The 60,948-nt window shown below is 43.0% G+C and overlaps 4 protein-coding genes across 4 annotated transcripts; 3 read left to right on the top strand and 1 right to left on the bottom strand.

Annotated features, from left to right (window-relative positions):
- Positions 1-13,489: 13,489 nt before the first annotated feature.
- On the top strand, positions 13,490-14,389 carry LOC114608021 (vomeronasal type-2 receptor 26-like). Its single transcript, XM_028751787.2, has one exon. The coding sequence runs from the start codon at positions 13,490-13,492 to the stop codon at positions 14,387-14,389; it is 900 nt and encodes a 299-aa protein (XP_028607620.2).
- A 2,241-nt stretch (positions 14,390-16,630) lies between these two features.
- Positions 16,631-26,006, top strand: LOC114583109 (vomeronasal type-2 receptor 26-like). Its single transcript, XM_028704457.2, has 6 exons — positions 16,631-16,893; positions 18,415-18,706; positions 20,801-21,661; positions 21,837-22,064; positions 23,282-23,408; positions 25,105-26,006. Exons 1-6 carry the CDS (start codon positions 16,631-16,633, stop codon positions 26,004-26,006), a joined length of 2,673 nt encoding a protein of 890 aa, XP_028560290.2.
- Positions 26,007-33,210: 7,204 nt separating this feature from the next.
- On the top strand, positions 33,211-40,174 carry LOC114583107 (vomeronasal type-2 receptor 26-like). Its single transcript, XM_077917182.1, has 4 exons — positions 33,211-33,905; positions 34,602-34,829; positions 35,450-35,576; positions 39,220-40,174. The coding sequence occupies exons 1-4, from the start codon at positions 33,231-33,233 to the stop codon at positions 40,116-40,118; spliced, it is 1,929 nt and encodes a 642-aa protein (XP_077773308.1). The 5' UTR covers positions 33,211-33,230; the 3' UTR covers positions 40,119-40,174.
- A 175-nt stretch (positions 40,175-40,349) lies between these two features.
- Positions 40,350-60,402, bottom strand: LOC114582773 (von Willebrand factor A domain-containing protein 5A-like). The gene is made up of 17 exons (XM_077917180.1): positions 60,207-60,402; positions 58,658-58,860; positions 57,384-57,606; positions 55,290-55,462; positions 54,846-54,963; positions 53,924-54,096; positions 53,337-53,425; positions 50,862-51,006; positions 50,221-50,300; positions 49,802-49,916; positions 48,731-48,895; positions 48,136-48,239; positions 46,222-46,424; positions 45,360-45,587; positions 42,693-42,820; positions 41,386-41,509; positions 40,350-41,081 (listed from the first exon to the last, which is right to left on the bottom strand). The coding sequence occupies exons 1-17, from the start codon at positions 60,280-60,282 to the stop codon at positions 41,002-41,004; spliced, it is 2,427 nt and encodes an 808-aa protein (XP_077773306.1). The 5' UTR covers positions 60,283-60,402; the 3' UTR covers positions 40,350-41,001.
- Between the last annotated feature and the right edge of the window lie 546 nt (positions 60,403-60,948).

A 60,948-nucleotide genomic window follows, 5' to 3' on the forward strand; every position in this document is an offset into this window, starting at 1 on the left:
ATGTCCAAGCTCCCTGTCCTGTCATAACTAGGGGAAAGGTTAGACTGAGCGTCACTGGGAGCATTGGAAAGCGGAACTGGAACCCAGCGCTTGACCAGTGCTATACCAGTAGCTAGGAGCGTGACAACTGCTTGCTGATTGGCTGATATTTTTGCTGACCAAGTATGAGTCCTTCATGATTGTCTGATGATCTATGATTTACTATGATTTGCTCAGGTATAAAGACCCCGGTGTTTCTGTCAATCGGGGTCCCAGTTCTTTGGAAAATATTCCAACTGGGTCCTTATTGCCTGGCAATAAACTCACCTTCTTATTCTCCATTGCTGCGTCTGCTTGATCCTTATCCTTGCTACATCTGGTGCCGTGACTCGGATCAGACAGGCCAGTAGGGTTTTTTTTACCCAAAAAGAGCCGGCCTCCGGTTCTTGGGGGGAGAACCGCCGGAGGATTTTTGGCTTCTCTCCAGGCGCCTATCGGACATCATTTCCGAGGGAGGAAGGCAATCGCCTTCGGCGCGGAATCCCAACAAGACGGAGGCAAGGACCGAACAAGGAGAATCTGAAGGGGAGCCAACAGGAAAGGCGCGCCACGACAGGAACTCACGGTGAGTTGAGATAAAAATGAGTGCTGATCAACACTCAGGGTGACCCACCAGTAACCTCCCGTTAAAGGGAAAGGATCACCTAAAAGGTGAGGGAGGAGAAGCTGGGTCAACCAAAGGAAGGGAAGAGGTTCTGCAGGGAAAAGTTGGGGAAAAATAGCTGTGGGGGGAAGAAAAAAGGGGAGGAAAACGCTGTATGAAAGTGTGTGATTTCTGCCAAGTTGTTCGCCGCAGGCGAAGGGGGGAGGAAGGGCTGTGTTTGTCTGTGTGAAAGTCCCGGGACGCCGGGTGAATGTGTAAGAACTGAGTTGAAAAAGGAAGTGTGTTGTGGTTTTCCCTTGTTCTATGTTTGAAACTGCCTAGCTGAAAGTGTTTGTCTGGTGAAGAGGGAAAGTTTCTGCAGAACTATGGGGGGAAAATGCTCAAAACCAGCTCAAGCCTGTACACCCTTAGAATGCATGTTAGAAAATTTTAAGAAGGTTTTCCCAGAAGAACAAGGGGAGGTCAGACCAAGTAAGGAAGTTTTAAAGAAATATTGTCAACAGATATGGCCCCAACAGGTCAAATCCTGGCCACAAAATGGCTCCTTTAGGATTGAGAGATGTCAAGCAGTTATGGACTCAATAATGAAAAATCCGGAATTGTTTAAGGAGCAGTACTATTACATTTCGAAGTGGACTGCTATTTGTTTAAAAAATCCAGATTGGATGAAAAAAGGAAGTGACAGCTGCGAGATTTTCGCTGTAAGGCAGGAAGCCAGAAAACCCTTAACAGTTTCTATAAGCTTAATGGAGGCTTATAGAATTTACACCCCCTTTGATCCAGAAGCCCCAGAAAGTAAGCAAATGGTAAATGCAGCATTTGTGGCTCAGAGCGCCACGGACATTAAGAGGAAATTACAAAAGTTAGACGCTTTTGAAACATTGCAAATGGATCAGCTTCTAGCAATCGCTCAAAAGGTTTATTTGAACAGAGAAAGTGAGGTTAAGAAGGACAGAGTTCGGGAAATGAAGCAAAAGGCAGTGTTTTTGGCTGCAGCCATCAGCCAAGGCTCAGCATTTGATGCAGGTGCCCAAGGGAGAGGTTCAAGTAGGGCACGAGGAGGTAGAAGTGGAAGGGGAAGAGGACTGCCATTGGGAAGGAATCAGTGTGCAATTTGCAGAAAGGAAGGTCATTGGAAACAGGAGTGCCCTGATGCAAGGGAAACAGAGGGAGAAGGTGGATTCAGGGATCAGAGGGAACGTGGACGTGAATGGGGATCGCAGCGAGGAAGGAGGCAAGCTGGAAGATATGTGAGGAACAGAGGAAGTAGCAGAGATTTTGTTGGATTAGCGCAATTGGAGGAATATGAGAATGAGAATGCATAGGACAGACCGGGCTCAACTCTTTCTTTAGGCTCCCAAGAGCCCATGGTCTCGGTTAAACTGGGGAGCCGCTTAGTAAATTTCATGATTGACACAGGTGCGCAATTTTCGGTGCTCACGAAGCCGTTAAAAGCGAAAAGCAACCAAGCAGTGACAATTGTGGGGGCCACAGGCAACAGGGTCCTTACACCGTTTTTGCAACCTCAAGAATGCCAGATTGGGGGGAAAACCCTTACACATCAATTTCTGTATGTCCCTGAATGCCCAATCCCCTTGCTGGGACGTGACTTTCTGTCAAAGGTTCAAGCACAGATCACCTTCACACCAAAAGGGGCAGAAATGAAATTACCCCAGGCTGCATCAGGGATTGTCACAGTGGAGGTGCCTAGGGAACAGGCATGGAAAATGATGGGGGCTTTATCAAAAACAGACTCCCAAAAGGACATTTCACGGATTCCTAAAAATCTGAGAGCCCCACCTGGAGTATGGGCAGAGGACAACCCACCAGGCATGGCAAAGAATATAGCCCCATTCATAATAAACCTAAAGCCAGGGGCAAAGCCAATAGCAACCAGACAATACCCAATTCCAAGACAAGCAGCAGAGGGAATGCAGATGCATATAGACAAATTTTTGCAATACGGGCTTTTGGTAAAGTGCCAGTCCAGCTGGAATTCTCCACTTTTCCCAGTGCGCAAGCCAAATTCGGACCAGTTCCGCCCAGTCCTAGACCTGAAAAGGATTAACAATTTAATTCAGACTGTGCATCCATGTTTGCCCAATCCTTACAATCTCCTAGGATTAATTCCATCAGAGGCCAGGGTGTTTACAGTATTGGACTTAAAGGATGCTTTTTCTGTTGCCAGATTGCCTCCCAGAGTCAGCCAATATTTGCATTTCAATGGGAGGATCCTTACAAGGGGACAAAAACCCAATTAACGTGGACAAGATTGCCCCAGGGCTACAAGAATTCGCCAACACTTTTTGGAACAGCCCTTGCCCAGGATTTGTCTAAATTCCCTTCAGTACCTGGGAAAACAATTCTTTTGCAATTTTTGGATGACTTATTGATCAGTTGTGATACCTATGAGACTTGCAAAAAGGCCACAGAGGATTTGCTTTATCTCCTTTGGGAGGCAGGATACAAGGTGTCTCGGAAAAAGGCACAAATTTGCCAAGAGACAGTGAAATACTTGGGTTTTCACATTTCTCACCAGCAGAGGGCATTGGGATCCGAAAGGAAGGAAGCCATTTGTGTCATTAAGGAACCCACAAGCCGCAGGCAATTGCGGGGGTTTTTGGGGGCCGCAAGCTTCTGTCGAATTTGGATCCCTGATTTTAGCACCCTAGCAAAGCCTCTATATGAGAGCACAAAAGGCAGAGAAAATGCTCATTTTGAATGGCATGCAGAGCAAAGGAAAGCTTTCAATACATTAAAGTCTAAACTGATGCAGGCTCCAGCCTTGGCTTTGCCAAACCCAGAAAGAGCTTTTTATCTTTTCGTTCATGAGAAATCTGGAATTGCAGCAGGGGTCTTGACTCAAGTGTTGGGAAGTTGGAAAAGACCTGTAGCTTATTTGTCAGAACAACTGGATGCAGTGGCAAAAGGATGGCCACCTTGTATGCGATCAGTAGCTGCAACAGCCCTATTGGTCAAAAAGGCATTTAAATTCACCTTTGGACAGGAGATTTATGTGAATGTGCCTCATGCTGTGTTGACATTAATGGAATACAAAGGAAGTTATTGGCTTTCCAACGAGCGCATGGCAAATTACCAAGGGCTTTTGTGTGGTAACCCACAAGTACATTTGCAAGTTGTAAACACCTTGAACCCCGCTTCCTTGTTACCCCTTCCTGAGTCAGTGGATCATGAACCTCATGATTGCATACAAGTAATGGACTCAATTTACTCTAGCCGTCCAGATTTGCAGGATGAACCGTTAAAAAACCCAGATATAGAATATTTTACGGACGGGAGCAGCTTTGTGCAGGAGGGGCAAAGGAGGGCTGGATATTCTGTGGTTACTCTAACTGATGTCATTGAAGCACAGCCTCTGCCAATTTCTTCCTCAGCGCAGAAAGCGGAACTCGTGGCTTTAACCAGAGCTCTTCAGCTAGCAGCAGGCTGTAGCGTGAATATCTACACAGACTCTAAGTTTGCTTTTTTAACTCTACATGCCCACGGAGCTTTGTGGAAAGAGAGGGGCCTCATAGGGGCAGAAGGGAAAGCACTGAAATATGGCCCGGAATTGGAAACGCTTTTGGAAGCTGTGTGGGCTCCGAGAAAGGTTGCGGTCATACATTGCCGAGGCCACAGCAAGGGAACCACAAAAGCAGCAAAGGGAAATCAATTGGCGGATCTGGCTGCAAAACGGGCAGCTTTATTGCCACCACCACCTGCCTCTATAACAGCATCTCTTCTTCCTACAGCAGTTGATTTAGAGCAAATAAAGCCCATCTACACGGAGGCAGAACAGGAATGGGCCCAACAGGAAGGGGGATACAGAATGCCACCACAGGATGGATGGTTTATCCTCCCAGACCAACGAGTATTTGTTCCAGAAGCCTTAGGCAGGAACATAGTGAAGCAATATCATGAGTCCACTCACTATGGGGCCACAGCATTGCGGGAAAGCCTGAATAGGCAATTCTACATAACAAGGATTTCCCAGCTGGCAGAAGCTGTATCACGTGCATGCCTTCTGTGCGCAAAAAACAACCCCAAGCAAGGCCCAGTTCCTCCACCAGGAATACAGCAAACAGGCCTAATGCCAATGGAAAATTTAATAGTGGATTTTACGGAAATGCCAAAGGCAAAGGGTTACAAGGCTCTCTTGGTCTTCACATGTTCTCTTACAGGTTGGCCTGAGGTCTATCCTACTAGGACAGAAAAAGCCCAGGAGGTTATAAAACGCCTCTTAACGGAAATCATTCCAAGGTTTGGTCTACCAAGGTGTATAGGCAGTGACGATGGTCCAGCTTTCATTGCATCAATAGTGGATGGTGTATGCAAAGCCTTGCAAATACAATGGAAGCTACATGCGGCCTATAGACCTCAAAGCTCAGGGAAAACAGAAAGGATGAATCGGACTCTTAAAGCGCAGTTAGCAAAATTGTGCCAGGAAACTCATTGTAAATAGGTAGACATGTTGCCTATTGCTTTGTTTAGGATCAGATGTTCACCAACAAAGAGACTGAAACTTTCTCCGTTTGAACTTTTGTATGGGAGACCACCTCCAATAGCAGTGGGGAGAACAGCAGACTTGACTCAAGTGGGGGGGCAAATAACTGCAGAACAGATCCAGGCTTTCTCGTATTTTTCTTGATTTAAACAGGTGGTGTCTCCAACGCATTCCCATCTGCCTATCCGAACCGGTACATCCTTTTCGGCCAGGAGACCGAGTTTGGGTTCGAGACTGGAAAGACGAACCGCTGACGGCTCGGTGGAAAGGTCCCTACACGGTTCTGCTGGCCACACCAACTGCAGTGAAAGTTGCGGAAGTAACACCGTGGATTCATCATTCTCGTCTGAAGCGGTCTGAGGGTCATTGGAACTGTGAGCTGAACCCATCTAACCCTCTGAAGTTGAAACTCACCAGGAACCCTTGCACCTAGCCCCACCGGAAGCGGGCAGGAGCACGGGCAACGGGACTACAGGTCTGCTCTCACTGCACCCCGGAAGCCAGTGAGTCTACGCACACCGGAAGATTGAGGAGCTGCACCAGCGTATGGGAGGACCCCTACCAGTTAAAATTTCAGTTAATCCCAGATTCCAGCCAGACTTTGCTCATAAACCCTTAGTTCAAATAACAATAACAAGGGTGAACAAAAGGGGGGACATTCATGACAGGTGGGTGGATTGGGTAACTACGTACGGTTGTTACATTCCTTTCTTTCTTTGGGAGTTCTACATACCAGATTGGGCACAACCAGGTCCACGACAATAGTTCACATACAAGGGAAAGTACATGCCAGGGGAACCTAGGAGAGCCATACGTTGCTTCTCCTGCCCACCTCCCCAAGGAGCATTTCCCGGTGCCATACTGGTCACTGTAGCTGTTTTTCCTCCACCACCCACAGGTCCCTTCAAGGTAGCAGTTGCAGAGTGTATACAGTGTGAGTTGACCTCACCAGTTCGACCAGAACCTGGGGACCACTAATAAGTCCACCGGGTGCGGCCGAGCGGGAGGCTATATCTCACTAAAGGGTATGTTCTGGTACCTGCTACCTTATATAATTGTTGCAATTTCACTCCTTCTGGTCCTAATCATTGTATTTTGTGTATATAAGAAGGATCATCGTATTAACATTGACCTAGAGCCAGAACTAATAAGATTCAACCTTGAAGGTATACATGGGGAAAATGAAAATGAAGCTTCTGTTGATTTTGATGTGCTTGTGGCTCCAGAGAGGCCCAATGGTAGTAGGTAATGTTTTTATAAACCATGCTGAACACATGTTCCAGATATATGGGGAAAATGCTACCCTATATTATGAACACCCAAGGAAGGTAGCAGACATGTCCCTTATACCTGGTTTGATCAAGGATCCTGATGTTGTGCTGGCAGGCCTACTTTACAATCAGAGTGGTCTCTTTGCAGCCCCACCTATTGAAATGAATGACATCCCCTACAGATATCTCAGATACACCAGAACCACAAAAGGTCTATGTTTTTGCTGTCATGCCACTGGAGTATGGAATTCCAAATGGAAGTATTGGCCCCAAGTTAAGTACCACATGGACAAAGGATGGCTGGGAAATTATACCCAATGCTCGGATAAATTTTGGCTTTGGGGCTCCCACAATGCCTCCTACCAGGGCAATACTACCTCTTCAGATCTGTACCCATACTTTCCTCAATATTCGGTAAATTTCACCGGACAAGGGTCCATTTGTTCTGGTTGGATGATTAAAGATCCTAACCTCTGGTTTCTATATGATGGATTGGCAACAAATTTCCACCCAGGAAATTTCCAGTGTGTTGGAGTGGGGGCATTTACCTTTCCGGTTGCAGTGGAGGTCAATCACAAGGTACCTCATCTTGCAAGCAGACGGAAAAGGGCGGCCCTGGGCGACCACTGTGAAGATGAAATTTATCTGGCAAATTCTGTAGGGAGCGTTGGGGGTGGATTTATAGGATTCCTCTCAATGGGGATTTACCCAGGAGTAGTTGCTGAGCAAAATAGAAAGGCACTGTTTGCTCTTACATGCAGGCTGGAGAAAACTATCAATGCCACCACCCATGTCTTGCGCTCCTTGCAGTCAGAGGTTGAGGATTTGAACCAACTGACAATGACCCATAGATTGGTTTTGGACTACCTCCTTGCACGAGCAGGCGGTTTTTGTAAAATTGTCCCAAAAGGTCGGTGCCAGGTTAAATTCCACGACCTCAACAAGACAATTGAGGACCAATTGCAAAAACTGCAGTCTCTGGTAGCTGACAACACACCCACCCAGAATCCCTGGGAAAAGGTATGGTCGTGGATACCAGGAGAGGGGTGGGTGCATGGCATTCTGACCACCTTAGCCATAGGAGGAATTGTTTTTCTGTTGTTTCTTTCTGTAATCCCTTGTTGTCTGTCTTTGCTTAGGGGAATGATAGCCCGCAATGTTAAGCATCTCACTGACCCTCACATCATGGCAATATACAGAGCTTTGCCCCCAGTGCCAGATGAGCCAGAGGAAGACGATGGTTATGAGCGAATGCATAGGGAGCAGGTCCCAATGCCTGGGGAACAGGTCCCAGTGCAGGAACAGGCCCCATTGCAGGAAGCAACGGTTTACTCTGATGTCCTGAGTGGTGTTCAAGCTCAGGAGTCAGATGAATCTTCTCTCTGAGCTTGAAAAGGGGGGAATGAGGCAAGGAAGGAAGGGCTACCCCTATATTATCCATATAACCAGTTATCAATAATCAATATATATTCATATATGCTTACACAAATCAAGGATTACAGTACTTTATAAATCCACTTGAATCAAAAGGGAAGCTGTGCTGCAAACTGCTTGAAACAGCAAGTTAGGAACCGACCTTTCCCCTAGAAACATCTGTGTACCCCGGACAAAGACATGAATCAGAGACTCTGGTACAAAATTCCCCTCAGATACAGGCTAAATTAATCCACAGAACAGGAAGAGCAAAACCACAAAATGTCCAAGCTCCCTGTCCTGTCATAACTAGGGGAAAGGTTAGACTGAGCGTCACTGGGAGCATTGGAAAGCGGAACTGGAACCCAGCGCTTGACCAGTGCTATACCAGTAGCTAGGAGCGTGACAACTGCTTGCTGATTGGCTGATATTTTTGCTGACCAAGTATGAGTCCTTCATGATTGTCTGATGATCTATGATTTACTATGATTTGCTCAGGTATAAAGACCCCGGTGTTTCTGTCAATCGGGGTCCCAGTTCTTTGGAAAATATTCCAACTGGGTCCTTATTGCCTGGCAATAAACTCACCTTCTTATTCTCCATTGCTGCGTCTGCTTGATCCTTATCCTTGCTACAATAACTGCTTTTAAAATTCTAATTTACATAATTTAAAGATTGGTTGAAAATATCTGGGGGGGGGGGTCTTTGCAAACAAAGCAAAACCATTGTTACCTGTAGCTGAAGAGCTATATATACGGATTTCAAAAGAGGGGAGTGGGAAGCTTACTGTTCTCACTCACCTTTAAAGCGAGAAGATAAAGATAATTCACTGTTTAGGGATACTGATGGACAAGGTGTTATTATTAACAATAAGAACAAGTGCACAGTTTTTGTTACGCACCAAGCTGAAAACCACGGTAGCTACAGTCTCATCCGCCATTCAAGAAAGGCTGTAGCAAAGTTGGGAATACCCACATATACTGCTATAGTGGGAAGTATGGGAATCTATGTTGGGAAAGGACATTTTGTCATCAGAATCATGCTAGTGGTTGTGTTGCTGCTCGTACTGTTATGTCATTCTGTATGCAAGACACATTCTATTAACTGCAGCATATATGATGATCCTCTCCCTATTCCTCATGAATTTTACCAGCCAGGAGACCTTATCATTGGTGGGATTGTTTCTCAAGTTATCTTTCTCTATGATGACCTCCTTTTCACTGAACAGCCTGCACAAATCTTGATCAATGAACCTATGTAAGTCATTTCTCTGTTTCTCATTCTGTAATATGTTTAGACATAAGTAGCTGAGAACACATGGTTATGAAACACCAGGCTTAAGAATCAGCCTTCCTTTTTAGTGTGCTAAAAATTCAGTCGCAGATACATCTAGACATTAACCATATAACTATGAAGATAGCTAAGACAGTCGGACAGATATAGCCTTCTATATTATACTGATAAGCACAAATGACTAGTATGTTTTCCGCCACAATCACCCTTGAAATGAATGGACCTTTTCCATTTCTATAGGATATGGAAGATTATGTCCTTGTTTAGTTAGTTTGACAACCATTTCTGTTCTTTCCACAATTTGTTTCCTTTCACTATTTCCCTTCATCTGCAAGTTCTCACCTGCATTCCTAATCTTCTTCCTTTTTATATTATATTTTATAAGTATTGCCATGTTTAATTTCTCCTGTAATTTTCACCATTACAGTTTTTCAGCCTGTTCCCATCTCACAAAGGGACAAGTGCTGAAATTTGAAGTGCACTTCAGAGCTACCCTGAGTCAAACATGATTCCTTTAGTCATGTGGGAATCACAGAAATAGGCAAGAACATGTATGATTCAGGGTGTAACTGATTTTACCTTACTGTATATTTCTTCCTTTGTTGGATCTGTGGTTAAAGAGATTCTGAATGGTAGGAATGTATTGATTGAAAAAAATATGAAGATCACTGGAAGGACACTGGAGAGTGGGGAACCTGTGGCTTTTTGGATGTTGTTGAACACCCATCAACTACAAGCACCCTACTTACATGTCAGGGATGATGGGAGCAAGATATGACAGACATAGGTCCCACAGACCAATTGTAGGCAGAGGGAGTGACACTAGTAACTAAAGGTAACAGCTGATTAAGCACCAGAATAATCCTAAAACATTCTGACATTTTGCTTTTCAATTCATGGGGAAAATAGCTATTTTTGATGTCTTACCTTTTTTCCACTGCACTGTATTAAGCTATCTTAAAAGCATTTAGATGAATTATGACTTAGATGAATTATGAAGAGTTCAAAAGCATTTTGCGATTGTTATTTCTGTTGCTGTTGTATTACTAAACAGCTGCAACGCTTTTTATAGCTCAGTGCCAAAGAACTACCAGCACATCCTGGCCTTAGCATTTGCTGTTAAAGAGATCAATGAGAATCCCAAAATCTTGCCAAATATCTCTCTGGGATTCCACATCCTCAATAGCTACTACACTGCAAGGTTGACCTATAAGGCCACCCTCAACCTGTTTTCTGCACAGCATAGATTTGTCCCCAATTTCAAAGGTCACAACAACAAGAATCTAATAGCTCTCATTGGAGGAAGTATATCTGAAATCACTGCTAATGTGGCCATTATTTCAGCAGTTCAAAAGACTCCACAGGTAAGCTATGTGTATGCAGATTTCAGAACTTTTGCATACCATATTGATTTCTGCCTAGCAATTTAAAAAGGTTCCCATGATATTTTGGTTAACAGAGTGGTTAAATATGAGCTAAACAATATCAAGTGGTAAATAACTTGTTTTTAAAAAGGTTAGTCAAAGAGTACTCATCAACAGATCAGAATGCTCTAAAACTGGATTTCCTGCATTATCTGGGAACACTGGGTGAAGTGGCCTACAAAAGCCTTTGAGTCTCTAGAATTCCAACATAATCCATCTTCTTATGATTCATTTGATTTTTTTTAATTATTATTTCAGCTCACTTATGGATCATTTTTACCACCACAAGGATCCAAAATGCAATACCCATTTTTGTACCAGATGGTCCCAAATGAAGTCTACCAGCAAATGGGAGTCATGAAGTTACTTCAGCATTTCAGATGGACATGGATTGGGCTCTTGGCTGTGGATGATGACAGAGGGGATAGGTTTTTGCAGACAGTTGTACCAATGCTTTCCCAGAACGGCATCTGTTATGACTTCATAGTAAGACTACCAAAATGGAATTATGTGGATGAGTTGATAGAGTTGCTTATACAGCAGTGGCAAAGCTATGCAATGGTTATTCAAAGAAAAGCCAATGTGTTTTTTGTATATGGAGAACCTCCATCCTTTCAGGTTGTGAGAACGTTGCTGTTTCTAGCACCCTTCTTGGCATGGCCACCTCTGGGGAAAGTGTGGGTTATTACATCCCACTGGGATTTTGCATCACTCTCTGTTCAGAAGATCTGGGATATTCAAACCTTCCATGGTTCCATATCATTGACAGTTCATTCAAATCAGCCATTAGGATTCCAAAGGTTCATTCAGATCATAAGACCTGCCTGGGCCAAAGGAGATGGTTTCATCCAGGACTTCTGGGAACAGACATTCAGCTGTTCATTAAGAATGTCTAAGGGGCTGGAGGAAAAGAAGAACAAATCCTGCACTGGGGAGGAAAAGCTGGACAGCATTTCAGGGGTTTTGTTTGAAATGAAGATGACTGGCCACAGCTACAATGTCTACAATGCTGTCCATGCTGTGGCACATGCTTTACACGCAATATACAAATATAGCTCCAAACACATAAGAATGGTAAAAGGAGACAGACCGGCAGTGCAAGATGTACAACCATGGCAGGTAATTTCATCTCAACACTTAAAAAAAAAGCAAAAAATAATAATAATGGGCTAGTTTATTATTCAGAGGTAAAGATAAATCTTAAGTCAGCCTTTAAAGAATCCATTGGTGGTTTTCTTCTTTTCTTCTTTGTTTTTCAATACAATTTGATACAAAGTGTTTCTTTAGCCACTCACTTGGAGGCAAATGTAGATGAATATTCATTAGAATTGTAAAGTCGCCACCTGCCCCCAACCTCCCAAAATATATTTCAATGGGATGTCCATTGAAATACATCCAAGACTTAGCCATCTCTTTGTTCATATTCTTTTTTAACCTAGGTCCATCACTTTCTAAGGAGCATCACATTCAATAACAGTGCAGGAGATTCTGTGTGTTTTGATGAAAATGGAGAGCTCGTTGTAGGTTTTGATGTTACAAACTGGGTGGTGTTCCCCAATGGCTCAATAACCAGAGTGAAAGTTGGAAGACTAGAACCTCAGGCTCCTCCAGACAAAACGTTAACAATTAATGACGACCAAATTGTTTGGCATCAAAGCTTTAACCAGGTTAGACATAAAAGCCTGCTTTTCATGTGATGAATTGTGCAGGGTAGCAGTTTTTAAATGAATAAATTACAACACACACACACCTTTCTTGGTAAAGATGAAAAATGTGAATAGCTCAAACTTGTTTATTTCACCTGCATTATCCTACTTCTTGAGTGCGCTCATTATATATTTTTGACCACATGTGTTCATTCCTTTCTTTTCTTCTCTTTAAAGAAGGCTTTCTCCCCAACAATGCCACTTGTTTTGTGATCAAATTATGTTATATAAGGTTGTTGATAAAATAAAATAAAACACCTGGTTGTGTTCCCCTTTTAACGCTATTAAAATGCGTTCAGATCATGAAATCTCTGGCAGCCCAAGCAGATCAGCTTTGCAGAGCTTTACCATGACTTGATTAAATCTCAACTGGATGAGATTGTCCCAGGCTGGAAAATACCTTGGATGGCTAAGAGAGATCTTATTTTTTGCCCCTGCAAAACTTATGTCAGCCAGAGAAACTGAATTTCTTATCTGTCTTTCATTTCAAGCTGAAAGAGAATTCTGGTTGAGGCAGGTATAAATAAGTGCTTGAAGTTTGGGGGAAATTCATTGGCATCTCTTCTGCCCTCGGTCAATGTCAACAGCCTACTATATGGAGGTTTCAAGAAACACTAATCATCCTTCATACATCCTTCGTACAGGTACTGCCACTTTCAGTCTGCAATGACTACTGCTATCCTGGATACAGCAGGAAAAAGAAGGAGGGGCAGAAATTTTGCTGCTATGATTGTGCTTTATGTCCAGAAGGGATGGTCTCAGGCCAGAAGGGTAGGAGACATAACATATAGTGATATCAAGGAATGTTGATAATGCAACATACTTATCATGCACTCATTTGAAGAATGTGCAACCTTTGCATGTGTATATAGGGTGGCTCCCATATGTTTATCTCTTGAATAATCTAGGGCTCACTGATTTTAAAAAGCAGCAAGCAACTAAACAAAAAGAGACAATTCATTAAAGATACAGGAAATATAAAAACTGTCAGCATCATGACAGACCAAATGCTTCTTAAAAATAAAAAGAGAAGATGGGGCGAAGCAGGCCTCCCTCTGCCGCTTAAATATGGCTACTGAGATGGCAATCCTTTGTCCCACCCAATCATATCTCAAACACAATGAGAAACTCTCCAGGAGCTTGTAATGCATGCAATTATATTTATCCGAGCTTTTTAAAATAAAATTAATAATAATAATAACAAACACTTAAATCTCTTCCTTTTTCCCCCAGACATGGATGCCTGTGTCAATTGCCCAGAAGATCAGTATCACAACAAGGACCAAACTCAATGCATTCCCAAAGTTCTAAGCTACCTGTCTTACAAAGATGAATTGGGGATTGTCTTGGCTATCTTAAACATTTCTTTCTCTTTCATCACAATAACAATACTACAAACTTTTATGAAACACAAGGACACTCCCATAGTCAAAGCCAACAACTGGACTCTCACTTACACCCTCCTCATCTCCCTCCTCCTCTGTTTCCTTTGCTCTTTGCTCTTCATTGGCAAGCCCGGAAAGGTGGCCTGTTTTCTCCGACAAATCATTTTTGGCATGGTGTTCACTGTGGCCCTTTCTACCATTTTGGCAAAGACTATCACTGTGGTTCTGGCGTTTATGGCAACCAAACCAGGATCTAAAACAAGAAAATGGGTGGGGAAAGGACTGACAAATTCGATTGTTCTTTCCTGCACCTTTATTCAAACTAATATATGTACTATTTGGTTAAGTATTTACCCTCCATTCCCAGATGTGGACATGCACTCATTGAAGTGGGAAATCATACTGGAATGTAATGAGGGTTCGGCTATCATGTTTTACTGTGTCCTTAGTTATCTTGGCTTCCTGGCCATTGTCACCTTCATTGTGGCTTTCCTAGCCAGGAAATTGCCTGACAGTTTCAATGAGGCCAAATTTATAACTTTCAGCATGTTGGTGTTTTGTAGTGTGTGGTTATCATTTGTACCAACCTACCTAAGCACCAAAGGAAAATACATGGTGGCTGTGGAGATCTTCTCCATCCTGTCCTCTAGTGCTGGATTACTGGCTTGCATCTTTTTCCCTAAATGCTACATAATTGTCTTGAGGCCTGAGCTAAATAGTAGAGAACGTATAATGCAAAGAAAAGTATGAAGAAAATCTAGCTTCAGCTTTTAATGAAGATGCATTTTATTGTTTTATACAGTTACTATGACCCCTGAATTATGCTCATGCACATCCTGACCTCTGATGCTTGCTATCTTGCTTAGTCCCCAAGAGGGAAAATGACCTTAAGGGTCAGGATAGGATAGCATGCAACCGCTGCAGCTCCAATGAGAATGGAAAATGTCCATGAGATCTCTCCTCCTTCCTCCATGACTATATGTAAAGTAAATAACATGCTGCCAATATAGTGACGCCATGCTGTTTTCCTCCAGGGTTCATGGGGGCTAGACAGTACAACTCATCTCTGTCATTCCTGGCTGCATAGACATAATGCAGAAAACATTTTGTTCTATTTACAGATATTTGAAGACTTCTACTGGGAAAATAAAGCATTTAAATTGGCTTGGAGCTGGCTGGAAATGTGTTTCCTTATTGTATGAAATATCTTTCCTGCCCTTCTGTCCTTTTCTCACACCTGACTAGTTAAGGTCCTCAATATGTGTCTGCATAAAATGATGCTTCCAACAAGTCCAATGGCAACATAGAAAAACACTATTAGGGGAATGTGTATGCCCATCTAAATAGGCATTCATGTAGCAATCAGAATGGGAAGGGCTCCCCATCTCCCTCCAATATTATATATAAAGTGAAGACTCTGCCAGTATAGTGATTGTGTCTTATTCAATAAGGAATCATGGGAGTTTTCATTCAACTTTGTCTGTTTTTCTAAGGATGGTAAAAGTTGAATTACAATCCTGATGATCCCTGGAAGAATCAGCATTATGCTGACAGCATCTTGGTTCCTTTACAAAGGAAATAGGAGAGGTCTGTTGGCACTATTTGCAATGCATCTTGGGGTATCAAGAAAGAATAGAAGGCAATAGAAGGAATCAGGACCTTCAAGAGTTCAAATAGAATGAGGCTACTATTCATAAGGCATACCAATTGGCTTAGGACGTGTTGAAAATGTATTTCATTTGTTTCCTTTGTGCATGTAATGTAGCTTTTCTTCTTTGTACATTTTCTCACATAACTAGCTAAGGCCTGTAAAAGGGATCAGCACCAAATTCTGCTTCCAGCCAGATCAATGGCAATGTTAATGAATGTTGACATGGAAATGTGTAAGTCCATCTAAATGTGCTTCCATACTATCTCCTTTGCGGCTTTGGCCCCCAAAACGCTGCTGGTTTTTATTGAAATGGTGTTGTCTTTTCTAAGATCAATTAAAAGAGACTGCACACATGCCGTTGTTGTTGTTGTTGTTGTTGTTTATACCTTGCCACTCTGGGTGGCTTACAGCATATATAAAACATAATAATATGCCTTATTTCACACATACAAGTTTCCTCATGGGCCATGGGCCCCTGTCCCACCCCTGCATAGTCTGCTTTGGGACTCAGAAGGGTTTGTGCTGCTAGAATTGTGATGATTGCTCAGAGAAGGTGTATGTTTCAAAGGTGTAAAATATTCCTAGCAGCTTCCTAATACATGATGCAATGGCACTCTCAGGAAGTGATCATCATCCCTATCATTATCAAAATTATTGGTTTCCAGCCTCTTACACAAAGGACATTAAGAGCCCATTAACACGACAAACAATCACCATCGATTGGGGCGCAGGGGAGTTATGAAATCCTCATATTGTTCAGAGCTGGGCATAAGCATAGTCAGGGCTCTGTATCCTTTTGCATAATCATTTCACCATAATATGCTAGGCTATGATTCCACCAGCTGATTTTCCCATGTTTTTAGCCCAAATAATATACCATGAGTACTGCCGATTATCATCCTTTGTCCTTGTTCACTTAATCTTCCACTGTAAAGTTTTTGAATGTGAAAAATAAACCTAATTAAGGAAGCATTAATTACCTAAGTCTTACCGCACACATTCCTTTACTGTAATATAGCTTATATTCCATTGGACAAAATGTTTTCCAGTTTTCTTGATAATTGACCATTATCTTCCCTCTTTGAACTCAAATATATATAGTTTGTACAAGGATTTTAAAGAGAAAAATCTTACTGCTCTCACTCCTCCTTAAAGTGAGGCGATACTATTCATGGACACTGTTGGACAAGGACCCATTATTAACTACAAGACCAGGATACTGGCATGCAGATTTCCTACAAGGCCAAGTTGTGAATCAGTGTAGCAACAGAACTGTCCACCATTCAAGGAAGGCTGGAGTAAAACTGGTAACAGCTACATATGATGTTGTAGTTGGAAACATGGGGAACTTCTACATGTGTAGGAAAGGTTTTCTCAACAGGATCATGCTGGTGGTTGTGCTGCTGCTTGTACTGCTGTGTCATACTGTATGCAAGACAAATTCAATTAATTGTAGCATATATGATGATCCTCTCCCTATTGTTCATGAATTTTACCAGCCAGGAGACCTTCTCATTGGGGAGATTGTTTCTCAAGCCTTCTTCCTCTATAATAATCTCTCTTTCATGGAACAGCCTACACAGGTTGCAATTAATGAACCCATGTAAGTCATTATTTCTTTTCTCTCACTCTCTCTTGTTCTGTAAAACGCTCAGTCCATTAAAACTGGGGGGAAACCCCATCAATATGCAGCACTGTGCTTAATTTGTTTTTAGTTTCTGGCATGAGAAAAGTGACATTCAGGAATATTTGAGCTTGTTTTTTAAAAATATTTAGTTTAATTTTCATTGATTTGTTTTGGGGGGAAATGATTTCAAAAAAAATATTTTATTTTTCCTTGAGTTTTCACCCCTGCAGTTTGCCCACTCTATTTCCATATTACACACAGACAACATCAGGGATGGTGCTGAAACTTACAACATACTGGAAAGGATCCCACAACCAAATATTATGTCATAAGAAGGTTATGTGTATGAGTCACACATTTGCAAACACTATCTGGTCCCCCCTTGTCCATAATTTTATGTGCAAATGTGAACTAATAACATAGCATATGGATGGATGTGTGTGTGTGTGTGTGTGTGTGTGTGTGCTGCAATCATATGAGTTTCTTTAACTTTAACCAATTATAGTAATAAATGCATTAAAATACAGGTGCCCAAATGTGTGCTTGAAATGCGTTCATAGTATTGTGTATATCTCATTTGACTGAATCTTAGTGCAGAGTTCCCAGTGATAGGAATGTATTGATTAAAACAACATGAATGTTACTGGAAAAAATATAGTATTTTGGGGGCAGTGACATTGAAAGATCTTCCCCACAATGTTCTTGAGTGGTAGATTTATTTTGATAGTAGGAAACAAAATTAAGTTTTGGTAGGTGAAAAACAACTTAAGCTTTCTATGAATAGGAACTAATTAATATGTGACTTGATCTGTAGGCTAGCCAGTCTTTTTGTAATTGTTTTCAGACTCAGGAAAATATATTTGTTCTCTGTTCCAATCAACCGCTGTGGGGATTCTGAATTTTGAGGGTATAAACTTATTTCAACATCCCCCCCCCCGCATTACTTTTAGCTTTCTTTTAAAACACTTGCTATAACATTCTATCTTATGTATATGTGTTGTTCTAAATTCATCTTAATTTGATGAATTAAGAATTGGGGACAAGAACTTGTTGAACTAATAATTTGAATTGGAATACAAGAAGGGGAGGTGTGGGGAAGTCTGGGAAATATGTTATTGAAAATAAGGATGTAAACTTTATGTGTTTTTAAATTTTTCTTTTTTTTCTTTTTTGATTTTTTCTTTTTAATGTAATAAGGTGAAAATTTCAATAAAATATATTTAAAAAAATAATAATAAATTCATCTTAATTTGCTTTGACATGATATAGTGTGAAGACTAATTCAGTAATTTCTATTCCATTCTATTATATTCTATGGTTTTAACCAAATATTGATCTTAAAAGTGGGCAGGTGAATGATAATGATGAGTACAAATGCATTATTGCTGCTCCTGTTTGGTGGTGGTTGCCTTCTTCTTCTTCTTCTTCTTCTTCTTCTTCTTCTTCTTCTTCTTCTTCTTCTTCTTCTTCATTAAACAACAGAAACTCTTTTTACAGTTCAGTGCCAAAGAACTACCAGCACATCCTGGCCTTAGCATTTGCTGTCAAGGAGATCAATGAGAATCCCAGTATCCTATCAAATATCTCTCTGGGATTCCGCATCCTCAATAGCTACTACAGTGCGAAGATGACATATAAGGCTACCCTGAGCCTGCATTCCACCCAGCATAGGTTTGTCCCCAACTTCAGGGGTCATAAGCAGAACAATCTGATAGCTCTCATTGGAGGGTGCATCTCTGAAATCTCTGCCAACATTGCCATCATTTCAGCAATTTGCAAGACTCCACAGGTAAGTCATGTGCATCTGAGTATGGAGATTTTGCAATGGTGGTACACTGGGTCTCCACACTGGCCCTGCACAGACACTTCCTCCAACCACAAGTCCAATACCTCTGCCAAAATAACCTCACTCCCAGATCCACCTTCCCCTTCACAAGCATATAAATCTATCCCTCCACGGCGTATTTATTTATCCCACTGCTGCTGCCAATTTTGTGGCGTTCGCACAGGGCCCCTGGTCATTCCACAGACTATTGACCCTGCACCACCACAGCTTATCTCTTCCACTGCCACCAACCAGGTTTCCTCAGTAATATATTCAGACTCAGTCAGGTTGTAACTTATTAACAAAGATTCCAGTTTATTGTAAACGCAAACGAGTTTTAAATACTTTGAATCACTGTAATCCGATTCACGCTCTCTGTCTCCCCTCTGTCTCTAACTCACTCTGACTCCTATGCCTCCCACCCACAAGAAACCAACCGAACTAACTGCCAAAAACCGCTGTGTTGAGCCTTAAACACAGTTAAGCTCCACCCCTGGGCTTTCTTATTGGTCAGCCTATTAACCCTATCTCTCTCTCCCCCAGTACAACATTTCCATAATGAGTGGACAAACGCCACACTACCTAATATCTCAAGTGCTTTTGTAGCACCCTACTACTGTTTTTGCTTCATTGTGTCCACATGTGGCTTCCCATTGGCTGGCTGAAAGAGGAAGGGTATAGAAATCTATAGGGATGTGGGTGCTGCTGTGGTCTAAACCACTGAGCCTCTTGGGCTTGCTGATCAGAAGGTAGGCGGTTTGAATCCACATGACGGAGTGAGCTCCTGTTACTCTGTCCCAGCTCCTGCCAACCTAACAGTTCGAAAGCACGGCAGTGCAAGTAGATAAATAGGTACCACTGTTGCAGGAACATAAATGGTTTTTCCATGTGCTCTGGTTTCTGTCTCGGTGTTCCGTTGCGCCAAAAGTGGTTTAGTCATGCTTGCTACATGACCTGGAAAGCTGTCTGTGAACAAATGCTGGCTCCTTTGGCCTGAAAGCGAGATGAGCACTGCAACCCCATAGTCACCTTTGACTGGACTTAACTTTCCAGGGGTCCTTTACCTTTACCTTTATAGAAATCTTCTGGGTCTGCGGGAATTGCAAATGGTCTGCAAAAAAGAAAAGAAATTTGGAGGTGAAGGACTCATGTCCTTTCAAGATCCCATGAACCAAAGCTTGAAACCTGTCTCTCAAGAGGATGAAGTGTGGGACTGTGGGGCAGGGGGGATGTACTAAGAAGAGTCATTGTGCTGCTGGTTCTTCTAACATCACCCAACGTTGCGTTTCTGCACCATTTTGTAGTTCTGTCACTTTTAATGCTTTTTTTAATGTGCCATGATGCCATAGCCCTATCTTATGCTATGTCACACTGCCACAGCAGTCATTCTGTGACTAAATTTGCCCAATTAAAGTGGAGTCTGTTGCACTACCACAACAGATCTTTTTGCAGTTAGTAAAGTAATGGGAAAGTCATTGAAAAGTATGGGATGAGCATATAAATCATTTACATGTAAACTATCCCCTAAGCAAATCAGGATGAGATTGGAATGAATGCTCATTCTATTATAACTTCCCTCCTAACAAATCAGAACAAATGGTCAATAAATAATGGACATAGTCTAACTACTGTGTAGCCTTGTTCAAGTAAGTCAGGATAAATGCTTAATAGAAACAACAGTCATTTCATTGTCTTCAGATTATTGGTTATTTCTTCTTCTAAGTGTGCTATTTTATGCAATGACTTCTTGTTTTAAATGAATTAAATACATAATAATAATAAAGATGGGATTTTATTTATCATGATGTATGTTGTACTTGGTTTGTTTTTATTATTGTTTTTATTATGTATTTCGTGATTTTTATCTTTTATTTTTCTGTTGTGCACTGCCCTGAGATCTACAGATGAAGGGCTGTATACAAATTTAATAAATAAAGATTTAATAACAATAATTGTAATTCATGGTTACAGGACACACACACACCACCTATCCAGTGTTTCTAAGATTTTGCATTTTCCTCTAAGTTCTCTGAAAAATGCTTATACATTTTATTTCAGCTTACTTATGGGTCATTCTTGCCACTACAAGTTTCCAAAATGCTGTTCCCATTTTTGTATCAGATGGTCCCAAGTGAATCCCACCAACACATTGGAGTTGTGCTATTACTTAAACATTTTGGATGGACATGGGTTGGTGTTGCTGCTGTGGATGATGACAAAGGGGACCAGTTTTTACAGACAATGGTGCCAATCCTTTCCCAAAATGACATCTGTTATGCCTTCATAGTAAGACTGCCAAAATGGAGCTATGTGGAAGAGTTGATAAACTTGATTTTAGAGCAATGGAAAACTTATGTAACTGTCATTGAGAAAAAAGCCAATGTAATCTTTGTATATGGAGAACCACCATCCTTCCAGGTTCTGAGGATATTGCTGTTTCTAGCACCCTTCTTGGCATGGCCACCTCTGGGAAAAGTATGGATTATTACATCCCACTGGGATTTTGCATCTCTCTCTGTTCAGAAGATCTGGGATATCCAAACCTTCCATGGTTCCATATCATTCACAGTTCATTCAAAACAGCCTTTAGGATTCCAAAAGTTCATTCAGATCATAAGACCTGCCTGGGCCAAAGGAGATGGTTTCATCCAGGACTTCTGGGAACAGGCATTCAGCTGTTCATTAAAAATCTCTAAGGGGCAGGAGGAAAAGGAGAATGAAACCTGCACTGGGGAAGAAAAGCTGGACAGCATTTCAGGGATTTTGTTTGAAATGAAGATGACTGGCCACAGCTACAATGTCTACAATGCTGTCTATGCTGTGGCACATGCTTTACATGCAATATACAAATTCAGTTCTAAACATATAAGAATGTCTGAAGGAGAAGAACAAGGATTTCAGAATATGCAACCATGGCTGGTAATTACTGCTCAATACATTTTAACATTTTCTCCTTTATTTCTGCAAATGCCCATGAAAACAAACAGATGGAAATGTAAAATTATAGACACCGCATATGGTGACTATACACTGTGAAACACAAAATAATTTCAAGATTTAGATTACCCTCTGTTCATATTCCCTTTCAATCTAGGTTCATCGCTTTCTAAGGAGTATCTTCTTCAACAACAGTGTTGGAGATACTGTGCACTTTAATGACAATGGAGAATTAGTTGCTGGTTTTGATATTACAAACTGGGTGATTTTCCCCAATGGTTCATTGGCTAGAATTAAAGTTGGAAAACTGGATCCTCAGGCTCCTCCAGGCAACAAGTTAAGCATTCATGATGACCAAATTGTCTGGCATCAGAGCTTTAACCAGGTGAGACATAGCTGCACATGTTTGACTATGTAAGTTTCTTTTTAGCAACCCATCTTTCTCAATGATTTTCAGCTGCTGAATGATTAGCATTTTTAAAACTTTTTTTTCAAAAATCATAGTTCCTTCTCCATAGTTTTTCAAACTGCAGGTTTACAAAGTCAAACTTGTCTACTATATTAGTATTGAACCATAGGCCTGATGAAGCATGCAGTAGATCTTTTACCTCACAGATTCATCTTTAAATTCATATTTAAAACAAGGAACTAGGAAACCCTGCCTCCCCAATAATACACTTCTTGTATTGTTGTTTGATCATATAAGCCAATTTTTTATCCTTTTTGAAATATCTTATTGCTTTCCAGCTTTATTTCTGATAAAATGCCACAGAACATCTTTTTATTTTGTGAAAATGTAGGAGGCGTCGATCAGAATTTATTTTGAACCACCAATTTGAGTGCAAATGATCCCCAAGCCTGTAAAACAAAAGGATGTAAAACTAAGAACATTCCCTCTGATGTAGCTTACAGTTCACTTTAAGGTAAAAAGTTCATGCAAAGGTTATGCAGACCCAGGCTAGAAACATGTGAGGAATGAACTGTGAGTGAACTAAGCCCACCTGACCAGTTGAACAGGCGAGAATCTTGGCAAAGGATCTAAAAAGGAATGATGGAAGCCATGCGAGAAACTGGCATTGTATACTTGTAGCATGTGCATCTTGTGTCATAAATCATATCAGAACAGTTGTTTTAATTGCTCTTACGTCATAGACAGCTTATTTTTGACCAAATGGGGCTCTCCACATCATATATGGCTTGTCTTTTGACCAATAAGAAATTTCCATGTCTTCTCTGTGAGGGGTGAGGGAGAGTGACTACAGGCTATATAAGCCTGGACTGAGCTGCATATTTTGCCTCAGACCACCTGGACTGAGGACCATAACTTATGAAATAAAGATGATTTTCCTTGAACTCCATTTGTCTGTTGTTTATCAGAATACCCCTGCTTACTTCAAAATGTTTCAGCTGTTGTTTGGAAGAAAAGAAGATCTAATCTCTTAGAGCCAGGCTTATATTTACAGTCTGTGACCCCATGCAGGGTTGAATGGGTGGCAGAAGGAAATTTATAGGCGAATTAATTTTCAATGGATTCCTCCTGCATCCTATTAACAGTCAACTGTTCTTAAGATGAGACTATCTAACCTGCATATTTCCATGTAGGTGCTGCCTGTTTCTGTGTGCAACGATCATTGCTATCCTGGCAACAGCCGAAAAAAGAGGGAAGGAGAGTTATTCTGCTGCTATGATTGCGCTCCATGCTCAGAAGGGATGATCTCTGACCAGAAGGGTAGGTGTCATAAAGAACAAAGATATGGCCAATTTTCTAGAAAGTAACATTGGAGATTGTTGGATGTTTCTTTGGGTTATTTGTATCTCTTGAACATATACTGTATGAAGGCAGTTTAAACTACAATTTTTAAGTTAGTAAACCACAAAGCAGTTTCAATGTACAACATAAGAGTGGGAGAAAATTTTTTATAAAAGACTTAAAAGATCCTTGAAAAGTGCCAAGAGGCAGCAAGGTAGGCCTCCCTTGGAAGGGATTTTCACACCCGTCAAAAAAGATCATTCACATGGATCTAACCCAATCACATCTGAAAAGTCAAAATCCTCTCTGGCAGAATTTAAGGCATGGATCAATTCATGTGGAATTATGTAGTCATTTTGATAATATGTCCCTACAGTGTTAAAGACGTTGAAATTCATCACCCAGTTTTTTGAATTTGGCCCTGGAAATGGCCAAGGCACTAGCTTCTATATTTTTGAATGTGTGTAAGGCAGCCCCAACGAGAGTATATTGCAAGAATACCATCTCAATATAACCAGGACATGTATCCACCATTATGGTCATATTCATGAGAGAAAGGCGGGGGGGGGGTGATTGAAGCAACAGGTACTCCATCCAAAACATGGGCAAGCACACAACACACCTGACTCTGGCAGTCAACAGGAGCAAAATTAATTAAAAGCTATACATACAATTTAGCAAAATTTAACCAAGGATGGTTTGTGCAATCTGTGTAGGCTGTGGGCACACCTGCTTTTCATTGGTTCTCCTTCTCAGCTGAATCGAGAACTGTGTAACTGTGTATATGCCTCACATTCCTCTCTAAGCTGAGGTTAGACCAAGTTGTGTCAAGGAGCTATTTTCTCCTTGCTGCAGCCTTCCCAACCCATGGCCTCATGGGATATATGACTCTTGTTTGTTTGTTTGTTTGTTTGTTTGTTTGTTTGTTTGTTTGTTTTAAAATAACAGCAAAATTGCATTTCTTCCAAATACATTTGCTTTTGTTAGTTCTTTTTATAGCTCATCATGCTTGATAAGTCATTTCCTTCATCTCTGAGCCATATTGTGTTCTCAACCACTGTTTCCTCTGGTTGGTGTTTCCTTAAGACAGTTGGTGGGCCTCAAGAATCTAGAAAAATGAAGAAGTTTCTATTAGCCTGAGTTATATCCATCAAGCCTTTAAATAGATGGCTGGAGATAAAAAGTGTTGTTTTTTTAAAAAAAATACTTTTTAAAAATGTATTTTGCATCCAAAAGACCCAGTCTCTGATTTTTTTTTGTTAAGTCTAAAACTGTAGATTCTCATTCTTACATATGCCCATAATAATTTTCCAGTCACTTGGATTCAGACTGTGATAGTGACACATACATTAAGGACTGAGAAAGAATGCCATTTGTGAAAGGCTGCTTTATGAAGATATGCCTTGAAATGATATAGTAAACAGGAAATTCCTGGTGCATGGGGGGGATGGGGACTCTTAGCTATGTAAAGTGCCACTTCACTATAATCCACATGACAATTGTGGAACCAAGATTAAACAAAATGATGCATACTTTGAAATTTTGGAAATCTTAGAGTTCGTCAAATATTTACAAAGTGGGACGAAAAGGTCTTTTCACTATGTGCAAAAGTTTTTTTTTAATAAATGTTGGTCAAAATCTTGACATACTTAAAACATTGCTTCCTTTTTTTCAGACATGGACACCTGTGTCAACTGCCCTGAAGATCAGTATCCCAACAAGGACCAAACTGAGTGCATTCCAAGGGTCCCAAACTATCTCACTTACAAAGAATCTTTAGGGATCATCTTAGCTATCTTGATTATTTCTTTCTCTTTGATCACAATTTTAATACTGGGGACTTTTAGGAAGCACAATGAGACTCCCATTGTCAAAGCCAACAATCAGACCCTCACTTACACCCTCCTCATCTCCCTCCTCCTTTGCTTCCTTTGTTCTTTGCTTTTCATTGGACAGCCTGGAATGGTGACCTGCCTTCTTCAACAGACAATTTTTGGCATTGTGTTCTCTGTGGCCCTTTCCAGCGTTTTAGCAAAAACCATCACTGTGGTTCTGGCATTCATGGCAACCAAACCAGGATCCAGAATGAGAAAATGGATTGGGAAAGGACTAGCAAATTCAATTGTCGTTTCCTGCTCCTCTATTCAAGTTGGGATTTGCACAGTTTGGCTATTTGTTTCTCCTCCATTCCCAGATGTGGACATGCAGTCATTGGATGGGGAAATCATCCTGGAATGTAATGAGGGTTCACCTACCATGTTTTACTGTGTCTTGGGCTATATGGGTTTCCTGGCCATTGTCAGCTTCATTGTTGCTTTCCTGGCTAGGAAGTTACCTGACAGTTTCAACGAAGCCAAATTCATCACTTTCAGCATGTTGGTGTTTTGCACTGTTTGGTTATCCTTTGTTCCAACTTACCTGAGCACCAAAGGAAAATACATGGTGGCTGTGGAGATCTTCTCCATCCTGTCCTCTAGTGCTGGGTTACTGGGTTGCATCTTTTTCCCAAAATGCTATATCATTGTGCTGAAGCCTGAACTAAACAACAGGGACCAGCTAATAAGGGGGAGAAAATGAAAGACTGTATGTTCATCTGTTTGTTTTAAGACCGTATTCCCTCATATGAAGCTTCCCAGTTTCTGAGATATTCAGGGGAGGCCCTTGGGAACTTGCTCCTAGAGAGGTTAAACTGCCTCCCACCTTGTTGTCCTGCCACTGGGAAGTGACGACTCACTTGTTCAAACAGGCTTTTGAAAACTCAATGCTTGTAATGAAAGGGCGGGTGCCGTGCTGTTTTTATTATAACTGTTTTATGTTTTCAATCATTTCTATATATATAGTTTTAATTCTACCAATGTTTAATTGTTTTTCAACAAAGCTATTAACACCAACTTAAATATCCAAATGGAGCTGCAAGCACTCAAAACAACAATTGAACATATCACAGATTAATCAGATAGAGATGAAGGGGGGGGGGTGAATTATGCAGGATTCCAGAAAAAGAGGGAGGGGAGATTATTGCTTTTATTTTAAGTTGTTTTGACAGTTTGAAGATAGACCTGCCCCCATTATTCTCCCGACATTGAACAGGTGCACAGAGTGGGTAGGCCTTAGAGCAAGAAAGGCAGATGCACCAAGAGACATTTTGAATGCTGCCAAACCAAAACTTTGATCCCTTTGATTTTAAATGCCTTACACAACTTTCAAGAACTTAAAATACAACTCCATTTCCAGATATGGACTTTCACTCATTGAATGAGGAAATTATATTAGAATGTAATGAGGGTTCGCATACCATGTTTTACTGTGTCTTGGAGGTTACCAGACAGGGGACCATGCAACAACTGTGACTCCTTTAAGAAAGGAAAAGGCCACCAGATTCCCCTCCTTCTTACATGTTGGTGTGTAAGCGGAAAAGGATTATGCAGTTATATTGAAATGGTGTCTTTTTCCCTCCAGGGATCATGGGTGTTGGGGGACAGGGGAAAGAGAATGGATGGGCCTGGTATGCTGTTTTGTGTATAAAGAATATATGCATGGGCAGGGTCAAGCCATCTCCGTGCTGCCATGTCCATCCTGTGTCCACAAAGCCTAGGAGAATTGGCAGGCTGCTTTGCTCTAAGTCTACACATTCTAAATAAAGCACTAGAAATGGCCATTCTGTTGTTTTTGACATCCTTCTTTAGTATCTCTGCATCCAACCACTCCTACGTGCCCTCGCTTGTGCCTATGGTTCAGAATGGATATTCTCCCTCAACATACCACAAAACCTGTTGCAATTAAGAGCTGAGCAGTGACATAAGGCCAATCTATATGTTACGTTAGCTACATACTGTATTTGTGTCCTATCTGCTTCTCTGTTGGAAACCAGGTTGGCGCTAGAAGGAATTGCACACATACACACTGATTAGACAGCAATGTTATTAGTTGTTGTACAACCAGTTAAACAGTTACTCAACTTGAGCGCCTCCTTTATCCCAAAGTTGGTGTCTCACCCTGTTTTTTCTTCTTGTTTCACCTTGCTATTTCTTCTTTGATTGAAAATCCGTCCTGAAAAAGCACCTTTTCTCTGAAACATCTGCATAATTTCACTGTTCTCATATATACACAAAGCAGTATTTTTTATTATTATTAATCCATTGTTATAGATTAATTTCACTCCCAATAGTCCTTTCTCTGCTGTTTCCTTGTGCTTGCCTCCACCTTTTGTTCACTCTGTTTCCTCCTCGCATGACTACAGAGAATAGAGTAACTGGAAAAGTTAATATAGCAGGACTGAAGAACATTTGTGGGCCCAGTTCCATTGGAGCCATGGGGAGGGGGCAGGCATGCAAGAAGACTCAAGTGTCCAGTATTGGGATCAAATCAGGCCATGACTTATATTGATTACAGATGTAAGCTGGTTTTGGCATAGGCATTGAGTGTGAATTGTAAAATCGACCAACCCAGTTGATGGATAGTAGGGGTTGATCACTGTCAGGGGTCACTGTATAATGTGCATGAAGTGCTTCCCTGGTGCTGGGGGCTCCTTACGAGCCGCCTGCAGGGCCCTATTTGGGCAAATTGCTCCAATTGCCTTAAGGCCAACCCTGATGAGACTGTGCAGGGTTTGGACTGACAAGCCCTGCACCTTCTAGGTCCATGGTGCCACTTTTCAGAGTACAGACTCCAGGACTCCAGAGCCAGGAGGCCCAGAGTCAGCAACCAACTGCATAGCCTTCCCCAGCTCAAGGGACATGTCAACATTGGTACGTGCTGCAATTTAATCAGAGGGAGAGTGCGAGTGGGGGGCTGGCTGGGGCAGATAGACCAGGCAAGAGAGCTCCCCAAAGTCCCTTCCATTCCTTCCCTTATCCTGGGCTTGAACAGAGCAAGGCAAGCACATGTAACTGGTACTGGCCTCACCCCTCCCAGGCAGGGAAGTCTATTTCACACTTCACAGAATCCTATATGCATTTCCTGGCACCTAGCAGGATGCAAGAGGAAGAAACAACCCCTCCCATCATGCTGAGGCTAGGGCAAGGAGCCGCCCTCTCCACCATGGCCACTCCATGCCACAGCTGCCACCCTGCCACAATTCCATGGGGAACAGGGATTTTCAGTCCGTGGGCCATATTCGCATATGAGCAACCTTCCAGGGGCACAGTAGTGTGCAGGGCCAGAGTAGAGCATGGCTTGAACATTTGATGTAAGTCTTAGCCAGGGATGAGGAAGAAATTCAATTTAGTTTGCATTTAAATATCAACCTACTTAATTCACATTTACAGAAACAATGTGTGGCCAAAACACAAGCATTCTTAAAAATGTGCATGTTTCTGAATTTTTCAATGCAGTTCTGCAGCCAGATAATGTGTGCAATGATGCATAGACTAAAGTGTACTAGACTGGACTAAAGTGTACATAGAAATGCATAAATTATTGAAAAGATTTTTTTAAAAAATGCATTATATTAAGGAACACTGCATTGCAGAAACGTGTATATTGAGTAAAATTGCATAAAGATTTGTACATCATGAGAAATGCATACTAAAAAAAACCAAAAACCTGGCAGCAAATTTAGATCTAGTCCCAGGCAAAGGTAACTTGCGGTCAACCAGCAAATTTCCACCAACTAGTTATTATCCTTCTAAGAAGAAAATAATTGTTCTATAATTTGGGGAAAACTCCTAGCAGTTCCACATGATGCAGCTGCAGAGACCAACAACACACTGGGGAAGATATAATCATAACTGCTGTTTTTCATCTTCGCATACAATTGACATCCAGAGTCCATTAGCAAGATGAACAATCAGCATCTGAGGACAGCTATAAATCACACATGTTACTAAGAACACGATCTCGGCATAGGTAAGATGGTGCCAATTTTCTTTCTATGATCATTTGTTCTATATTTGTTTCCCTTGCATCCATCAACTTTTCCTGTCATGATTTTAAGTCCCTTTCACCCACTAAAAAAAAACTACTGTATATCTATCCCAGTTCTCATTCTTATTGCTCTATTCATCTTCAACTTCTCAATTCCTTACTGTAAAAAAGTCCCGTGTTTATTAGTTATTGATTTACACATTCATTCCTGCACACTGCCATACCCTAATGTACCTTACATTCTTTTGGACAAGCTGATTGAAAATCCTCAAGGTTACACTTCTTTTCTTACATTTTAAGACAATATAGTAGATACCTGTAGGTGAAAAGAAGCACATGGCTCTTTGTTAAGCAAAGGAAAAGGCATACTTCTTAATATTTTCCTTCAGGAATACAGAGAGGAGATAACAAGAATATGCTCTTGAAAGTCACAGATTGATAAGGAGCTACTTTTAAATATAAGACTGGCACCCAAATTCCCTAGAAGACCACGTGGTAACCAAGTGTAGCAGCAGAATCAACTACAATTCTAAGAAGGCTGTAGCAAAACTGGTAATATCCTCATATATGCTGTAGATGGAAACATACATTTGGAGGGGACTTTGTGTCAACAAAATCATATTGGTGGTAGCTTTGCTGCTTGCAATGCTATGTCATACAGTATGCAAGACTCATTCTATTAATTGTTCCATATATAATGATCCTCATCCTATCCCTCATGAATTTTACCAGTCGGGAGATTTTGCCATTGGTGGGATTGTTTCTCAAGTCTACTTCCTTTATAACAACCTCTCCTTCTTGGAACAGCCAGCACAGGCCTTGATTGAGGAATCCATGTAAGATTTCCTTCCTTCCTTCCTTCCTTCTCTCTCCCTTCCCTCCCTTCCCGCACAAACTTCCATTTCTCGCTCATTCAACAATAGTTCGGTTCTCAATATCTGAGTGCACATCATTAAGATATTATTTCTTCTCCTTCATGCTGTAACACATTGAGACTATACACTGGGACAATCTAGGTTTTGTGTTTGGATATTAAAGCACCATGGATTGGGGCCATCAATCGAATCTGACTCCTAAATGAGAAGGTGCCTATGATAAATGGTAGATGCATTTAATTTACATTAATATGTCCCTGCCTTTCAGGAATTCAGGTTTTTAGGCATGTTCAATGCTCAATGGGTGGACAAGGGACGGGCACACATTCAAGTCCCACTCACAATGTCCTTGCATACAGTCCCTCTGTTGATTAATATGGCATGGTACATGATTGTGAGAGGGGTTCTATTCACATTCAAGCAAACATGAATAAAATCGTCCTTTATTACATTGCATTACATTACTGTTGTAATGTTTCGTTGACAAAACATTATTTTTGTAAAGAAAGTGAATCGAACAATGCAAGGAACAGTATACTAAGGCCTTAAATGACCCCAAAACATTCTGATAAGTTAAATATTTATCAGAAAACTATATGTTTCATATAGGTTACTGTCAGGAGTCCAGGTTCCCAGCTTCATACCGCAGTAAGCATAGGTAATTAAAAAGCAGGATTTATTGCAAAAACAAACAGATAGCTCCGGACGGCTCTAACACAGTCGATGGTATTATAACTCAAGATGACCCTTCTGAAGACTCCTTCCAGTTTCTACAGAATATATTGAACCATCACCCCTTGCGCCTCTTGTTTTGCTTCCTATCCAGCAGCCCTCCCATTCACCAACTCTTCAGACTTATTGGATTAGCTCCAGCCTCTTCCTGTTCTGATAGACTATCTCTGTGCCTGTTTGTGACTGATTGAGCTTCCTGAGAGCTTTGGCTGTGTTCCAGCCCGCTCTCAGTCATTTCCTCGGCAACTGGCATTCCAATGCCTGGAGGAGGCACCCCTGTCTGCTTTGTTCTTTGCTCAACGTCAATTCTAACCTGTCTGTTCTTCAGCAGGCTGTAAAGTTCCACTAGGAACGGGCTCATTCCTGACAGATACTTTCTGCTAGTTTTATTCTATTATCTCCTTCGCTTTTGCAACTTCTGTAGTATTGCGGTACATCTCAATATCAGAAGTTTGCTGTTGAATGATGATGAAGTGTACAAATGTATTTCTGTGGCTCATTGGCTATTGTTTTATTAAACAGGTTGTACCTCTTTTTACAGTTCGCTGCCTAAGAACTACCAGCACATTCTGGCTTTAGCATTTGCTGTCAAAGAGATCAATGAGAATCCCAGCATCTTATCAAACATCTCTCTGGGGTTCTATATCCTCAATAGCTACTTCAGTGCAAGAATGACCTATAAAGCCACCCTGAGCCTGCTTTCCAAACAACAACGGTTTGTCCCCAACTTCTGTTGTGATGACCAGAACACACTGATAGCTTTCATTGGTGGATCTATCTCTGAAATCTCTGTCAATATGGCCATTATTTCAGCAATGCACAAGACTCCACAGGTAAGCTCTTGGTCTAGAGATACCACAAAAGTGTTGCACCATCTTGATCAGGGATGCTGAAGGATTCCACTCCAAGCACACATGGAAATGGAAATTCACATGTTCATTCATATTTAGGAAAGGAAATCAGGCAAGCACATATTATTTGTATTCACAGTTCTTGTTTTCTTTTTTCTTTTTTAATTATTTTTATTCATTTTCCAAATTATTACAAATCAAACCAAATTTAATTTAATACAATTTCTTAAAATCCGGTTTCCTGTTCCTGTTCCAAACATATGATCATCATCATTCCCTCGCATAGCTGCATATTTTTTTATTTAGAGTCCACTTGACATCCTTCACTTGCCGTTAAACCATTCGTCCAGCTGGCCATGTTTTTCACCATACGAACAGCACCTCCGTTACATTTTATTAATAAATAATCCATTTCACATGTGTAGTCCTTCATATACATTGTTGTTCTGGACCTGGTGTGCTGGGAGAGTTAATTACTTTCTTCCATTGTTCAGTTATTTGCAGTGTTTATCGGGATGGTACAAGGTCACATTCCATTCCTTCCTCTGTTAACAGACTAGCGTATGAGCTGCAGCCATAAATAACTCACAGAGTGCATATCCAAGCTCTGCCATTAAAATTCCACTCTGTAGTTCTTCCTCTGAACACAGTTAAAAAGCAGGATGTTTTTTTTTCTCAAATTCAGCCTCTTTACCACATCTGTTCAGCAGCAGTTCATTCTCTCCCCCACACACACACACATTCCTGCGACAGCACTCCTACTCCAGTCTATGAATAATTTTAAATGAAGTCCATTCAGCCTCAGTCAAGGGGGGGGGGGTAAAAACCTTGTTAAATTCCTTGTTGAGCATAAATCAAAAGCCTCCCCCCTCTTTTCCGAAATAACAAACAAAATAACATAGCAGCGTCAACACACATCTCTTTCATTATGCAGAAGAAGACAAGAAAAAAGGAGGCCATTTGAAAACCATAAGAAAGCACAAAGCACCTTGTCCTCCCCCTTCCTTTTCCTGTTGCTGTAAGGATTCACAAGCTTCAAAGAAAAAATTCAGATACCTTGAAAGAGTGTCTGCATGTGTCAGTCCAGTTCAGATGTAGAACTAATTATCAAAGGGTACTTCCTGGAATTCTTCAAGCAGAGGGATGAAAAGCTATAAATCACGGGTGGTCAAATGCTTGATTGCCTGCATCATCCTAGATTTTGCACTTGATTGCCTACAGGACCTTTTGCAACTCTGGGATACAAAGAAACACTTTTTTGTTATGTGAAAAAAATCTTATATGTTTTATTTCAGCTCACTTATGGGTCATTTCTAGCAGTACAACATGGGAAAATGCTATTCCCATTTTTGTACCAGATGGTTCCCAACGAAGCCTACCAATACATGGGAGCTGTGCGGTTACTTCAGCATTTCAGATGGACATGGGTTGGGCTCTTGGCTGTGGCAGATGACAAAGGGGACCAGTTTTTACAGACCATGGTGCCAATGCTCTCCCAGAATGGCATATGTTATGCCTTCATAGTAAGAATACCAAAATGTAATTATGTGGATAAATTGATAGAATTGATTATACAGCAGCGGAAAAACTATGAGATTCTCATGGAGAGAAAGGTCAGTGTGTTCTTTGTATATGGAGAACCTCCATCCTTTCAGGTTATGAGAATGTTACTATTTCTAGCACCTTTCTTGTCACTGCCACCTCTGGGCAAAGTGTGGATTGTTACATCCCACTGGGATTTTGAATCACTGTCCGTTCAAAAGATCTGGGATATACAAGCCTTTCATGGTACCATATCCTTCAGCGTTCATTCAAATCAGCCATTGGGATTTCAAAAGTTCATTCAGGGGGTAAGACCTTCCTGGGCCAAAGGAGATGGTTTTATCCAGGACTTTTGGGAACAGGCATTCAGCTGCTCATTAAAGTCTAATGAAGAGGAGGAAAAGGAGAATAAAATCTGCACTGGAAAGGAGAAGATGGAGAATATTCCTGGAGTTCTGTTTGAAATGGACATGACTGGCCACAGCTACAATGTCTACAATGCTGTCTATGCTGTGGCACATGCTTTGCATGTCATGTACATGCACAGCTTCAAATACAGAACAATGGAAGAAGGAAGGAAATTAACCGTTCAGAATATACAACCCTGGCAGGTAATGACAATTATATACAATGGCTACAGAACAGATTACCTGATGATCCAGAAATAAAGGCACTTCTATCTCTGCATGAAACAATTCCAGCAGTAGGGGACTGTTTGGGGATGAGGGTATTCATTTTGATAAGTAATGTTACTAATGACCTTTTTCCCATAATGGGCCAAGCATTTGTAGCCTAATAGAGAGGAACGACAGTAAGCAATAGAAAGTGAACTCCTACATAGAAGAAGACCCAGACAGACTTTTAAGAATGCTAAATATTGGAATATTTGGGAGGCCTAGAATCATAGGGACACGGGTGGCGCTGTGGGTAAAACCTCAGCGCCTAGGACTTGCCGATCATCAGGTCAGCGGTTCGAATCCCCGCAGCAGGGTGCGCTCCCGTCATTCAGTCCCAGCACCTGCCAACCTAGCAGTTCGAAAGCACCCCCGGGTGCAAGTAGATAAATAGGGACCGCTTACTAGCAGGAAGGCGTTTCCGTGTGCTGTGTTGGCTCGCCAGATGCAGCTTGTCACGCTGGCCACGTGACCCGGAAGTGTCTTCAGACAGCACTGGCCCCCGGCCTCTTAAGCGAGATGGGCGTGCAACCCCAGAGTCGGACACGACTGGCCCGTACGGGCAAGGGTACCTTTACCTTAGAATCATAGGCTCATTATTTAACCCTTTGTCAATATACTCTTCCAAATTAGGTCCATCACTTTCTAAGTAGGGTCATATTCAATAATAGTGCTAGAGAAATTGTGCACTTTGATGGAAATGGAGAGATGGTGGCCAGTTTTGATGTTACCAATTGGATGATGTTTTCCAATGGCTCAGTGATGAGAGTAAAAGTTGGAAGGCTAGAACCCCAAGCTCCTGCAGGCAAAGAGTTAACAATTCATGATGACCAAATTGTCTGGCACCAAAGCTTTAATCAGGTGAGACTTATCTTTTGAAAACATATCATTGCAGTCAAGCTTTAATTCTTCTAAAATCTCACAGAATCTCTTTATTTCATGAACAAGGCCTCATCTCAAAGATGCTTCATCATCTTGATTGATATTTCATGAGGTCAGCAATGCATTTCTGATGAACTGAAGTATTGTTATTATTAATCAAACCAATCAATTATATGTATGAGAGCTGAACAAATTAGATAAGGAATTAGTTTTTCATTTACTTCCATGTGAAGTCCACGACAATGCACAAGTCCCATCATTCCTGACCACTGATAGCAGTTATAGTTATGTCTAGAGGGCAACATTTTGGCTACCTCTCACTTATAAGCAAATCTCCCTCAGTCATCCAGCACTTGAGACTAACTACCTTTTGTAGGTCCATGGCTTGATGCAGAGCTAATTGAATGAGAGAGATAAAGGAACTGCAGTTTTCCACCTTTCACTGATCTTTTTAATTCTGACTGGTGTAAAGACTGACAATTTTGGTGCATGAGGACAATGTGCTTGGAGATCAGGTCATGTTATTTCTGTTTGCCATTCACTCCATTGTGCAGAATGGATGACTGGTCTTGCTAAAAATCCTTCATGTTTCTGTACAGGCGCTACCAGTTTCTATATGCAATGACAACTGCTATCCTGGCTATAGCAGGAAGAAGAAGGAGGGAGAGAGATTTTGCTGCTATGATTGTGCTCGGTGTCCGGAAGGAAAGATCTCCCACCAGAAGGGTAGGAGGAGTAATTTTATAAAATACACAGGGAACAGAACATAAAACAACATAACCTAGAGTCACAACCCTCCAAGCGGATCTTAAGCCACTTCCGAGCTCAAGAGGAGGGGGGGTTGTGGGCCACCCTCTCCCACACACGCGGGGGCTGGTTTTAGCCCCCGCGAGAAGAGGGAATCCCTGGGCGTGCCTGCGACCCGGCCCGCCAATCGGTGGGCTGGGGAGGCGTGGCCTAGCCCATTTAAGGCCGGGGCGCCCAGGGACCGCCCTCTTTGCCCCGTTCCAGCTGCCCGGTTTTCCCATCCCACCCACCCTTTAGGCTTAGCTAGCTTTGACCTTGCTATGGACTTCGGTTGGTCGCTGCAAGGGACCTGGTAGGAGTTTTTCCAACTTGGCGCACTTCCAGCCTTTTGGTTTTTTCGCCTACCTCATAGCAAACGTCACAACTTCTTCGGTATTGGCAGTTAGGCATTGGCAGGGGTTAATTGTTATGCAAATGAAGGGGGGAAGGAAGCGCCATCACTTTCCCCCAGTGAAAAGGGTAGTCCGGTAGAGGACTCCGGGGGGCGTTGCCTTGTCCGAAACCTAGGGAGGTAAGGGCCTCCGGCACGCCCTCGAGCGGTGACACCCGTGGGATCCTAGTTGGCGTACTTCAACAGGACTCCCACGGCTGGTGGATAACCCTACCCCATGCCGGGTAGTTGATAGGAGCCAATGCCTAAGGCCAATACTTTCCAATTCCTGTAATCAATAAAGTTGTGGGCTTTTTATGCCCATTAACCTTAAATAACGTGTCCTGTGTCTTCATTTCACTTGGGGGGAGGGGTCTCGCCACGCAAATTCAGTCATCAATTCAAATGGGAGGTTTCGTGTGTGTGTGTGTGTGTGTGTGTGTGTGTGTGTCTAAGAAATGTCAGACTTTAAAAATTATCAGTCAGTTTTTGAAATGGGTCTGGAAATGTACTAGAAGCTTCAAGGGAAGAGAAATATGTTCCTAATATTTACTTCTGAATAAGATATGAGCTGCCACATTTTGGAACAAGTGAAATTTCAAAATCTTCAAAGGAAACCCCTGGTGGACTGCATTGCAGTAATGCATCCTCAATGTATTGAACACATGTATTGCCATAGCCAGATAAACCTTCTTTAGGAATGGGCACAGTTGGTGTACCAGCCCAAACTGGACAAACATACTCACCCAAGGCTACAATGTCCACCTGGATGTGAAAGAGCAAAACTATTACAAAATTAGAAGTAAGATTTAGCAAAGCTAAGCATGTGGTGATTGGTGCAATTTGCATAGACAGTGGGAACAACCAACTTGCATGGGTTTTCCTTTTTCATGTATAATATTCAGAACTATGTGTATGGCTTGATGCTATCATTGAGAGAAAAAGGGAATAGCATTTTTTTATTTATTATACCAAACTAATTTTGATTTATTTATTCACATATAGCATCCCTCATAGAAGACTTTCACCTAAAGCCTTCACTTCTGTGGCTTCCCCAATAATGGGAAGTACCGTATTTTTCGCACCATAGGACGCACTTTTTCCCTCCTAAAAAGCAAGGGAAAATGTGTGTGCGTCCTATGGAGCGAATGCAGGCTTTCGCTGAAGCCTGGAGAGTGAGAGGGGTCGGTGCGCACCGACCCCTCTCGCTCTCCAGGCTTCAGGAAGCTATCCGCTAGCCGTGGCTAGCGGAGCGCTGCATTAATCCCGAAGCTTGGGGTGCGCGGAGCTCAGCGCGCCCCAAGCTTCTGGGTGCCGGGAAGGTCTCGCTAGCCCTGGGAGAGCCCCGCGACGTTGCGTGGCTCTCCCAGGGCTAGCGAAGCGCCGCGCTAATCCCGAAGCTTGGGGCTTCGGGATTAGCGCTCCGCTAGCCGTGTCTAGGCTGCGGATAGCAGCCTGCTTCCCGGAGCGCCGGGCGCCCTGAAAGCAGAGCTCCAGGCGCTTCGGGAACACATCCGCAGCGTGGGGAGCCTTGCAGGAATTCCCCACAGGGCTCCCCACGCTGCGGATAGCAGCCTGCTGCCTGGCGGGTGGGGCGCCCTGAAGCAGAGCACCCCTCGCGCCAGGCATACATCCGCAGAGTGGGGAGCCTTGCAGGAGTTCCCCACAGGGCTCCCCACGCTGCGGATAGCAGCCTGCTGCCTGGCGGGTGGGGCGCCCTGAAGCAGAGCTCCCCGCCCGCCGGACAGACATCGGCCAGCCCCACAAGCTTGGGGGACAGCAAGGAGGCGCAGCGCCACTATCCCGCTGTTCCTCGACCTGGTTCGGTTTCCCTGACCTGCTTTTGGGGGGGAAATAAAGGGGAAAAATTTTTCCTTTATTTCCCCCCAAAAAAACTAGGTGCGTCCTATGGTCCGGTGCGTCCAATCGTGCGAAAAATACGGTAGGTAGATGGTGATTTAGCAGTAAATCACTATATTATTTTTAAGTACATTAGTGGGAATTTTTGACTCGGTTATTTAAAAATGACAATAGAAAGGCTTTTATTCTGAACTAGACTGTTAGGATTTCTAGAATCTCTTTATTAAGAAGCAGATTTGCATTTGAATATAAAGCTGACCTTTCTCCCCCTCTTTCTCTCTCCCACCTGCAAAAAGCAGACCACTTTGCAAAATTTTCTCCAAACATTCTGCACCATATGTTGTGGTGGCCTCAATTTCCCCCACTCAGTGCTCTGGAATGATTCAAGTGGTACAGACAAAATAATGCACAGGTTGCCAACGCATTTGATGGCCACTTACAGCAGCAGCCAAAAAAAACCCCACATCTTTTTGGGCTGGTTATACAGGAAGGTGCTTTAATTACTGCTAATGGGGATTTGAAGCCCAACACTGAGGGACAGGCATACAATTTCTACTTCTTCTAGACAAATTTGGTGCAATCCTCTTCTCACTTCCCCATGACTCTGCTTGGTCATCCCAAGTATATGCAGTGCATCCCATCAACTCACCAGTAAGGTGAGACAGCAAATTTTCTTCATCTGTGAGACATGATCTTATTGCACATGTGTTCCACTGAGATAAATGTCACTTAAGTAAATACATTATTAAATTTTCATATCCATTGTAAATGAATCAATGTATTCCATTCTTTGCATTCATTCCACAAGCAGAATCAAGTCAGTGTGCTTCCGAAACTTCATGGATAGTCCACCATCCAGGAACTGACCAGACCCAAACTATTACAATTTCAGAAGGCTAGCTGTACAATGTGCCTTCATACCATGCTCTGGGATTAAAGGGCTCTCCAAACTCAAATACAATAGTAATAATAATAATTAGGCATGTGAAAAGTACTTTCTGGGTGTTTAAAGTGCTCCACGTACACTATCCCAATAACATCAATAACAATCTTGTAAATTATACATGAGAATTAAGACTAACAAAGAACAACATTTCCAAGGGTCACCTTCTATGTTCATGACTTGAGAAGAGGTCTGCATCATACAAAAATTGCGTCTTAGAAAACATTTAGTCATTACCAGATCTGCATGATCACCAAGCACTCTCACTTTCTCTTTGAAATTATGGGAATCCTTTCTCCTAGTGTTGGTCGAAGAAATGCAATTTTTAAAAATTAGGGAGGTGTTGGTTGACATTTTAAAATACTTAAACAGTTCCTCCTTTTTTTCAGACATGGATGCCTGTGTCAGTTGTCCAGAAGACCAGTACCCCAGCAACAGCCAAACTGAATGCATTCCCAAGATTCTAGACCACCTTTCTTACAAAGAAACATTAGGGATCATTTTAGCTATCACGGCTATTTCTTTCTCCTTGATCACAAGTTTAGTACTTGGAACTTTTATGAAGCACAAAGACACTCCCATAGTCAAAGCCAACAATGAGACCCTTACCTGCATCCTCCTCATCTCTCTCCTCCTTTGCTTCCTCTGCTCCTTACTCTTCATCGGACAACCTGGAAAGATCATCTGCCTTTTTCGACAAATTACTTTTGGCATCATCTTTTCTGTGGCTCTTTCATCTGTGTTGGCAAAAACCATTACTGTGGTTCTGGCATTCATGGCAACCAAACCAGGATCTAGAATGAGGAAATGGGTGGGGAAAGGACTCGCAAATTCTATTGTCCTTTCCTGCTCCTTTATTCAAGCAGGCATTTGTGCTCTTTGGTTATTTACATCTCCTCCATTCCCTGATAGAGACATGCACACAGTGCATGGAAAGATAATACTAGAATGTAATGAAGGTTCAGCAATCATGTTCTACTGTGTCTTGGGCTACATAGGCTTCCTGGCCATTGTCAGTTTGGTTGTGGCTTTCCTAGCCCGGAGGTTGCCAGACAGTTTCAATGAGGCCAAATTTATCACTTTCAGCATGCTGGTGTTTTGCAGTGTTTGGATAACCTTTATTCCAACCTACTTGAGCACTAAAGGAAAATACATGGTGGCTGTAGAAATCTTCTCCATCCTGTCCTCCAGTGCTGGATTGCTTGGTTGCATATTTTTTCCTAAATGCTACATCATTGTACTGAGGCCAGAGCTGAATAACAGGGAGATACTAATAAGAAGAAAATAATAATCTGAGAATGCCTATACAACTGGATAGCTCAGTTGCTTAGAGCATGGTGCTTATGACACCAAGGTTGCAAGTTCATTCCCCATATGGAAAGCTACATATGGCTGAACTAGATGATCCTCACAGTCCCTTCCAACTCTACCATGCTATGATTCTATTACCTGGTTTTATCTGTGTTACCTGAAAATAGTGAGGGAAGGGATGTTATGAGAATTTATGCATGAGTGCTTGCCTAGGCAAATGTTGCTGCTCAAATTCTCAAGGGGTCCTTGTATCTTGATCCTTCTCTCACACACACTTTTGGCTTCAGCTCATCTGCAAGATGTCCTCCTCACCTTTGACTATTAGTCAGGCAAAAACAGTGTTCAGCATAGTGTCATTATTGTCTTTTTTCCACTCAGCATCATGAGATTTGTAGCTCACCATGACATTTCAGTTGATAAGTCCTTTGCCTACACTTCATATGACCAAGCAACACTGAGGCAAGTAACTGTTCCACTTTGCATAAAATACCTGCACACCTTTTTCTTTATTGAAACTCACCCAACCCCTAACTCAAACTGTGAACGTGTTCTCCCAAAACATTTCCCACACACAATCCAGTTGCCTATTACAGTTCTCTTTCCGCTCTTTCGGTACATGTTTATGAATGGAGTGCATAGGGAACATCACTGATATTACTGCAGTACGTTAAAGCATCTTTGAAGAACTGCTACCCTATTGAGGAAAAGAGACACATCTGAAGTAAGTCCAAAAGACAGAAGGCTCGTGAAAGTACAATAGGCACACAGATGGAACAATGAGATATTCTTGAAGGGAAGAAAAAGCAAGTGCCAAAACTCCAGTGAAATATATAAGGCTTATGCTGGCAAGAGGGGGCAGTTCAGAGCCCAAAGACCTCAGCACTGATGTCACATCCCAAGAAGGCATTGCCAGCCTTCACACACTCAGCAAGTTTAGGCCCTGCAACAAAAAGGGATACAAGATGGTTATTTCAGTGTGGCACCAGCAAGCAGTTTCCTGACAGACCCCTAAGCTTTCTATCCATAGCAAACACAGTAAAAATGGCAGTAAAAATCACACCAAGAACAAAATAAACAAATAAACAATTTATGTTGCAAGCTAAATGACAAATTAAAATGCACACTTTGATTTCCTTCCTCCACTCTTCCTTGCTCTCCTTTGCCTTTGTATATCCATCACTATTGTCCTCTCTCTCTCTCTCTCTCTCTCTCTCACACACACACACACACACACACACACTCACCTGTGCTCTCATGGAGCCATCCCACAGCTTTTGCCTCTAATAGCTGCCAGATATCACTACGTTCTGCAAAGTGGACATGTAGCCAGAGAACGACAAGAACTGTTGTCCATGCAGTTTGGACCACCTGAGATTATGTGCAGGGAAGGGGAGGAAAACAGCAAGTGATTCTCACTCATCCTGTCATGGACACCTCCAATCCCCGCCCCCATGAGGACCCCCACCTTGGATGGATCCATGAATGATTTCTATCTTCAAGGGCCCATCCAGGTGAAGACACAGAAGAGCATATGAGCTTTCCAAAGGGGGTTTGGGCTGGGTGTTCATCAGTATGCAGATGACACCCAGCTCTACCTCTCCTTTAAACCAGTGAAGGCGGTGAAGGTCCTGTGTGAGTGCCTGGAGGCAGTTGCAGGATGGATGGCAGCTAACAGATTGAGGTTGAATCCTGACAAGACAGAAGTACTGTTTTTGGGTGACAGGGGGCGGGTGGGTGTGGGGGATTCCCTGGTCCTGATTGGGGTAACTGTGCCCCTGAAGGACCAGGTGCGCAGCCTGGGAGCCATTTTGGACTCACAGCTGTCCATGGAGGTGCAGGTTAATTCTGTGTCCAGGGCGGCTGTCTACCAGCTCTACCTGGTACGCAGGCTAAGACCCTACCTGCCCGCAGACTGTCTCGCCAGAGTGGTGCATGCTCTAGTTATCTCCCGCTTGGACTACTGCAATGCACTCTACGTGGGGCTACCTTTGAAGGTGACCCGGAAACTGCAATTAATCCAGAATGCGGCAGCTAGACTGGTGACTGGGAGTGGCCGCCGGGACCACATAACACCAGTCCTGAGAGATCTGCATTGGCGCCCAGTACGTTTCCGAGCACAATTCAAAGTGTTGGTGCTGACCTTTAAAGCCCTAAACAGCCTCGGTCCTGTATACCTGAAAGAGCGTCTCCATCCCCATCGTTCAGATGAGATCCAGCGCCGAGGGCCTTCTGGCGGTACCCTCATTGCGAGAAGTGAGGTTACAGGGAACCAGACAGAAGGCCTTCTCGGTAGTGGCGCCTACCCTGTGGAACACCCTCCCTTCAGATGTGAAGGAAATAAGCAGCTATCCTATCTTTGAAAGACATCTGAAGGCAGCCCTTCAGGGAAGTTTTTAATATTTAATGCTGTGCTGTGTTTAACACTTGATTGGGAGCCGCCCAGAGTGGCTGGGGAAACTCAGCCAGATGGGCAGGGTATAAATAATAAATTTTATTATTATTATTATTATTATTATTATTATTATTATTATTATTATTCCAAATGTCCTACCTGAGTAGGCATTTTCCCCAGAATCTCTGCTTCACCCAAACCTAGTATGCTGAGCAGGTTGGCATCAAGGGACCAGGAACCATCAGCATTCTGCAAGGAGACTAGCCTCAAGAGAAGTGATTCATTTGCTGTTGGGGAAATAAAGAAAAAATTGCACACCTTGCAAGCATTTCCTTTATTCTCCAAAGGGTTTTGAAAATCCACAAAAACAAAGGTCACAATCTGTGGGACTTGGGAAATAATGTATGAAAGTGTACAGCGTTGTTTACGACACCATTCTGGAACCATTTGATACATGTTGTGGGAGCCTTTGGGAAGCCTTGAATGCTGGGCCCTTAGAAGAACAGGGATTCAGTACCACATGATTGCAAAGAGAATAATTACCCCACTGCCAGCTCCCAAGGTCTGGGGATGCTAGCCAAGCTTTCAGGCTTCCCAGATCTACTTTATGCCTTAAACCAGGGGTGGGAAACTTTTTAAAGCCACACTGATGCCTGCCCAACAGGTAATATATGACATCAGGCATGGGGCACATGACCATGGTTCAGACCAAATGGACAGGCCTAGTAGATCATATCTGGCCCATGGGCCAGAGGTTCCCCACCAAATTATGCCTTGGATTGGAGCGCATTTCTTTCTGTATCTGCACCCATTTGAACCATTCTTTAAGATAGGAATCCAAGGCTCATTGACCTGGTGTCAAGCAGGGTCAAATTAGCAGGCACTACACATAGCACCTTTCAATGGTGGCCCTAGCTTACGGTCTCCCTCTCTGAACACATACAGGCAAACCTCTGAATGCTGTTTGTGCCAGCTGAGAAGGAGAAGAGAGATGGGGGAGTCCAGCAAGTCCATATGCATGTCTCTAGCTGGCAGCTCTACTGACCCTGATGTCTGTGAGCTTCCTTGGGATGGGGAAGAAGAGAGAAACACCAGCTGTAGCTTATTGCTACCCGTGTCTGTGTGTGTGTGTGTGTGTGTGTGTGTGTGTGTGTGTGTTTTCTCTGTTGCTACTGTGGATAAGGGAGAGAAGTGTATTACGGTGAATGCTAGTGGGCATTCACTATACTGCTCAGGGTGAGAGCCTGGATAGTTTGGAGAGCAGGGGTAAAAGATGTTAAGTTACTCAAAAGCCTCAGGGTGAGAGTCTGTTGGCACAGAGTGAGCCCTCTTTGTGATAGGGGGGGGGGTGACTGCCAAAGTGGGGAAATGAGTTGAGAACTGTTGCTAAGACTTTTCATTCATTAATCTGTTTCAGTCTGTTTCTATCTAGGTGTTTGGTTAAATTTGAAATATTAATTTTTACTGCTGTTTTGCTTGTTTACCTTGACAAATTGTTGTTTATTGGACCTGCTTATAATTTTTGTATCCTGTTTTTATCTATTTATTTTCATTACTTTGCTCCCCACTCTGGAACTGAAAAGTAAAAGTAATAAGCAAGTAAATAAGTAAATCAGCAAATATGAGCCCTATAGTGTTAGCTTTAAAGGCAGACCTTTCTGTTCCAAGCTGCATTTAATCTATATTTTAGTGCTCTGTATTTAACTTCTATTTTCAATTTCTCATTATTGGCTTCCTTTATGTTTTAGTCCAAGTGTATTTTTAATAGATTGCAGCTTTCTAGATTAATATGCTGTGAGAGCCACCTGTAGGGACTTTGAATTAATTATAAATTATACAAATGATAAATGCAAATAGAATAAATTCCACATAAATCGTAAAGACTTGAGTCATCCCCACCTGCAAAGTTCCCCTCCTTCACTTACGTAGTCCTTTCCTTCTTTCCATATATTGGAGAGATAAGGTGTGTGACAGAATCTGGATTTAAGAGTGGGATTTTATTATGCATGGACACTTAAACCTTCTGCTTTTTTTCAAAAACTTATTATTAATCAACAATAAGGCAAAGGTAAAGGTACCCCTGCCCGTACGGGCCAGTCTTGCCAGACTCTAGGGTTGTGCGCTCATCTCACTCTATAGGCCGGGAGCCAGCGCTGTCCGCAGACACTTCCGGGTCACGTGGCCAGCGTGACAAGCTGCATCTGGCGATCCAGCGCAGCACACGGAACGCCGTTTACCTTCCCGCTAGTAAGCGGTCCCTATTTATCTACTTGCACCCGGGGGTGCTTTCGAACTGCTAGGTTGGCAGGCACTGGGACCGAACGACGGGAGCGCACCCCTCCGCGGGGATTCGAACCACCGACCATGCGATCGGCAAGTCCTAGGCGCTGAGGTTTTACCCACAGCGCCACCCGCGTCCCAATTTAATCAACAATACATGCTGCTAAATAATGGTAAGTTATTGTCTCAACTCTCAAGCATGCTTATTTTGCATGCCCAACCATTTGTACACCACATAGTGATTCTGAAGATCTCTGTGACTTAATCTCTGGAAGCAGCAAGTGGTCAGAGGGTGGGAAATCTCCTGCCACAGATCCCAGTCTGTTGGCAATGACTTCTAATTGGTGGCGCTCTGCTGCTGATTTCTCCCTGCTATAGACATTATCCTTCCAAGTTCTTGACCAAGATACTGGTAAGAAGGAAAGGAGGGAGGAGAATCTGTAAACGTTAAGACTAAGAAATCCAACATGATCTGGGGTTTCTTAGCACATAAATCTAGACATGTATACAGTGCAAACTCACATCCTGTTGCAATCCTACACTTACTTGGGAGACTGGCATGGTCAAACACTGCATTTTGAGCATTAAGGAACTCTCCAGTAGTGGAATAACTTCTCCAACCTCTGGTACTGCTGGCAAAAAGGGTGGATGCTGAGAAATAGAGCTTTGAGGAAAATTCTAAAGCTCTCAGCAAAATACTCTCACATCTGGAAGGTTCACACTTATATTCATAACAGCATTTATCACTTTGGAGTATATCAGCCCACACAGAGCCTAAAAAGAGATAGAGCACAAGTAATACTGAAGTTGGTGTTTTACACCATATCCCAGGCACAAGACAAAGAAAATAGAGCAGGGGTCAGCAACCTTTTTCAGCAGGGGCCAGTGCACCATCCCTCAGAACTTGTGGGGGGGTGGACTATATTTGGGGCGGGTGAATGAATTCCTATGCCCCACAAAAAACCCAAAGATGCATTTTAAATAAAAGCACACATTCTACTCATGTAAAAACACTCTGATTCCCGGACCATCTGCGGGCCAGATTGAGAAGGCAATTGGGCCGCATCTGGCCCCTGGGCCTTAGGTTGCCTCACCCCTGAAATAAAGGGACAAATAGCCATCTTAAGTGGAGAGGCCTCGGTGAGGAAGCCAGTCTACAACATTCTTTCAGCTTCTTTTACATCCATCCTACCGAACACAAAAATTTCTCTATAGTAATTCTTAGCTCTTCTCCAGCTTTCATACCGTCACCAAAGCCCCTTTTATTTGTTTCAGTATAAATCTCAGGCCCCTATGTTGAAGTTTATCTACTGTTGTCATATCGCACTGCTCTGCTAGTTTCCTCCAAGTCCCAGTACTTGTTGATTTTCACTGTTCCCCTCCCCTATAACGCTTCAGTGCTCCGTACTATTTGGATATGGAATCTCTCTGAATTCAACAGGGGCTTGAAGCGGCTCGCCCCGTTCCATATTCACTACCACGTAAGCAGTCTGAGCACACAGCACCCCAGAGCTCAGGCTGGTCTCCAGCACCAGCTGCTGCTTTGCTGTCGATCTTGTTTCCTCCAGTTCTTTCAAAACAGCCTGAGCTGCCAGTCGGTGAACAGGAAGCCTGTAGAGAGACAAAGGGCGGGGAGGAAAGTGCAAGGCAGAATTTGAAGCGGAAGGTTTGATGGGTGGTGGTGGTGATGCCTTCATGTTTCCTTTCTGGTATTCCCTGGGGGTGGGCAGCATTTTAATAGACTGCTGCCAACTTCAAAAGTCAATTTCACTGAAGATAAAGCCATGAATGGCTACTAGCCTTTATGACTGTGTACTACCCTCCAGTATCAGAGGTGATATTTTGGGAATCACAAGTGAGAAGAATCCTGTTGGACTCAGATCCTGCCTGCATGTTTCATATAGGCATCTGAATTGCCACCGTGCTGGATTAGAAGGGCCTTTGGCATCATCTCACAGGACAATATGTTCCTAATCATTAGACAGGATGAAGCTCCTGCCTGAGTCTGCTCTGTCAATTGCGCCTCCTATCATCCCTGGCCATTGGCCATCCTGACTGGTGCTGGTGGCAGAATGAGTCCAACAACAACCAGAGGGCCAAAGGTTCTTCATTCTTCCTCTCTTTATAATTTCTGTTTAATATATCTGGTGTCAAATTTTAGCTTTCAGGAACAAATACCGTATTTTTCGCTCTATAACACGCACCTGACCATAACACGCACATCGTTTTTAGAGGAGGAAAACAAGGGAAAAAACATTCTGAATGAAACAGTGGATGTATCATTTTTGTGCTTCATGCTGTGGCCACAGACATGTGATCTGATGGTGAATTTGGGGTGACCCAATGCAAAAATCCTGAGAATCCCTGTGGATCCATGCTTTGTAACCACGTTTTTGCACCATTGCAGCCCCAGGCAACAGTGGGTGCATGATTTGGGGGGGGCAGGCTGTAGCCATGGACATGCTATGTGATCTGATGGTGAATTTGGGGTGACGCAATGCAAAGATCCTGAGGATCCATGTGGATCCATGCTTTGTAACCACGTTTTTGCACCATTGCAGCCCCAGGCAACAGTGGGTACGTGATTTTTGGGGGGCAGGCTGTAGCCATGGACATGCTATGTGATCTGATGGTGAATTTGGGCTGACCCAATGCAAAGATCCTGAGGATCCATGTGGATCCATGCTTTGTAACCACATTTTAAGTGGGGAGGGAAGGAAAAACACAGAAGGGACAAGGAGCACGAGAGGGGTGTGCAGAGAAGCAGCTGGCTAAGAATGCAGGAGAGGGATATAACGGGAGGGTGGAAAGGAAGGCAAAAGTTTTCCCCCCACCTACCCACCCAAGCCAGCCAGCTCTCTCTCTCTCTCTCTCCCACCTGCATGTTTTCAGCAGCACCGGAGCACAGAGAGAAAGGAATGACACTCTGCTTTCCCCTCTGCTTGCCTGGAGGGGAGGGGCTTTCCCTGCTCTTTGTTCTGTTTGAGCAAACACAGCAAGGAAACAGAGGAGGGTGGGCAGTAAGACACTGAGGCAGAATGCAGGAAAGCAGCCGCTTCCTCTTTTCAGGTTTCCCTTCTCCGAGAAGCGCAATTTGATTTTTGCCTGATTTTTTTTGCCTCCACTCGCGCCAGTCGGCTCCAGGGACCACACATTCGCTCAATAACACGCACAGACATTTCCCCTTCCTTTTTAGGAGAAAAAATCTGCGTGTTATAGAGGGAAAAATACGGTACATTTTTGAAAGTTAGACAGTACTTTCCAATGCAGCTGCATGTAAAGAGCAAAGTGGGGAGGGGGAAAGCGGGGTGGGGAGTCCAACCTGTCATTCTCCTCTGCCTCAAGTCGAAAGTCCATCTTCTCTGTGAAAGTCTGGCCTTGCATGCTGTACTGGAGCACAACAGAACCCTCTGGGAGGTCAGAGGTCTGCAGGAAAGAAATAAAAGCATCAGGTGAAGTAGTGCTTGACAATGGTCGGTACTCTGGGTGGTGTAAAAGGGCCATTAGCTCACAGGGACAAAGCCTAAAGAGAGACTGGCACTTTCCCTTCTTATTTTGGCAGACTTTAGAGAAACGAGCATGAATGTTCACGTGCAGGGCCAGCCCTGCCGTTTGGCAAACTGATGCAGTTACCTTAGAAGACAGATGCATTGGGGCAGCAATTTCTAGTTAATTTTAGGTTTAGTACAGACCACACATGGCCTTCCCCATAATGAAGAGTCCCTCATCCCCATCCACTCTCAACCCATTTCCCTACGTTATCCCTGGATAAGTTTAGTTTCCACAACATTATCATATCATTTTCCTCCACCACCTTTGCCCCCAACTCTGGTGCACCTCATCACACATCACACATCTCATTGATTTTGCCCACCAACTACCGGTATGTATTCCACCATTATATTGGGCCAACTTGCCTGTTGCTGCCCGCAGATCTGAGCATACATGAGGCAGCATTCCCCTGCAAAGATGGCCTGAGTGCTTGACCCCAGAAGCACAGCCTCGAGGCCAGGAGGCAAATGCCACTCTAGTTTAATGTGTTTCACTTCCGGCTGCAGAGAACACTTCAGAGATCGCAGTGCCTGTGAAACACAAATGATCTCACAATCAAGGGGGACAAGAGATCAAACATAGCTTGGGGAGAAAACTTATAGCAAGATCTGTTGGGATGGGCAGGGATAGGATCTGGTGGATATCTGGCTGAGCTATGTATGAAGAAGAAGAAGAAGAGTTTGGATTTGATATCCCGCCTTTCACTCCCCTTCAGGAGTCTCAAAGCGGCTAACAATCTCCTTTCCCTTCCTCCCCCACAACAAACACTCTGTGAGGTGAGTGGGGCTGAGAGACTTCAAAGAAGTGTGACTGGCCCAAGGTCACCCAGCAGCTGCATGTGGAAGAGCGGAGACACGAACCCGGTTACCCAGATTACGTGACTACCACTCTTAACCACTACACCACACTGGCTCTCTAGAGATTCCTGACACAGCTGTACCACACCAGCTTAACTCCCTCATCCTTGGCTCAGCCAAGAAATACACACATATCTCCCTCTCCTGGTTTGGGTGGGACCCAATTGGCTGAGCAGATCTTATGTGTGAGCCCTGAAAAGGGGTTTTTGGCGCTGAGACCATAGAGGGCTGTATCCCAGGCCTGCTCAGCTCAGTAATGAGACATGGCAACCGGGTGTAACTTAAGCTGGCAAAAAGGGTGGTGTAACTCAAACACCATTTTAAAAACTTGTTTCCACCCTGCCAGGTAGAAGTCCAAAAACTACTGGAGAGCCACAAGGTCTTAATCCCTGGTCTATTCTGATTGGCAGTAGCTCTCCAGAAGCTAAGACAGAAGTCTTTCCTAGACTTACCTAGAGATGGAAGATTGAACCTGAGGCATTCTGCATGCCCTCAACCACTGAGCTCTGGCTCTTCACCCAAGTGTTGGATGGGGTCTATCAGATCATGGTGATGAAGACAAAACACCAGGACACTCACCTTGGCCTGCATTTGCTCCTTGCTCCTGATGAATTCAGCTCTGCCACCACTTGCTTCAGCAATGCCACCTATGAAGTATGAGGAAGTCCCTTCACCAATCCCAAAGGAGAAGCATCTGTATGACAGTGGGGGAAAGGTCAATGCTCTACTCTATCCCATTGTGCATGTTTCAAGAAGTATCCACCATCAAGGCTTGCTAACCATAGTATCGTGACACTCCTGGTGGGTAAAATTGAGTGTTTCTCAAGTAAGCACCACTGGGACCTGAAAAGGCTGGCACGATCCATCCCATACTTTCCTGCTTCCTCAAGTTTCCAGCCATGCTCAACCAGACTCTTCCTCCAACCCCATTTCACAGGGCTAGTTTCCTTAAAATTAAATGCCAGTCACCCTACCACAATCTCATACCCTGTTCTCACCTGTGGGACTTACTGTGACTCTGAACTTCAGCAATGACCTCATCTATGTTAGATACCTCTCCATCTGTGAATACAAAGACCTGGAGAAAGATAGGGGTGTATAAAGTTAACTTGGAAGTCTGTGCACGCATGTGCATACACACACACACACACACACACACACACACTTCTTCTATCCCTTGGGGAGGAACAAAGTTGTATTTATGTTTTGAATCCCTGGTTCAGACTTGCTTGCAGTTCACAGCAACTAGGATCAATTTTCCAGCCCACTGGAGACATTCCAAATCCCTCTTGAGGTCATAACTTGGCTCTCTAAAATACAGTAGTATATTATTTAATTTATTTCATTAACTGTATATACCACCTGATTGTAATTCTTTTTTAAATCAAACAAAGGAAATCATTTGTTTTAAGTGAATAGCCAGGGTGTTGTCATTTGAGCAGATATAATTTGGGGGATGGGGGTTACATCTCCTACCTGTCAAACAGGGATGAAACTAGCTGAGACTACTTTTTTTGCCCTTGTTGTATTGGTTGAGATTATACCATGAAGAGAGGAGATAAATTAAAGGCAATGGGTATGTAGCCGCATGGAACTGCAATTAATTTATTTCACATACATGAAGGTGTGATGAATTTACCTGACGGGCATATCCTTCCCTACACGGCTGGCTGTAAATGGCCTTCAGTGGTTGCAGAATCTCTGTGCCACCCAAATTAGCCTGCAGGTCCAACACCCCCCGCAGAGACTCCAACATGGTCTGTTGTGTGTACTTTACACTCTTCCTGCAGAGGTCATCAGAGAGTAAAAGTAATGCAAAGGACTGCTCTCCTGTACTGTATTCCCACTTCCACACACACATTAATCCCAGAGCTGCATACTTTATTTAACAAAGCCCAATATCAGTATAATAATTAAAAAGTGTGCTAAAAAACACAAATTGGTGGGTGCTTGGCTCCCCAGAACCTAATGAAATCAAAAGCCAACCCACTTAGTTTTGCCCGTTTCTCTATTAAATAGATGCTGGCAACAGGTATTTTAATTAATTGTCCACTTTTAAACCACTGGATCAAATTTGCTTAATTAGTATACTATGAACAATCAAAGAAGGTGCCTTAAAGGACAATTCTGAATAAATAGAACTGGGTGGCCTGAAGGCTGCATGCTGCCCTCAAGGCATTTTTTAGTGGTCGTCGGGAACATTTGATCTCCCCCACCAGCCCTTATGCTACTTTCCCCAAGCCCTGCAAGTGAGGTGCTGGGCTTTGGAAAAGAGACATGAGGGCTCTTTCCCAGCTTTGGAAAGGAGGTGGAGGCCCCTCTAGGACCCTTTGTTCAGCCCCCCCCTCCCCAATGAAATTGCTAAAAGCAGAGAGCAATGAGATAAACCCTACACCTTGTGGGTAGTAGTCAACTTTCTCAGAGTACACCTACTGAAATTAACGACCATGACTAAGTTAGGGTCCATTAATTTCAATGGGTCTACTCTACACCCCCATGTATATTTTAGAGATTTTGATGTTTTAGAATCTTCGGTTCCTTGATCTTAGCCAAAAGGCCGAGAAGCGGCATTGTCGGCCAGAGGGTGTTAAAGAAGGATTGTACATTTTTTATGTATGCAACAACAGCAGCAAGAATACTTATAGCAAAACACTGGAAATCTCAAGACTTGCCCACGCTGGAAGAATGGCAGATGCAACTGATAGACTATATGGAATTAGCAGAAATGACTGGCAGAATTCGCGACCTGGGAGAAGAAGCAGTGGAAGAGGATTGGAAGAAATTTAAGGACTATCTACAAAAACATTGTAAACTGTATGAATGTTAAGACGTTGCAAGAGTAAGAACAAATGTGGCATCAGTAAGTTAGTTGATAGAGTTTGAGTATAGATGAAATCTGAGAAAAAGTTAATCTTTTGGTTAATATTATGCCTGTTTAGGGACGCGGGTGGCGCTGTGGGTAAAAGCCTCAGCGCCTAGGGCTTGCCGATCGAAAGGTCGGCGGTTCGAATCCCCGTGGCGGGGTGCGCTCCCGTTGCTCGGTCCCAGCGCCTGCCAACCTAGCAGTTCGAAAGCACCCCCGGGTGCAAGTAGATAAATAGGGACCGCTTACTGGCGGGAAGGTAAACGGCGTTTCCGTGTGCGGCTCTGGCTCGCCAGATGCAGCTTTGTCACGCTGGCCACGTGACCCGGAAGTGTCTTCGGACAGCGCTGGCCCCCGGCCTCTTGAGTGAGATGGGCGCACAACCCTAGAGTCTGTCAAGACTGGCCCGTACGGGCAGGGGTACCTTTATGCCTATTTAAGTATTCAAGATTTTGGAAAATAAACTTAAATTTGGAGACATAATATGGGGAAAATATAAATAAGAAATTGAAACAAGGTTATAATTTGCTGTCTAGAACATTATGAATTTGGAAAACAGGAGCGAAAGACGTGAGGAAGTCCAAAAGCGAGGAAAGTAAGAATTTGACTCTGAGGTTATATTTTGTCTTTTTTCTTTTTGTATGTTTTGTATTGGTTTTTTTTTCTGTGTTAGTTTATTGTATGTTTAAACTTTGAATAAAAATTTAAAAAAAAATAGAATCTTCGGTTCCTTATACTGCAAACTACATTGAAATATTTTATATACAGTAAGCAGTATATTGGTTGACTAAATTGTTTTAACCAATTTTAATATTGTATGTTTGCATGGTTGTAAACCACCCTGGGATCTTATGATGAAGGGCAAATAAGAAATCAAATTAATAGTAGGAAGAGGAGTAAAAAAAATAAAGGAACAAACATTGATAAACTGGAGGCTGTGTTGAAGGCAGCCTTCTTTAACCTGGGTCCCATACATTGCTGGACTACCACTCCAATCATCCCTGGCCATTGAGAGTTGTAACCCAACAACATCTGGGAACCCAAGGTTGAAGAACACCAATTAAGGGAAGCAAAGCTGCAGAAAGCAAGAGATGGAGAAGGGAGGACAAGTGGATGGCATTATGTTGTACTATTGTTGTTCTATGATGCATAGTATCTTTTTATGCTGTTGGTCATCCTGGGCTTCCTTTGGGAAGATGAGCAGAGTGAAAATTCAACAAAATAAATAAATAATAATAATTGGTCACTTACCGGTAGAATGAGTAATAGGAGGATCCAAATGCATAGACGTTGAAGTAACATCCCAGAGGAAGACTCTTCAATAGGAAAATCAGGGTCTCCTAAGGCAAAAGGTATTGTCACCCTGGGTTACCTAGCTGTCGCAAGCTAGACCGTTGACACTGTCTCAGCAATAAAGCCCTCAGTCCTAACCTAGACCCATACACTTCCATGCATCACTCTCTGCCCATCTGATCTCACCTTGCCTATAGGACTGAATTCTATTCTACCCATGATCGTCAGGTCTCTAAATAGTCCTTATCGGCCTGTCTGGAATTATATTAAACTGGCTGCCACTCTAATTCTTGAAGCAAGAGGTACACAAAACATCCATCATAATCAAGCAGGAAGAAAGGAATACCCCATCCCATGTATTTTCCATAAATGAGTAATGGAAAATTTCAGCTTGAAACTGGAAGTTCAGTCTGCATGCAATCTAGTCCTCTGTGGCTGTGATTTTAACCACCTCCCTTTAATCTCCTCTCCTGTAAACCCAACATATCATCCTCCCTTGGCTATAGGTTCTTCCATCACATCCCTTTCATCTAGCCAGGTGGCACCTTGGCACTCTGAATGCGGGTTGTGGCTTCAGAGTTCCTTCTGATGCTGTAGCTCATGCTGCCAGAGCAATCCATCAAGAACAGGAATTCGCCTGTTGCATTCAGGCCTGGCTTTGGGGCAGGAGGACTGGGATACAGGGTAAGCAAAAGCACGTGATCTCCCATCAGTGAACCTGTATTATGAGACAGGGAAAAAGAGATTGGAGTCAGCAGACATTTCCACCCAAGGCTGTTCCCTAGTCATTGTACTGGACAAGCTGCATTTCATGTACCCAGCCCAAACTCTGCTTCCAAGACCTCCCTTTCCACCAGGATGGTGATACAATAAACGAACCAAAATGCAGTATATTTCAAAATCCATACTTCTCTCAATTATGCAGTGCAGTTCTCCATTTAAAAAAGTATACAGAATGCATACATTTGGATCAATGGTGCGTAAAAATGAATATTTTTTTAGTAAAAACAGCACAGAAAAATGTATTATATGGGTAGAAATGCTTGCAAAATAAAGTGTGCATTAGGAAAATGTACAGTGGTACCTTGGGATGCGAACGGGATCCGTTCTGGAGCCCCATTTGCATCCCGAACGGAACGCAAGATGCGTCAGCGCGTGCGCAGGTCGTGTTTTGCCTCTTCCGCACATGCATGTGACGTCATTTTGAGCATCTGCACATGCGCAAGCGGCGAAACCCGGAAGTAACGCACTCCGTTACTTCTGGGTTGCCGCAGAGCGCAACTTGAACGCGCTCAACCTGAAGCTCATTCAACTCGAGGTATGACTGTACTAAAAAACTTGCTGTGAGTAAAAATAATTGTAAACTAATGCAGAAAAGTGGTGAACTGAACTTAGATAGGAAAACAAGAAACTGAGAGAAACTGAAATTGACAGATTTGCTCATCCTTAACTCTAGCCATTGCTCACCTGGATCTGCTCCTGGCTTCCCAGCCTCAAGCAGGAGACTGGGCTTACGAACCACCTCCTTGTAATATATCAGCAGCTCCACATCTCGATTAAGGCAGTATCCTTCAGTGAGGGAAATCTTTGGCAGGGGTACGATAAGCAAAAGCAAGGGTTAAAACCTGGGTATGACATCATGCTAGTTCCAAAAGACTCCAGCAGCAGTAGCAGCTCAGTTTTCCCTTTACAGGGAACCTATAAGGTTAAGCTGTATTCAGGCCTTCAGGAAGAAAAGCATGCTCTTCCTGAAAGCCCTTAATGCCAACTCTTCACTATGGGCTGACATAAACCCAGACCTACTCAGAGTCAACCCAGTGTCATTAATGAACCCTAATTAGTCATGTTCATTAATTTCTGTAGATCTATTCTGAGTAGCATTGAATACCACCCCACCTCGGCATCCTTTACCTGGGCTGTAGTGTGGTCTTCTGTTGCATACTGCAGGGGTGTGAGGGTGCAATTTGACTTCACACGAGAGATTCCATATGGAGAATGCAGTGTAGCACTGAGGCTGAGCTTGTAGGGGAGCTCCCTCTCAGGCACTCGTGGTATGTCCTGTACGAAGCTGCTCTCTTCTGACCCTGCACAGGGACACAATCAATGCCATGAGAGAACGTGAGCAAAATGACCTTCTCATATGTATACACTAAGTTCTCAAAATTCATCGTACATTCAGGATTTTAACCAATGGGGTTGTGAGCACCTTCCTTGATGCCCACCAAGCCCCCGCCCCTCTCAATTGTTAAAAAAATTAAAATGTTTCCAGGTGAGTTTTGTGTTGTTTTGTTGAGCGAGATACAGTGGTACCTTGCAAGACAAATGCCTCGCAAGATAAAAAACTCGCAAGACGAAAGGGTTTTTTGTTTTTTGAGCTGCTTCGCAAGACGATTTTCCCTATGGGCTTGCTTCGCAAGACGGAAATGTCTTGCAAGTTTGTTTCCTTTTTCTTAACACCGTTAATACAGTTGCGACTTGACTTCGAGGAGCAACTCATAGAAGGCGGTGTGGTAGCCTTTTTTGAGGTTTTTAAAGACTTTGGTGATTTTTGAAGCTTTTCCAAAACTTTCCCGACACCGTGCTTCGCAAGACGAAAAAAATCGCAAGACGACAAAACTCGCGGAACGAATTAATTTCGTCTTGCGAAGCACCACTGTGCCTTGTTGTGTGGGCGGGAGGTTGGCATGTATTGTTTATTTTCAGGTGCTATTTTCTGCCTCTTTGGGAAAGGAGACTCTGAACATTGCCAGGTTTTCTTCTGTGAAACAGATATTTTGTAGTGCCCACAATAGTTTCTCTAATTTCCAGATGTTCCCTCAGGTCCATGAAGGCAGAATCCTGCCCTTGGTAGTTCCATGACAGAGGCAAATGTTAGCCTGAGAAACTGGATTGGTGGAGTTTTGGGGAAGATACAAATAGCATTGACGAGGCTTAGGGAACTTCTGACCTGTGGGTCAAAACAGGCATAGCAGCACAGGAGCCAACTCCCAGGGGCTGAAGTCCCTCCAGTCCTCTCCCCCATGAAATATTTGAGAGGCCAGCCCTCCCCAAGTTGATAAGCATTGTCATTCAAATGATATGCATGCGCCACGTCTTGTGATCGATTATGTATGGCGGAGCTTACTCCTCCCCCCTAATGTTTTATTCAAGTTGGCATCCCTGCAACAGGAGACTATTTTGACCCACTCCCACTACCTGTCCCACACCTAACAACAGATGTGGAGCAAGAAAAGATGAGGCTGCAAATGAACAATCAGGAGCTTAAAGCATTGCTCATTGGCAAGTAGGGCTCACTGACAGTGCCATGATCTGATCAATACCAATGGTGTGTCTCACTGGGATCAGCTGTACAAGGGGGTCTACCAGTTTAAACTTCTTAGTGCAGGCAATGGGACTCACTGTCAGTGCCCATCCACTGATGGATACTGGAAATGAGACACTGTGAAGCTGTCCATTTGTAGACCAGGTTTGGATTCAAACCACACCTGCAAATGGACATTTCTTTTGACTCTTCAGACCAGCCTGCAGAGGGGAAAGATGCCAAGTTTAAAAGGGAAAGGGTTTTCTGGATGATAGAATACTCTCCCCAGGAAGGTTCACATGGCATGGGATTTGCGGGGCTCAGATTCAAAAGTAGACTTACCAGATGTTACCCAGGCAGAACATGACCCAGATTGGACCAATAGTCTACTTTAGAATCCACAATCCTAAGAATCCAATTACAAGGCAGTCTGAGGACAGCAGGGCTTCCCTTGTACAATTTTTAAAAAACCACACACAGCCCAGGCTTGCACCCTGAGAAGGTCACTTCAGTGCTGCTAACAAAGCAGCTTGATTTCACCCTTGGAGGTGCACTCCATTGTCCTTCGAGACAGATGGATGGGAAGAAGTGTGAGTAGCCATGGGACACACAGCTGCTTAACCTGGCAGCCAATTGGGACACAGCCAATCATTTTGATGGCAGGCTTTTTGTTGGGGCAAAGATTAGCAGCTACTGTTTCTTACCCTGAAGTGCATAGCGAGGATTCAGCACAACTGGCAGGACAAAGCGGACTGCCCCATCCGGCTCGGGAGCCAGTGCCTGGACATAGCACAGTTTCAGTGTGGCCTCTCCACTTGGTGGAAGATTACCCAGCATGCATTTGAAAATGTCTCTGGATTTGGGGTCCCTCACAAAAAACACAGATGCTTCGAGCACGGCCAACCGATCTTCATACAGTGCCTGTGCCTGAAGATGTTGAGAGACCAGAAAGAAAAAGAAAGAGATGTGAAAAGGTGGAAAGAGATGTGACAAGGGCAAGGAGAAATAGATGGGGTGGGGGTCACAGTGGCAGCCAGAAACTTGTCTGGAGGGGAGTTGCTACTAATTTCACCTCAGATGCCTTTCTGATTTCTTCAATCTTATCATAAAGTCATAAAGCTTGGGCTGCTCTGCACACCATGGCCGCTGCCAGCCTGAGCTGGGGAAAGAGGCACACATGTGCAGCAGAGGCACCCCCGCATCCCCGCACGCCTCTTTCCCCAGCTCAGGCTGGCAGCATCTCGGGCTGTCCTCTTTTTTGCTCTTCGAGATATGGCAACCCTACCATACTTCTTCTCTACAAACAAAAGGAGAGGGAGCTGCATGCTGTGCATTAGGTGTTATTTATGTAGTTTTTAACAGTGGTTGTTTTTAGAATACAGTGGTACCTCGGGTTACATACACTTCAGGTTACATACACTTCAGGTTACAGACTCCGCTAACCCAGAGATAGTACCTCGGATTAATAACTTTGCTTCAGGATGAGAACAGAAATTGTGTTCCGGCTGCGCAGTGGCAGCGGGAGGCCCCATTAGCTAAAGTGGTGCGGTGCTTCAGGTTAAGAACAGTTTCAGGTTAAGAACAGACCTCTGGAACGAATTAAGTACTTAACCCGAGGTACCACTGTTTTGTAATCATTTCTGAATTTTGTTTTTAAATTGTGGGTATGTTTGCCATCCTGAGCTACTTTTGGTGGGGGGGGAGGGAGGATTTAAATTCGATCAAAAATTTAGTCAATAATTTATATATATTGATTGATGGTTAATTCCACTGTGCTGAAGTTGTTTGTTGACTGTGAGTGCATAAATTGTTGCTTGCCTAGAGAACATTTTGTTACTGGATGACAGTAAATACATTTTTAAACAATGGTTTAAAACTCTTGATTCAAAGGGTTTGGAGACATGCCAATCATGGCCTTCAGCATCCCCAGAACCTCTATCCCCACCCCAACCTCCCACACTACCTTGAGCCCTCTCACCTGTTCCTTCTCCATGATCTGGGCCTCAATTTTTGTCTCACCCATTAGACCCTCAAAGGCGTAGACAGCAGCATCAGCATCCAAGGGAAAGACAAATTCAACCTCCAGAGGGATCTTCTCCTCATTCTTGTAATGAAGTTCAGACACAACATCTGCCACGAAGCCTTTGATCGCCACAGCTACAGAGATGCTTTGCAAGGGCACTGAGGCACAGAAACAGTAAAGAGCTTTAAAAGAGGGATACATTTAAGTACATTACAAAGCAGACAGAAATCCACGGCAAAAACCTACACACCCTTGCTGGAAAGGTTGTCAGAACCAGTGCTTTTTTTCTGGGGGGACACAGGGGTACGCATGCCCCTAAACAATTTGTGAATCTTTGTACTTTTTTTCGATTTTACTGTATTTATTTTTCCCGATTTGAACTGTAAAATGGTGATTTTCTTGAGTCAAAATGAGAGTACCCCTAAACATTATTTTAGGGGGGGGGGGAGCACTGGTCAGAACAAAAATGTTTTCAGTTGTTTCTGAAAATTGCAACTAGGGGGTGCATGTCACCAGGGTTTGATGAGGCCCTAAACTACTGAAGGTAATGGGGCCCTTTATATGTCCAGCTCTCCTTAGCCAACAACAAACTGTAACTGTTTTTTGTGTTGAATATATGCTATATGGTAATTTATGGACCTAATAAGTATCTAAAGCCATTTGCACATAACAAAATATGGATTTTATCAAAGTAATCATTGAACTGAAATGTTGCTGTATGTAGGTTTTATTTTATTTGTTTTTTATCTTATATTTTGGAAATGTACATCCAGAGGTTTTTTCCTTTAATTTTTTGGGGGGCCCCAAGCTATAGTTGTTTAGCTTATACACAAATCCGGCACTGCATGTCACATCTCCACAGAAATGCCATTCCACATAATAGGAGTAGCCACACCAAAAGCCCTTCTCCCAGTTACTGTGAAGTGAGAGCCTGAGATCTTTGGAGCTTAAAGAAGCAGCTCTCCCGCAGACTGCAGTGACCTACTGGAAAACTATGAGATAAGGAGGTCTCTGAAGGAACCTGGTCCTGAGCAGGCTATTTATTTGAATATTTATAATCCACATTTCATAAAATACATCAAGCCAGTTTACACCCCCAAAAAATTTATAAAATCAGTGTATAGATATCTTTAGAGCATAATTAGAAATATCAGTAAGACAACAGTAGATACCATCTGGTTAAAAAGAAAAACTAAGCCTCCTAAGTCACAATTTACATCAGGAGACTTAGTTTGGTCAGAATCGAATATACACTTCCAGAGTTAACACTAAATACATTACTTCTGGTAAATGAGCCACTATAGACACTAGAGAGCTATAAAAAAATTGTGTCCTGGATTTTTTAGACTTGTCTACCCATGTACTATCTGAAACCAAAGGTGTGTCTTGGTTGCCAGATGTGAAGCTTTTTCAGCTCTCCTACCGCATTACATAAGCCAATAACCACAACTCCTGTGCACAGTTAAGCATGCACACACACATCCGAAACACTGCCCCAACCTACCTTTTTGAGGATATCCTAGTCTTCTGCTTGGCATTTCTGGTGGTGGAGGCCTTTCATTCCACGTGTCTTCATCCATCTTTGTTCGGGGAAGAGACCGTACCTGTGATGAGCCAAATTAAGCAGCATGCATTGCAAGATGGATTGACCTTGCTTTGTTGATTGACATAAATGGGGGCATCTCTCTGCATACAGACATGGCAGAGTCTTTCTCCCACACAAAAACAGAAACAACACCCACATTAATTAATTTGCTAGGGCAGGCCTAGCACAAAGATGTTACAATATGTACACAAAACACATACAATTCATAAAGTGTGTGCAAGGCAACTTCCAGTAACAGCAAGCCTCCCTGTGATATAAAATCATAGAACTGTAGAATTGGAAGAGTCATCAGTCAAGCATGGATGGTCATGTCATAACCTTCAACATTTCTCCAATGAAAATAGGGACATCCGATTCAACAATAACAATTTTATTACATATTTATACCCTGCCCATCTGACTGGGCTGCCCCAGCCACTCTGGGTGGCTTCCAACATATATCAAAACATAATAAAACTCTACAGGGCTGCCTTCAGATGTCTTCTAAAGGTTGTATTGTTATTTACCTTCTTGGCTCAGGGGTCGAATAACTCCATACCCTCCAACATTTTTCCAATGAAAATAAGAACACTCTAAAGAAAAGTGGGATGTAATCAGAAACTGAGACGGCTTCTGTAAATCCAGGACTGTCCCTGGAAAA

This window comes from Podarcis muralis, chromosome 13 (genome assembly GCF_964188315.1).
Source record: "Podarcis muralis chromosome 13, rPodMur119.hap1.1, whole genome shotgun sequence".
Taxonomy (NCBI): domain Eukaryota; kingdom Metazoa; phylum Chordata; class Lepidosauria; order Squamata; family Lacertidae; genus Podarcis; species Podarcis muralis.

Bases quoted from the DNA above. Each gene is read 5' to 3' on its own strand.
- LOC114582773 (XM_077917180.1), bottom strand. From the start codon at position 60,282: ATGGATGAAGACACGTGGAATGAAAGGCCTCCACCACCAGAAATGCCA. The intron at 58,861-60,206 runs GTAGGTTGGGGC...TCTGTGCCTCAG, and splicing joins ACTAGGATATCCTCAAAAAG to TGCCCTTGCAAAGCATCTCT. The intron at 41,510-42,692 runs GTAGGACATTTG...ACATAATCTCAG, and splicing joins TGGGGAAAATGCCTACTCAG to GTGGTCCAAACTGCATGGAC.
- LOC114608021 (XM_028751787.2), top strand. From the start codon at position 13,490: ATGGATGCCTGTGTCAATTGCCCAGAAGATCAGTATCACAACAAGGAC.
- LOC114583109 (XM_028704457.2), top strand. From the start codon at position 16,631: ATGGGGAACTTCTACATGTGTAGGAAAGGTTTTCTCAACAGGATCATG. The intron at 16,894-18,414 runs GTAAGTCATTAT...CTCTTTTTACAG, and splicing joins GTTGCAATTAATGAACCCAT to TTCAGTGCCAAAGAACTACC. The intron at 23,409-25,104 runs GTAGGTGTCATA...CCTTTTTTTCAG, and splicing joins GATGATCTCTGACCAGAAGG to ACATGGACACCTGTGTCAAC.
- LOC114583107 (XM_077917182.1), top strand. From the start codon at position 33,231: ATGGTGCCAATGCTCTCCCAGAATGGCATATGTTATGCCTTCATAGTA. The intron at 34,830-35,449 runs GTGAGACTTATC...GTTTCTGTACAG, and splicing joins GGCACCAAAGCTTTAATCAG to GCGCTACCAGTTTCTATATG. The intron at 35,577-39,219 runs GTAGGAGGAGTA...CCTTTTTTTCAG, and splicing joins AAAGATCTCCCACCAGAAGG to ACATGGATGCCTGTGTCAGT.